A 72,089-nucleotide genomic window follows, 5' to 3' on the forward strand; every position below is an offset into this window, starting at 1 on the left:
AAACCCATAGCCATTGTCATTTGTAGTAAGGATTCATTTGCAAGTGACTGACAGGAAGCGTCTGTGTTGTGGAGTGGTGGCGCAAGTGCAAGGGACGGTTGCGTTGACCCAGGTAGGCAGCTGCTGCAGTAGCATGTTTTCGCACATCAGCTGGGCACACATACGCAGCTGCGACGGCATTAGAGTACGACTATGAATTAAGCCCGTAGTGTAATAACTCACTGACTGCATATAATCAGGAGACTCTGCATAGTATATGCTATACTAGCTGTTCTACCCGTTCTTCGCATGAGAGTTTCTGATTTTCATGGTTGTAAATATAAATGAGTGTTAATAATTTGGTAAAAAAGTGACAGGACCATTTTTGTAGTTTATTGAATTCTACACACTGGAGGTGCAATCCAATTTTTGATCCGATGGTCCGTTTGGGCGTTATCACAAGCCAAGCATCGGTAATGATGTCATTATGTCATCCCCATTTTCATCCCCTTAGGGGAGGTTTATTAAAATTCTAATTATGTTGTTTTCCTATTTCGCACCTGAAGAATACCTGTGTTACATTTCATCTTCCTAACCTATCGGGAAGTAAGAGAATCAGTGATGACTCAGAGTGAGTGAGTGAGTGAGTGAGTCAGAGAGTGAGTGAGTGAGGGCTTTCGCATTTATATATTTAGATTTCTGTATTATACTGTATATTTCCCATTGTTGGAGCACTAGACACACAAGGCAGAATGTAGACACTGGTTACTGCTCTTATCTCACATGCAGTTTTTATTATAGCAGCAGGTAACAGATAGCAGTGGTAATGCAGGGGTTAACAGCAGTGGTATCAAACAGTGGCTAATAGCAGGTATCCACTGTAGGTGTCTCACCTCAGGAGTTAAGTGCTGCATACTGTGACACTCTTACACAATAAAGAGGGCCGAAGCCTGCAGTAGTACATCAGGTTGGAGATCAGACTTCCCTGCTCACTCTGGGTCCTAGTGCCCAGCATGTATGTACAGAAAAATGGCGCAGAGTTCGGCTCTCCCAACAGCAACCTCCCCCCCCCCACCCCCAGCATCTGCTGAGTCAGGTAGGTCAGCAGTCCAGCAATCTAACCCAATGAACCGGCCGCCCCCCCTAGTAGAGAGGTGGCATGACATAGTAAATAAATGCGTGAACCCACAAACTACTCATCATCCGAGCTACCAACATGTCCTGCAAAACAAACCACGTCGAACCCAGAAAATAAAGCCAACAAGCTACACAAAACACAACAAGAACACACAAACACGGAGACGGGGAAAGGGGAACACAGACCAAGGTGAAACAACAAAATAATTCTGGTATACCAATAGCCAAACCGTTTCCCTTAGGAGGAAATATTAGGCAAAGTCCTTGATGACGCCATCAATGATGGCAAGCAACTGATACCCTGGCTTACCCCCACAGGGAGTGCAGGGTCACTCCCTATGGGTGCTGAGCGAATGCACGTTTTATAGGCCAAAGTCTTCCAATGGACCAAGCCCTTAATAGACCCCACAGAGCAGCCATCTTCAGCTATAGAAGCATTCATCTGGCATGAATGTGTGCCTTAATTACCAGCATGCAAACCTAAGACCTCCAAACCGCTACACTTCCGAGCTAAACTGGAACTGCGTGAGAGGTGTACCATCAAGGTGAACCAGCCGCTGGGCCCCGCGAGGCAGATGAAGATGTGCATAAGACCAGAGACTGGGCAAATGTTGGCATCAGAGTGGGTAGTGTGCAAAACCCATCGCCCTCTGCTCATCTGAGCCATTTTACAGGGATGGATGGTAATTAAAGGGGCAGTGGTTCTTAAGAAGTATGTCTATAGATGTGGACCAGCTTGCAGAAAATTCCCCCGATCCAAAAATCTTTGAAGAAGGTAACAGTAAATAATGCCACACTGAAATAATCTGTAGCAACCGGATCTGGTGGTGTGATCACACACTAAAGGCACCATTGCCCTAAAATGCAGCCAAGGAGACGGAAATCTGAACCTTACAACCGAGAAAGTGTCCCCAGGGCTGAGAAGGAAATACAATAGTAATCTATAGAATGTCCCTGACACTCAGGCAGTGACTAGACAATCCCTCCACTCCCCAAACCGGAGAGCTAGTAAGTGTCACATCCAGGGGTTAAAGTGGTGGGGAACGAGGTGGAACTGAGTTCCACCACCTGTTATGGTATGGGTAGCTAGCTCCACCATCTCCATTGCCCTGCACAGTAATTCTAACAGAAAAGCCCACCCCATCATCTGCGTCAATCGATGATACAGGCGGCACTAGTGTTGCTGATGAGCTGCAGCCACCTACTCCTTCCTCAGGTCCTGGTGCCTCCATGGTCCTCCTCCATGAGTTCCACCACCTCACCAGGACCACTTTAAGCCCTGGTCACATCCTATAATGAAGTAAGTCAGACCTCTTACTCACCCGTGGCAATGTGAGCTGCAACATCAAATGCGAATGACCAAAAGTATACAGATAGCTAACAGAAATCATTTTATTAGTATTGATAACAGTCATTAAAATGCATTAAAATAGTCATAAGCAAATGAATTAGAATAAATATGCTATTACTAGTACAGGCAATGCATTGCTTAAACTAAGACAAAATGGTTTACAAATAAACAGGGTAAATAGATGGCATAAAAAACATGTAAATAAAGACTGATTTTTTTCCCACTGCTTGAAGAAGCTGACAATTGCTATGAAACGCGTTCATTTTCAAGTCATGTATGCAGTGTCGGACTGGGTCATTAAGGGCCCACCGGGGGGATGCATTTTTAGGGGCCCATGTTTAGGGGTGTGGACAAACTTCAGAGTCTTGGCTAACCATTAAAGAGTGCAAGTACTGCTAGTGTATGCATTATTATGTACCAGATTAATAACCGAAATGCACTGTAGAGAATACACCATAGTCCTGTGCAATATAAGGTAATATATGTATAATGTATAATTCAAGTGCACAGTCTGGAACTTGATTCCCTAGGGGAGGTGGGGCTCCCAGGCAGTCGGGCCCACCGGTGGTTTCCCCTGTTCCCCTGTGGGCCAGTCTAACCCTGCATGTATGTAATAGGTGATACTGTCCTTTTTAAAAATGACTTTTAAACCATACTGTATTGGTTGTATTGCTTTATTAGAACACACTTAGGGGTAAATGTACTAAGATGGGAGTTATATTTAAGATGGGATGTTGCCCATAGCAACCAATAAGATTCTACTTCTCATTTATCTAGCACCTTCTAGAAGATAATACCTGGAATCTGATTGGTTGCTATGGGCAACATCCCACCTCAAATAGAACTCCCATCTTAGTAAATTTACCCCTTAGGAGTTTTATCGTGCGAGTATATTATATGACACCGCTATAATCCTGGGTCTGTGCCGTTGGACAAATGACCGTCTTGTATGTTCTTTCCTATAGGACCATACTTGCCGCTATGACGGCTGCACAACCACAAACTCTGTTCAAGAAAGAGCCAGGCGGTCCTGTGTACCGGATCCCTTCTCTCATCTACATGAGAGCGGAGAACATGTTTCTGGCCTTTGCTGAGAAGCGTAAGGATGGGAGTGACACCAGCGCAGAGTGCCTGGTCATGAGGCGAGGGGTCTACAAGGCCGATAATGTCGCAGTAAGTCCGTAGCAGCGTGTCCGGTATTAGTTGGGGGAAAAAAACCCTATTTTGGTTGCTCACATACACTATACGGTCCAGGCTTTAAGGATAACCATGCTTGGCCACAGGTGACTTAATTAGTACCTCAGTCAATTTGATTTTATCATCTGTGCTCATCCTTAAAACCTGGACTGTTAGGGTGCCTTGAGGACCGCGTTTGGGGGGTGTGGTATGACTCACCGGCGCCCAGCACACCGGCGCTGAGATCCCGACCGCTGGAATGCCGGCAGTAGTTCAAGCGCAAAAGAGACCCTTGCAGACTCGCTGCACTCGCCCCGCAGCGGGCACAGTGGTGCGTTACGCACGCCACGCTATTTATTCTCCCTCCAAGGGTGTCGTGGACACCCCAAGAGGGAGATTAGGTGTTGTATACTGGCTGTCAGGATTCCGGCGCCGGTATGCTGAGCACCAGAATCCCGACTGCCGGAATATCAAGTGCCACCCCATTTGGGAACCTCTGCCGTATACTAGAAAAATGTGGATTGTATAGACCGAGTAGAGGAGACAATGAGGATATAATATTGGGAACGGGCACCGTGTGGAGATTGCAGCACTTCACAAATCACCGGAAACCTGGCGGCCATTTTCCTGGAGACCTGCACATGCGCTGTAGCCTCTGGATCAGCTCTAAAAATTACCGGGAAAATGGCGTGGTGGCCATTTTTCCGGCATTTCACTCATGCGCACTGGACTCTGGTATGGCGCTAGGGTCTCCTAGTGACCCTAGTGCTCAGAGTCTCACTGTGCTGTCGGCAAGAGAGGAGGGGGCCCAGGCGGAGACTGCTCTAAGACCTCCTCCTCTCTTAAGACGCTCCTGTGTTCTAGTCCCTCCGGGACTAGATCACAGATCACACTATTTCTCACAAAATATAGAACAGCTGACATTACAAAGGAACTGGTAGTTCATATGAAAATGGCGCTTCAGCACAAAGGATTAACCCCCTCAATGTTGTGGCCACGTGGTCCGGGTCCCGGACCACACACAGATCTTAAACTTTATTTCTGGAGATAGTCAAGACACCCCAGTCTGCATAGGTTCCTAGTCATTATGAGAAGCAACTCAGTGAAGGGAATATATTGCTATAGGTTGAGATTAGGAAAAAAGAGAATGTAGGGACGTGCGGGGAGGTATAATGACTATGGAGGCACCGGCTAATATCTGATCCTATTTTATGCACAGTGTATGAGACATAGGGTTCATGTGGGCATTATACACAGGTGCAGCAGTATATACATGTGGGCATTATACACAGGTGCAGCAGTATATACATGTGGGCATTATACACAGGTGCAGCAGTATATACATGTAGGCATTATACACAGGTGCAGCAGTATATACTGTACATGCAGGCATTATACACAGGTGCAGCGGTACATACATGCGGGCATTATACACAGGTGCAGTGGTACATATATGTGGGCATTATACACAGGTGCAGCAGTACCTACATGCGGGCATTATACACAGGTGCAGCAGTATATACTGTACATGCTGGCAATATACACAGGTGCAGTAATACATACATGTGGGCATTATACACAGGTGCAGCGGTATATACATGTGGGCATTATACACAGGTGCAGCGGTACATATATGTGGGCATTATACACAGGTGCAGCAGTACCTACATGCGGGCATTATACACAGGTGCAGCAGTATATACTGTACATGCTGGCAATATACACAGGTGCAGCGGTACATACATGCGGGTATTATACACAGGTGCAGCGGTATATACATGTGGGCATTATACACAGGTGCAGCAGTACGTACATGCGGGAATTATACACAGGTGCAGCAGTACTTACATGCGGGTATTATACACAGGTGCAGCGGTATATATATATGTGGGCATTATACACAGGTGCAGCAGTACGTACATGCGGGAATTATACACAGGTGCAGCAGTACGTACATGCGGGAATTATACACAGGTGCAGCAGTACATACATATGGGCATTATACACAGGTGCAGCAGTATGTACATGTGGGCATTATACACAGGTGCAGTAATACATACATGTGGGCATTATACACAGGTGCAGTGGTTATATACATGTGGGCATTATACACAGGTGTAGCAGTAAAGGTGGTGAGTTTTGATCGGAGATGTGCGGAGAAGGTGGGGAGGGGGGGGGGGGAGGTTGGGGCGCTGCCTCACCTGCCATAGGCCAGTATACTCCATAGTTTTTACCTTAAAAATGGCTAGAATAATACAAAGAGGATATTTTCTAATATAGTCTTTGTATTTTCTCTGACGTCTTAGTGGATGCTGGGAACTCCGTAAGGACCATGGGGAATAGCGGCTCCGCAGGAGACTGGGCACAAAAGTAAAGCTTTAGGACTACCTGGTGTGCACTGGCTCCTCCCCCTATGACCCTCCTCCAAGCCTCAGTTAGATTTTTGTGCCCGACCGAGAAGGGTGCACACTAGGGGCTCTCCTGAGCTCTTAGTGAAAGTTTAGTTTTAGGTTTTTTATTTTCAGTGAGACCTGCTGGCAACAGGCTCACTGCATCGAGGGACTAAGGGGAGAAGAAGCGAACTCACCTGCGTGCAGAGTGGATTGGGCTTCTTAGGCTACTGGACACCATTAGCTCCAGAGGGACCGAACACAGGCCCAGCCTCAGAGTCCGGTCCCAGAGCCGCGCCGCCGGCCCCCTTACAGAGCCAGAAGCAAGAAGAGGTCCGGAAAATCGGCGGCAGAAGACATCCTGTCTTCACCAAGGTAGCGCACAGCACTGCAGCTGTGCGCCATTGCTCCACAGCACACTTCACACTCCGGTCACTGAGGGTGCAGGGCGCTAGGGGGGGGCGCCCTGAGCAGCAATAGAAACACCTTGGCTGGCGAAAATACATCACATATAGCCCCCAGGGCTATATGGATGAATTTTAACCCCTGCCAGATTCCACATAAAAGCGGGAGAAAAGGCCGCCGAGAAGGGGGCGGAGCCTATCTCCTCAGCACACAGGCGCCATTTTCCTTCACAGCTCCGCTGAAAGGACGTCTCCCTGACTCTCCCCTGCAGTCCTGCACTACAGAAACAGGGTAAAAAAGAGAGGGGGACACTAATTGGCGTAATAATTACAAATAGCAGCTATAAGGGGGAAAAACACTTATTTAAGGTTATCCCTGTATATATATAGCGCTCTGGTGTGTGCTGGCATACTCTCCCTCTGTCTCCCCAAAGGGCTAGTGGGGTCCTGTCCTCTGTCAGAGCATTCCCTGTGTGTGTGCTGTGTGTCGGTACGTTGTGTCGACATGTATGAGGAGGAAAATGATGTGGAGGCGGGGCAATTGCCTATAATAGAGATGTCACCCCCTAGGGAGTCGACACCTGAGTGGATGATCTTATGGAAGGAATTACGTGACAGTGTCAGCTCTTTGCAAAAAACAGTTGACGACATAAGACAGCCGGCTACTCAGCTTGTGCCTGTCCAGGCGTCTCAAAAGCCATCAGGGGCTCTAAAACGCCCGTTACCTCAGATGGTAGATACAGACGTCGACACGGATACTGACTCCAGTGTCGACGGGGATGAGACAAACGTGATTTCCAGTAGGGCCACACGTTACATGATTGAGGCAATGAAAAATGTTTTACATATTTCTGATAATACTAATACCACTAAAAAGGGTATTATGTTCGGTGAGAAAAAACTACCCGTAGTTTTTCCTGAATCTGAGGAATTAAATGAGGTGTGTGATGAAGCCTGGGTTTCTCCCGATAAAAAACTGATAATTCCTAAAATGTTATTGGCATTATATCCTTTCCCGCCAGAGATTAGGGCGCGTTGGGAAACACCCCCTAGGGTGGATAAAGCGCTCACACGCTTGTAAGGGCTCTACCTTCGCCTGAGATGGCCGCCCTTAAGGATCCTGCTGATAGAAAGCAGGAGGGCATCCTAAAATGTATTTACACACATACTGGTGTTATACTGCGACCAGCAATCACCTCAGCCTGGATGTGCAGTGCGGGCCTGGCGTGGTCGGATTCCCTGACTGAAAATATTGATACCTTAGACAGGGACAGTATATTACTGACTATAGAGCATTTAAAAGATGCATTTCTATATATGCGTGATGCACAGCGGGATATTTGCCGACTGGCATCAAGAGTAAGTGCGCTGTCCATTTCTGCCAGAAGAGGGTTATGGACGCGACAGTGGTCAGGTGATGCGGATTCCAAACAGCATATGGAAGTATTGCCTTATAAAGGGGAGGAGTTATTTGGGGTAGGTCTGTCAGATCTGGTGGCCACGGCAACAGCTGGGAAATCCACATTTTTACCCCAGGTCGCCTCTCAACATAAGAAGACGCCGTATTATCAGGCGCAGTCCTTTCGTCCCCATAAGGGCAAGCGAGCGAAAGGCTCCTCATTTCTGCCCCTGGGCAGAGGAAGGGGAAAAAGGCTGCAACAGACAGCAAATCCCCAAGAACAGAAGCCCTCTCCCGCTTCTGCCAAGTCCTCAGCATGACGCTGGGGCTTTACAAGCGGACTTAGGCACGGTGGGGGCACGTCTCAAGAATTTCAGCGCGCAGTGGGCTCACTCGCAGGTAGACCCCTGGGTCCTTCAGGTGGTATCTCAGGGGTACAAATTGGAATTCGAGACACCTCCCCCTCGCCGGTTCCTAAAGTCTGCTTTACCGATGTCTCCCTCCGACAGGGAGGCGGTATTGGAGGCCATTCACAAGCTGTATTCTCAGCAGGTGATAATCAAAGTACCCCTCCTGCAACAGGGCAAGGGGTATTATTCAACGCTGTTTGTGGTACCGAAGCCGGACGGCTCGGTGAGACCTATTTTAAATCTGAAATCTTTGAACACTTACATACAAAGGTTCAAGTTCAAGATGGAGTCACTCAGAGCAGTGATCGCGAACCTGGAAGAAGGGGACTATATGGTGTCTCTGGACATCAAGGATGCTTACCTCCATGTCCCAATTTGCCCTTCTCACCAAGGGTACCTCAGGTTTGTGGTACAGAACTGTCACTATCAGTTTCAGACGCTGCCGTTTGGATTGTCCACGGCACCCCGGGTCTTTACCAAGGTAATGGCCGAAATGATGATACTTCTTCGAAGAGAAGGCGTCTTAATTATCCCTTACTTGGACGATCTCCTGATAAGGGCAAGATCCAAGGAACGGTTAGTAGTCGGAGTAGCACTATCTCAAGTAGTGTTACGACAGCACGGGTGGATTCTAAATATCCCAAAATCACAGCTGATTCCGACGACACGTCTGCTGTTCCTAGGGATGATTCTGGACACAGTCCAGAAAAAGGTGTTTCTTCCGGAAGAAAAAGCCAGGGAGTTATCCGAGTTAGTCAGGAACCTCCTGAAACCAGACCGGGTCTCAGTGCATCAATGCACAAGGGTCCTGGGAAAAATGGTGGCTTCCTACGAAGCGATTCCATTCGGCAGATTCCACGCAAGAACATTTCAGTGGGATCTGCTGGACAAATGGTCCGGATCGCATCTTCACATGCATCAGCGGATAACCCTGTCCCCAAGGACAAGAGTGTCTCTCCTGTGGTGGTTGCAGAGTGCTCATCTTCTAGAGGGCCGCAGATTCGGCATTCAGGACTGGATCCTGGTGACCACGGATGCCAGCCTGAGAGGCTGGGGAGCAGTCACACAGGGAAGAAATTTCCAGGGCTTGTGGTCAAGCCTGGAAACGTCACTTCACATAAATATCCTGGAACTAAGGGCCATTTACAATGCTCTAAGCCAAGCAAGACCTCTGCTTCAGGGTCAGCCGGTGTTGATCCAGTCGGACAACATCACGGCAGTCGCCCACGTAAACAGACAGGGCGGCACGAGAAGCAGGAGGGCAATGGCAGAAGCTGCAAGGATTCTTCGCTGGGCGGAAAATCATGTGATAGCACTGTCAGCAGTGTTCATTCCGGGAGTGGACAACTGGGAAGCAGACTTCCTCAGCAGACACGACCTCCACCCGGGAGAGTGGGGACTTCATCCAAAAGTTTTCCACATGATTGTAAACCGTTGGGAAAAACCAAAGGTGGACATGATGGCGTCCCGCCTCAACAAAAAACTAGACAGGTATTGCGCCAGGTCAAGGGACCCTCAGGCAATAGCTGTGGACGCTCTGGTAACACCGTGGGTGTACCAGTCAGTGTATGTGTTCCCTCCTCTGCCTCTCATACCCAAGGTACTGAGAATCATAAGAAGGAGAGGAGTAAGGACTATACTCGTGGCTCCGGATTGGCCAAGAAGGACTTGGTACCCGGAACTTCAAGAGATGCTCACAGAGGAACCGTGGCCTCTACCTCTAAGAAGGGATCTGCTCCAGCAGGGACCCTGTCTGTTCCAAGACTTACCGCGGCTGCGTTTGACGGCATGGCGGTTGAACGCCGGATCCTGAAGGAAAAAGGCATTCCGGATGAAGTCATCCCTACCCTGATCAAAGCCAGGAAGGATGTAACCGCACAACATTATCACCGTATTTGGCGTAAATATGTTGTGTGGTGCGAGGCCAGGAAGGCCCCTACAGAGGAATTTCAACTGGGTCGTTTCCTGCATTTCCTGCAAACAGGACTGTCTATGGGCCTAAAATTAGGGTCCATTAAGGTTCAAATTTCGGCCCTGTCGATTTTCTTCCAGAAAGAACTGGCTTCAGTTCCTGAAGTTCAGACGTTTGTCAAGGGGGTACTGCATATACAACCTCCTTTTGTGCCTCCAGTGGCACCTTGGGATCTCAATGTAATTTTGGGGTTCCTAAAATCACATTGGTTTGAACCACTCACCACTGTGGACTTAAAATATCTCACATGGAAAGTGGTAATGCTGTTGGCCCTGGCTTCAGCCAGGCGTGTCTCAGAATTGGCGGCTTTATCCTATAAAAGCCCTTACCTAATTTTTCATTCGGACAGGGCAGAATTGAGGACTCGTCCTCAATTTCTCCCTAAGGTGGTTTCAGCGTTTCACCTGAACCAGCCTATTGTGGTACCTGCGGCTACTAGGGACTTGGAGGACTCCAAGTTGCTGGACGTAGTCAGGACCCTGAAAATATATGTTTCCAGGACGGCTGGAGTCAGGAAATCTGACTCGCTGTTTATCCTGTATGCACCCAACAAGCTGGGTGCTCCTGCTTCTAAGCAGACTATTGCTCGCTGGATTTGTAGTACAATTCAGCTTGCACATTCTGTGGCAGGCCTGCCACAGCCAAAATCTGTGAAATCCCATTCCACAAGGAAGGTGGGCTCATCTTGGGCGGCTGCCCGAGGGGTCTCGGCGTTACAACTTTGCCGAGCAGCTACTTGGTCAGGGGCAAACACGTTTGCTAAATTCTACAAATTTGATACCCTGGCTGAGGAGGACCTGGAGTTCTCTCATTCAGTGCTGCAGAGTCATCCGCACTCTCCCGCCCGTTTGGGAGCTTTGGTATAATCCCCATGGTCCTTACGGAGTTCCCAGCATCCACTAGGACGTCAGAGAAAATAAGAATTTACTTACCGATAATTCTATTTCTCGTAGTCCGTAGTGGATGCTGGGCGCCCGTCCCAAGTGCGGATTGTCTGCATTACTTGTACATAGTTATTGTTACCAAAATTGGGTTATTATTGTTGTGAGCCATCTTTCCAGAGGCTCCTCTGTTATCATGCTGTTAACTGGGTTCAGATCACAGGTTATATGGTGTGATTGGTGTGGCTGGTATGAGTCTTACCCGGATTCAGAATCCTTCCTTATTGTGTACGCTCGTCCGGGCACAGTATCCTAACTGAGGCTTGGAGGAGGGTCATAGGGGGAGGAGCCAGTGCACACCAGGTAGTCCTAAAGCTTTACTTTTGTGCCCAATCTCCTGCGGAGCCGCTATTCCCCATGGTCCTTACGGAGTTCCCAGCATCCACTACGGACTACGAGAAATAGAATTATCGGTAAGTAAATTCTTATTTTTCATATAGTTTTTATAATGAATCTCTGGAGTATACTGGAGTATGACAAGAAAGTCTCTGTCTCACCTCATCGCACATCACTGCCAGAATGAGATTCACTAAAAATACTCTGTAATCAATCTTATGGCAGCGGAAGTCACCCTAAAGATATTCCTAATGTTAACATACAATTCACCAGATGTAACAGTTCCGGAAATGTACCAGAATAACTCGCTAAACAATAGGCATCAGCGAGATGGATGAATTCTGTCATTTGAGTCCTACAGTATTAGATCACACATGTGACCTATTTCAACACATTCAAAGCCCACGGGAACCAGCCCACGGGAACCAGCCCACAGGAACCAGCCCAAGGGAACCATTCCACAGGAACCAGCCCACAGGAACCAGCCCACGGGAACCAGCCCACGGGAACCAGCCCACAGGCCATTTCACTCCCCCCCAAAAAGTCACACTTTTGTTGTGTTTGAAGGTGGCTATTTTTTAAACAAACATTTTACAAAGATGAGGCCTGATACAGAGTCGGACGCATCGGCGAGGTCGGAGGCAGTGGAGCCATTTTTTTTGCTCAGGCGTTACTCATTGGGGCGCACTGGTGTACACTAGGGAAAGAAGATAAGGAACCCTCCCTGCGTTCCAGCTATCACCCAATCTCTCTACTTAATATGGACATTACATCTAGCAAGGCGGGGGCGGGGGGGATGGGGGGGCGGGATTGGCCAGAAAATAAGTTTCCTGATGCAATATCTATCTCCTCTACTCGCAATGTACGTTACAGTCTAGAGCAGTGGTTCCCAACCTCAGTCCGCAAGTACCCCCAACAGTTCATGTTTTCCGGGTCACTTTCAGTGGTGCAAGTAAAAAAAATGTCTTGTAGGTACTGTGTGTGCGCGTGCCCAAAAAAAGGGTGTGGTCAAATGCCACATGGGGCGTGGCCAATGAAAATGGGGGCATGATACACATATAGGGGGGCTAGATACACATATGACCCCAATAGTGCCAGATGCACATATGCCCCCACAGTGCCAGATACGCCCCCACCGTGCCAGATATGCTCCTACAGTGCCTGACATGCCCCCACAGTGCCAGATACACATTGCCCCACAGTGCCAGTTACACATTGCCCCACAGTGGCCCCCCCCCCCCCCGCGCGCGCTCACCACTGCCTCTGCTGTGTGAGGGGAGGAGAGCGCGGTGCGCGCCTCTCCTGCCCCTCAACGCTCGTGGAGTCCCAGCAACCTGCGCTGCTCAAGGAGAGACGCAGCCGCAACCCGTCCAGCCAGCCTCCAGGGTCCTCTGCACGCCCGCCGCGGGAGCGTGATTACGGCACGGTCACGCTCCCAGAGGGCTGGAAAGGGGAGGCACTGAGGCGGAGGCTCGGAGCACAGCAGAAGTGGTTTAAGTAATAGTATTACTTAAACCGCGTAATAGCCACTAACGGCGGCTTTGGTGAACGTCGGCCCGTCGGCGGTGGGTATGGCGTACCGGCAGCTAAATTCTTAACCGTACGCCGTACCCAAGCGTACCCGCACACTTGCACCGCTGGTCACCTAGCAGTTGAACAGGTGAATTCATTACTCACTGATACATTTTAAAAGACCCACAGGTGGAGCAATTTATTTCACTTGTAATCCTGTGAGGACACCTGGAAAACATGAACTGTAGGGGGTACTTGAGGACCAAGGTTGGGAACCACTGGTCTAGACCACTCCTAGAATGCATTTTATCCGTCCAGTCATACACTACAGAAGAGCTTCAGCACAGTCAACGCCATACTTGCCTACCCTCCCGGAATGGCCGGGAGGCTCCCGAAAAACGGGTGACCCTCCCGGCCCCCCGGAAGAGCAGGCAAGTCTCCCGATTTACGAGTGTCACCCCCTGCCCGCCGCCCACTTAACGAGTAAAGTGGGCGGTCCGGGCAGGCGATGACGCGATTCTTGTTGAATCGCGTCATCGTAACCACGCCCCCTGCTGTATAATGCCGGTAATCGTGGCATTACACCGCGGGGGGCGTGGCTTAAATGACGCGATCAAGAAGCCACGCCCTGTTCTGCCTCCGGTCCACCCCCGTTCCGCCTCCGGCCCGCCCCCCTTGCGCGTCACCTGACTGTCAGCCCCCCCTGCTGAGCCGACGGGCTGCTCTCTCCCGGAGAGAGCAGCCCAGAAGTCGGTAAGTATGGTCAACGCTGAAGAAAATGATGTAGTTGTGCACAGCGTGGGAAAGGTAGGGATAAAAGGGAGGGGAACAGGGACAAAAGACATAATACAACAGTGAGAGCATTAATTAAACATTTAAACATAAAGAACATCTTCTAGACTCTGATACTGCATCTAATAAAATGGGAAAAAGAAGAAATCCCATAAACAAATATATAAGCGGAGGGTAAAAGTATAGGCGCACTAACAATGATGATAGTACTGAGTAACAGGATTTCTCTTACGTACTAGAGGATGCTGGGGTCCACATTAGTACCATGGGGTATAGACGGGTCCTCTAGGAGCCATGGGCACTTTAAGAGTTTGATAGTGTGGGCTGGCTCCTCCCACTATGCCCCTCCTACCAGACTCAGTTTAGAAAATGTGCCCGGAGGAGCCGGTCACAGCTAGTGGAGCTCCATAGGAGTTTTTCTGGTTTTATTATTTTTCTTAAGAGTATTAGGCACAGGGAGGCTGCTGGCAACAGCCTCCCTGCTTTGTGGGACTTAGGGGGGGAAGTAGTGTCCAACTCTGAGAGGTTAATGGCCACTATCTCCGCTGACAGGACACTGAGCTCCTGAGGGTGATGATCGTTAGCCCCCGAGGTGACCGCTCACGCCCGCAGCATGCCGCCACCCCCTAACAGAGCCAGAAGATTGCAGTGGTGAGTAGGACACCGGCGACCCGACAAGTGGGGAGCCGGTGTGAATGGCAGCAACAGGGCGGGAGCGCAGTACTGAAGCTGCTCTCCGGAAGGCTTAGCGGTACTGCGGTGCGGCGCTGTGAGGGGTGCCCTGGACCAGCGCAATACCCTTACAACTGGTCACTCGCGTAGCTATCATGGACTTTGTCTACTGCTAGTATCAGATACCTCAGGCCAGTATAATCTTACAAAGTGCGAGAAGACGCGCCATGTTAGGGGGCGGAGCTTCTCAGAGCGGTTACATCAGCTCACCAGCGCCATTTTTTTTCCTCCACAGAACATCACACAGAGACGCTGACAGGGAGCGCTGACCCTCCACACAACTCCAGCTATCCTGTGCGGTGCCAGGGGGTTATAGAAGGGGGGGGGGGGGAGTGTATTGAGAACTGTGTAGTCTATTAAGGGTGCACAGTCAGCGCCAGACATTTATTCCATAACTGCCTACTGGGGCGCTGTGTGTGCTGGCTCCTTATACTCCGTCTCTCTGAAGGTACTTGGGGGAAACTGTGTCTAACATTTTCCTGTGTGTGTGTGTGTGTGTGTATGTGTGTGTGTGTGTGTGTGTGTGTGTGTGTGTGTGTGTGTGTGTGTGTGTGTGTGTGTGTGTGTGTGTGTGTGTGTGTGCAAATCTCACATTACTATGTCCAGGGACTTGGTATCTTGTGCTGCAGAGTATGTATCTTCACCAGAGGAATCCATTCCATGTACTCAGGAATGTAATATTGTGTCTCAGCTTCCGAATCCGAGCCCCAGTGGGTGGCTTCTATTAAGGGCATGATATCCCAGATTTCTACTAGGATAGCGCATAATGAGACTGAAACACAGGTTTTAAAAAAAAAAAATCTATGGAGGTTTTGTCTGGTTCTGTTCCCACTACCTCAAAATCCCCTTGAAAATACCCAAAGAAACGTGCGCTTGCCCAGATTATGCAAGTCGACTTGGATACCGACTTTGACACGGCAGACGGAGATGCGGATATGCGTGGGGGGGGGGGGAGACTTCACGTGCAATAGGAGTGCAGCTCATGATTGAGGCCATAAGGGATGTGTTACACATTACTGACAAACCACCTGAGCAGGTTCTGGAGGCTTACTTTACAGACAATAACAAAGCCTCCCTGACCTTCCCTGCGTCTAGAGAATTAAACTCATTATTTGAAAAATCCTGGGAAAACCCAGAGAAAAAATTCCAGATCCCTAAAAGGGTTCTCGTTGCTTTTCCTTTCCTGAGGATGATAGGAAAAGGTGGGAAAACCCACCTATAGTAGACGCTTCTGTATCCAGACTGTCTAAAAGGGTCGTTTTACCTGTCCCTGGGTCTACCGCTTTGAAAGAACTGGCAGACCGCAAGATTGAAACTACACTCAAATCCATATACACTGCTTCAGGTGTGGCGTTGAGGCCCACTATTGCCTGTGCATGGATTTCTAAAGCCATAGTAAAATGGTCAGTCACATTACTAGAGGACTTAGATTCTATGGAAAGAAGTGACATTGAATTGTTTTTACGTAACATACAGGATTCTGCGGGTTTCATGGTGGAGGCCATGAAGGATCTGGGTCACCTGAACACAAGGACTCTGGCTGCGCCAATGGTCGGCAGACGCTGAATCCAGGAGAAGTGTGGAGAACCTACCCTTCACAGGTCAGGCTCTATTTGGGGAAGCATTGGATGTGTGGATATCCACGGCAACCGCTGGTAAGTCAACTTTTCTTCCCTCAGCCACTGAGACAACGAAAAAAACCTTTTCTACGTCCACAATGCAGCCCTTTCGGACCGCAAAGGCTAAAAAATCCAAGCCTCCTACCACTTTCTTTAGAGGTGGTCGAGCAAAATCCAAAAAACGTGCACCCGCAGGTTCCCAGGACCAGAAGAATGCTTCTGTTTCCTCAAAATCCTCAGCATGATGGTGGACCTCACAACCTGGAGGACGTGCAGGTGGGAGCGAGACTCAGACGTTTCAGTCACGTCTGGGTACCATCCGACCTGGATCCCTGGGTGCAGGTTACTGTGTCCCAGGGGTACAGACTGGAGTTTCAAGAGCTCCCACCTCACAGATTCTTCAAATCAGGCTTGCGAGCTTCACTGGCGGAAAGGGCTATCCTACAGGAAGCCATTCAAAAATTGGAAAGGTCGTCTGTCATTGTTCCAGTTTCACCTCATCTGGAAAACAGGGGTTACTATTCAAACCTATTTGTGGTACCGAAACCGGATGGTTTGGTCAGCCTTATTTTAAACCTGAAGTCATTGAACCCTTATCTGAGGGAATTCAAGTTCAAAATGGAGTCTCTGAGAGCTGTGATCTCAGGCCTGGAGGTGGGAGAGTTTCTGGTATCCCTGGATATCAAGGATGCGTACCTCCACATTCCGATTTGGCCGCCGCACCAGGCTTATCTCAGATTTGCGCTGTTGGACTGTCACTATCAGTTCTAGGCACTGCCATTCGGCCTCTCCACGGCACTGAGGGTGTTCACCAAGGTAATGGCAGAGATGATGATTCTCCTCCGCAGGCAAGGAGTGAATATAATTCCATATCTGGACAATCTGCTGATAAAAGCGTCTTCCAGGGAGAAGTAGTTGCAGAGCATTGCTCTCACGACTCGACTGCTCAGGGATCATGGATGGATCCTGAATCTTCCAAATTCACATTTGGAGCTGACAAGGAGATTGTCTTTCCTAGGGATGATCCTCGACACGCAAGTGCAGAGGGTGTTTCTACCGGTGGAGAAAGTGTTGGTGATACAGACAATGGTCCGGAATGTCTTGAAGCCTGCCCGGGTATCGGTCCATCAGTGCATTCGCCTTCTGGGGAAGATGGTTGCCTCCTATGAGGCTCTACAGTACGGAAGATTTCATGCACGGTCCTTCCAACTGGATCTCCTGGACAAGTGGTCGGGATCTCAACTACACATGCACCAGAGGATACGTCTGTCGCCGAAAGCCAGGATTTCACTCCTTTGGTGGCTACAACTGCCTCACCTTCTAGAGAGCCGCAGGTTTGGGGTTCAGAACTGGATCCTTCTAACCACAGATGCAAGTCTCAGAGGTTGGGGCGCAGTCACCCAAGGGGAAACCTTCCAAGGAAGGTGGTCAAGTCTGGAATACATTCTTCCAATAAACATCCTGGAACTAAGAGCCGTGTGCAACGGTCTTCTACAAGCGGCACACCTTCTGCAAGATCAGGCCATTCAAGTGCAGTCGGACAATGTAACGACGGTGGCCTACATAAACCGACAGGGTGGAACGAAGAGCAGAGCTGCAATGTCAGAGGTGACAAGAATCCTCCTCTGGGCAGAAAAGCACACAGTGGCGCTGTCAGCAATCTTCATTCCGGGAGTGGACAACTGGGAAGCGGACTTCCTCAGCAGCAACGATCTCCTTCCAGGAGAGTGGGGCCTCCGTCTGGAGGTGTTCGCAGAGGTGACAAGTCTTTGGGGTGTACCTCAAATAGACATGATGGCCTCTCGTCTCAACAAGAAGCTTCGGAGATACTGTTCCATGTCGAGAGACCCACAAGCAGTGGCAGTGGACGCACTGGTAACACCGTGGGTGTTCCACTCAGTGTATGTGTTCCCTCCACTTCCACTCATTCCAAGGATTCTCAAACTAATAAAAAGAACAAGAGTTCAGGCGATCCTCATGGCTCTGGACTGGCCAAAAAGGGCTTGGTACGCGGCTCTTCTGGAATTACTTCTGGAGGATCCGAGGCCTCTTCCTCTTCGGGAGGACCTTCTGCAACAGGGGCCGTTTGCTTATCAAGACTTACCATGGCTACGTTTGACGGCATGGAGTTTGAACACCAGATCTTAGCTCGGAGGGGTATTCCGAACAAGGTTATTCCTACCCTGAAACAGGCTAGTAAAGGAGTAACGTCTAAACATTACCATCGTATTTGGAAAAAGTACATGTCTTGGTGTGAATCCAAGAAGTTTCCTATGGTGGAATTTCAACTTGGACGGTTTCTACTCTTCCTGCAAGCAGGTGTGGATATGGGCTTGCGTTTAGGTTCCATAAAGGTCCAGATTTCAGCTTTATGTATTTTCTTCCAGAAACAACTGGTTTCCCTCCCTGAGGTTCAGACTTTCTTGAAAGGGGTTCTGCACATCCAGCCTCCCTTTGTGCCTCCTACGGCACCCTAGGATCTTAACGTGGTGTTACAGTTCCTGCAATTGGATTGGTTCGAACCTTTACAGGAGGTTGAGGACAAGTTTCTCACGTGGAAGGTTGTCACATTGTTGGCCTTAGCTTCTGCTAGGCGTGTGTCGGAATTGGGGGCTTTGTCCTGTAAAAGCCCCTACTTAATCTTCCATGAAGATAGAGTTGAGCTCAGGACGCATCAGTAGTTCCTTCCAAAGGTTGTGTCGGCTTTTCATATCAACCAACCTGTTGTGGTGCCAGTTGCTACTGACTCCTCAATTCCATCAAAGTCCTTGGATGTTGTAACGGCTCTGGAGATCTATGTGAAGAGGACTGTTCACAGAAAGTCGGACTCTCTGTTTGTCCTGTATGATCCCAAGAAAATTGGGTGTCCTGCTTCTAAGCACACGATTTCTCGCTGGATCAGGTTCACTATCCAGCATGCGTATTCTACGGCTGGATTGCTGTGTCCAATATCTGTTAAGGTCCACCCTACTCGTAAAGTGGGTTCTTCCTGGGCGGCTTCCCGGGGTGTCTCGGCTTTGCAGCTTTGCCGAGCAGCTACTTGGTCAGGGTCGAACAGCTCTGCAGATCTATGTGAAGAGGACTGTTCATCACAGAAAGTCGGACTCTCTGTTTGTCCTGTATGATCTCAAGAAAATTGGGTGTCCTGCTTCTAAGCACATGATTTCTCGCTGGATCAGGTTCACTATCCAGCATGCGTATTATACGGCTGGATTGCTGTGTCCAAAATCTGTTAAGGCCCACCCTACTCGTAAAGTGGGTTCTTCCTGGGTGGCTTCCCGGGGTGTCTTGGCTTTGCAGCTTTGCCGAGCAGCTACTTGGTCAGGGTCGAACACGTTTGCTAAGTTCTACAAGTTCGATACTTTGGCCTCTGAGGACCTAAAGTTTGGTCAATCTGTTCTGCAAGAGCCTCCGCATTCTCCTTCCCATTTTGGGAGCTTTGGTACATCCCCATGGTACTAATGTGGACCCCAGCATCCTCTAGGACGTAAGAGAAAATAGTATTTTAATTACTTACCGGTAAATCCTTTTCTCGTAGTCCGTAGAGGATGCTCGGTGCCCGCCCAGCGCTTCGTTATCCTGCAGTAGCTCCTTGGTTCAGTACTGCTTTGTTCTTGGTTAAGTACTGTGTTGTTACTTGGTTAAGTAATGTTGTTCAGCTGTTGCTGAGTTTTCAAGCTGGTTAGCTTGGTTTGTCTTGTATGTGTGAGCTGGTGTGAATCTCGCCACTATCTGTGTAAATTCCTTCTCTCGAAGTTGTCCATCTCCACAGGCACAGTTTCTATACTGAGTCTGGTAGGAGGGTCATAGAGGGAGGAGACAGCCCACACTATCAAAAATCTTAAAGTGCCCATGGCTCCTAGTAGACCCACCTATACCCCATGGTACTAATGTGGACCCCAGCATCCTCTACGGACTACGAGAAAAGGATTTACCGGTAGGTAATTAAAATCCTATTATAACACATCCCACTACTTGGACCTACTCTTTATGCTTGAGAATATATCATCTCTAGTGTCACCTCTGACTCGTTTTACTCATAATCAGGAGTTTCCACCAGGACACCGTCCCTCCTCAGTCTCTAACTGGACTGCCACCAGTGGCCAGAGGTTGAATGACTTGGTCCAGCAAAGTGCCATTCGCACCTTCCCTTCTTTGTAGGAAGATAGACCACTACCCCCCACAGAATTCTGGCGGTACTGCCAACTATGCTTTTTTCTCCACACATGACCTCTTCTTACTACAATTACTAGACCTCTCACACCTTTCGAGTTGCTCTGTGTACACCTTGCCCCTCCAAAACACTCCTTCTCCACCATTTACCAGCTCATTTTGGAAGGTAGGTTCACCACAAAACCAAAATTGGTTGAGGCATAGCAGCAAGATCTTTGTGGTTGCCATCATCTCATACCATGGAATAGGGCTTACCAAATCACACCTCCATTGTTGAAACCTAATACAATATCCTTACTCTTCATAGAATTTCCCCAGCTATCTGTCCGCTGTGTTGGAGGGGTCATGCGGAGGTGGGTTCCCCTTATCCTATTTGGTGGAACTGTCCTATTATTTCCCCATTGTGGGAAAAGATAAAGAATTGTCCACTTTGATTTTGGGCATGGGGGTGCCGGCTGACCCTGGTTTCTAGTTTCTCTGACAACCGGCACTATGGCTGGAACATAAATTACATCATCGTGCAAAACCCTCGGCATGTGTTGCCAGGGACCAGCCGTTGCAGCAGCATGACCTATTGCCAACAGATGGCATCCCGTTCAGTAACCTCTCGATGTACTCTTTTGCTTATTGGAACATTATTCACATTTTGATATTGTTATTCCAAAAAGTTTCCAAAATATCCAATGCCTCAAAGTAATTTTGATTCAAGATAATTGGAGAGATTTTCTCTTCAAGATTTTATAATTTTTGGTTGAAAAATAGTGTTTGCTACACAAATTTCTCTCAAAATTGTTCAACTCCAACAACAATTCGAAAAGGTTAGGATGTTTTGTGGGGGGGAAGCTGTGACGGTTCACCTGCCTATAATTTCTGGCCGGTGATTTGCAAGACAAGATTACACGCTGGAGTACTAAGTGCAGGCAGATGCGGGGTGGCACAGGAATAGTATACCAGACTTGACTGTGGAATATTGTGGTGTATGGAGACTTGAGTTAGGAATGACTAGACACTTTCACTGGACTAATGGCAGACTGTGGAGATGGAAGTGCAGCACTATACTTACACACAGGTGACAACCAGCAGAGGAGTGAACACACATCATGAACCAGGACTAGATTGCAGGATCAGAATGTAACACAATATTCACAGTTGTAGATGAATAATGCCCACAGAAGTGAAGGAATACAAGCACTTTATTAAGGCAGCAGTGTAATGATGTATTGCAGTGGAGTCACAATTGTAATCCAAGGTAAAATAGGTGCATAGTTCAAATGGCAATACAGTATGGAGGGAGGTAATGAAGCAATTGAACAAGAATCCAAAGAAACAAGGATTGCAGAGCAGGTACAGCTGTTCAATTGTTAAACAAGAACGCATACAGGTTCAGATGAAGACCACAGTAATGTCAGGAGCCCCGGCACTGGATAACTTAGGTAAAAGTCTTCTAAGAATCTTACAGAACACAGCAAGGCATTGAAGCAAGGCAACTTAGCTAGAGAGAGTCCCGTGTATCCCGGCAAGGCAAGACAAGGCAGGACTAGGCAAGGCTGGAGCTGGAACTGGCTGGGCAGACTCCCAGACTAGGTCCCAGAAACACAGTTTGGAGCTCAGGTAACACAAGTAATGTTCTCAGTACAAGGTGACACAAGGAATCTAAGTAATATAACCAGCAGATCTGTGTAGGGCTAGTTGCCTTTTATCAGGAGCAAGGACCAATGGCAACCCAGCCTCCTTGATTACAGAATACATTGCAGCTGGCATGCTGCACACATACACAGGACCCAAGGCAATAATAAACTGCAGCTGGGTTAAAACCAGATCAATACTGCTCTATCATAGCAACACCTCTGGCAGCACAGAGGTACTGCAGGCCAGAAACATGACAGCAGCACCTCTGGCAGCACAGAGGTACTGCAGACCAGACAAAACAGCAGCACCTCTGGCAGCACAGAGGTACTGCACACCAGACACAAAAAAGGTACAGCTGTAACAAGGGCAACATTCAGGGACTTCTGTAACAATTTCATCTCATTATCTTTAACTAGTTACCAGCCCATTAAAATTATGCAAACAACATAACAGTAATGTCATCTCTAGCGGCTGTGCCTACCAACACTGAGCAATACTTCAATTGCTCTATCAGGCACCATCTAATGGCCACCAGAGTGCAAAACACTTGAATTAATCCCAGAGAGGTGAGTAGCAGCATTAGCAATTTATTATATAGCATGTGTTAGGTTTTTTTGTGTGTTTTTTTGTTTTGTGTATGTGTGTGTGGGGGGGGGGTAACATAAAATTCCCTGAAGTATCTATTGTGTTTTTTGTTGAAATTTCCAGTTCCCTGTGGTTCCTCTTATTCTCTGCCTCTTCTGGGAGTGCCAAGGCACCAGGGGGAGAATCTCTCTCCAATCTTGGTCTTTGTTCTAAAAAATCCTGTTACCCACTAGGTAAATTTTCTGTTTCATCCACAGACATTTTTCTCCTCAAATCAACATTACGGTTTAAGTTAGGTTTGCAGGTGGATTGTCTGAAATATCTATTTGTTGGTGACTGGAGCGTTGGTTTGGAGTGGTGAGAATTGGAGAGTCTATTCCTATAGCTATACTGATATTGACACTCATGGTGAGTGGTGTGTCTATTTTTTGGAGTAGAGATTTAGATGGAGTTCTTTGAGGATAGGGGGATTGATTTCTCTTTCTGAAATTTTCCCACTACCACGGCCTGATAATCCTGATTGTCTCTCTCTGAGTTTCCAAGTTTTACTTTAACAAGCTCTTTTCCACACTGTTCAACCCGTTTATTAGTTATAATATAACTTTCAGAAAAAAAGTGGAGAGCTTTGTCATTGATTAATTTTAACATCTTCAGTATCTTCGGTGAGACAGCAGAGATCAGGCATGTAACATTTTATTTGCTTTCTTTATATCAGTGGGAAGACGTCCAAAGCGTACATGACGTTTGCATGAAGAACCATCGTCCGATGAACCCTTGTCCTGTCTATGAAGACACCACAAAAGTTTTGTTCTTATTCTTCAACTGCATACCCGATGGAATGTCGGAGGAATATATGAAGATGTGGGGAAACTCTGCCAAGATGTGTTACGTTATCAGCAGGGATTGGGGGACAACCTGGAGCAACACCTTTGACATCACACACGTGACCAGTCACATCGGTAATATGGCCACCGTCTTCTTGTCTCCTGGACACGGAATCCAAACAAAGTCCGGGAAGCTCATCATTCCGGCCTACGTTTATGTTGCCAAATATTGGTTCATAAACTGGTGGTTCCCTAAAGCCCACTCATTCTACGTCTACAGTGAGGACCAGGGGAACACGTGGTGGATATCTGAACGGATTAACAAGTTTGAGTGTGGGGAGTGTGAGCTGGCAGAAATATTGAGCAAGGGTAACAAGAGTATGCTCTACCTCAATGCACGAACCACGTCCAGTATGAGGATGGAGGCGCAGATGCTGAACGTTGGAAGTGAGTTTAGTGTTGTTGAAGAAAGTAGTAAATTGAAAGAGATAAATGATGGATGTTTCGGCAGTGTTATAAGTTTCCCAGGGACAGTACGGCCAGGGCAGGAGCACACAGACTGGCTTTTATTCTCACACCCAACCAAGGTGGGACGTAAAGATCTTGGCATCTTCTTAAACAAGTCTCCTCTGATGTCTGAGGTGTGGTCTAAGCCATGGATTATTCACGATGGTCCAGCGGCTTACTCCGATCTTGCCGTCTGCTGGGATAACAAAATATTTGCCATCTTATTTGAGACCGGGGTTGTAAGTCCATATGAGAAGATCAGTTTCCGTCTGTTTACATTACATGATGTCTTGAAAAACATTTAACAATTAAAAACGTCCGTTTGGCGTCTTTAGAAAGTGAGTTACTTAATTACATAAAGTTGAAATTCATTATGATTGTGACTTTGCCTGTGAGGATGTAGGGCCCGAATCAGACCTGATGGCTGCTGTGCATTTTTGCAGCGGCCTGCGATCAGATAGCCACCGCTCGGGGAGAGTGAAAACCCGCTCCGTGCAAGTGTGCGATTGCATGTGTACACCGTGCGAAAATTCTGCCACACAGCGGACATCTGCAAATCCGTTTGCACCTCACTCACCATCAAATGATTTTTCCATACTGTACAGTCTGTGCGTAGCCCAGGACCTACTCCTATAGTGCGATACAAACAGGCTGATCGGGGCCGGTGCTGACGTCACACACCCGCCCTGAAAACGCTCGGCAATGCCTGCGTTTATCCTGACACTCCCAGAAAACGTTCAGTTACCACCCACAAATGTTCTCTTCCTGTCAATCACTTTGCGAATGCCCATGCAATCGAAATTTTCACACTATCCTGTCGCTGTTTGGTGACGCGCCTGCGCATTGCGGTGCCTACGCGCGTGCACAGTCATTCGATAATCGCCCGCTGTGCGACTTCGCACAACAGAAATCAGGTCTGAATCGGACCCATACTTTGGTGCAGCAAAACAACACGCTCCTGACAAACATTTCCTATATTACAAGGGTAATCCTGAAATGTAATTTTGATTTTGATTAATAAATGGATAAGTATACGTAGCCTTTGTGTGTTGTTTGAATTTGCAGGTTCTCTTTATCTATTTTTCCGTCTTATATGAAGGTATGAACATATTCAAGGTCATATTTATGCAAAAATTCTGAAAGTTCTAACGGGTTCAGAAATTTAGTAGAATCACTGTATTGTAAAGAGAGGGAGAGCGTCCCCACATGCTGGCTCCCATTTACCACCAGTGAGAAGCCGGAGTTGCGGGCTGAATTTGGACGGTTTTTAAAAGGAGCAATCATGTGCAGGGCTAAACCATGCCTGTAAATGATTGCCCCTTTAAAAAAAAAAAAGTCAGATATCGTCCAGTATCTCGCTCCTCCAGCAAACTCGGTCCCTATTACATATGCGCCCTAGTTTATATTTTATTATCACACTTTTCTTAATATTAACCCATATTTTGCTGTTTTTCACATTGTATGTAACTTATCTGCAATTTTAAAACTGTATAATAAAAGATAAATTTTATCCTTTGTGCACCTGTACAGACTCTTTTCTCTTTTGCTTGTGTTCCACAGCCTCAGCCCTAAAATGAAACTCAAGTTAGATTGAGGTGAAACCATTCCCCTTATTAGGCCATACTGGATGCTTCCCAAAGACATGCCCAGGTTCCCCTTCTCAAGAACTTGACACCTTGTTTATTTTAAAGGGAAGCAGTGCTGATTAACAACAGGGCGGCCATGACAGCTGCTCGGGAGGTCCCCACGCATAGCTCAGTCGCCAGTCTACGGGGCACCGTGCTATATCTGAACTGGGGCCACCACACTCTGTTTAACACATTTGCACGGTATACTTTTTAATAATATCCCAGCATATCTTATTGACAATTTTATTGGTAGGGGCCCCCACCAGTTAGTTGTACTTGGGCCCACAAAAATTTTGATATGGCCCTGAAGGGAAGGTCGCCCATAATCCTACAAAAAGTACCTGTGCTAAAGTTTGGCTGCCAATCAGTGCAGAACCTGAAACAAAACAAAATAAGTTGGAACAAAATGAGGAATCCTAACCCATTGCTGATCTGTGAGGGGTGGTGACGAGCGTGAAAAGTCTGGTGTAGTCAGGCACTTACCTCACTCCCCATGCTCTCACCTTCAGACCACCGATGAAGCTCCGGTAGATGGTCCTGGAACACAGGCGGTGATGGCTGAAAATCCTGCTCATAGACCCTGCAGAGGGAAGCAAACATGCTCCAGATGACCCCTACTGGGTCCAGTGGGGGTGGTGGTGGCCTCATATTTACCGTCACTCCGATGCCCAGCAAGGATGGGGGTGGGGTCAGTAGGGGAATAACATACAAAATACAGATAATGCTCACAAGATGCTGTCTTTCTGGATCCAGTGATTCTCTCTCTGCTCCAGTGGCTCCTGCTGTTAGTATCTATTCTGCCTGCAGTCCCAGGGAGTCTTGTCCAGCTCTCAGTGGTACCAGTTCCAGCATAGCCGGTAACAGTCTGTCACCCAAGCATAGCCGGTCTCAGCCCGGGTCCTGAGAATAGCCAGTCCCAGCCCAGCACCCAAGCATATGCGCGTCCATCCTGACACCAGAGCATAAACACTTCAAGCCCTGTACCCAAGTCAAGGTGGTCCCAACCTGGCACCTGTGCATAGACAGTTCCAGCACGGCAGTCTATCCTAGCCAGTCCAAATTAAGCATTCAGAGTGTTCCGGTCTAGCTTCCAGCTTAGTTCCAGTGTCCCTCTTCTCCTGGTACCAGTCTTTGGTCTTCCTGACCCAGGCTGGACCTATCATCTCAAGCCTCTTTCCTAACCTCATGCAAAGAAGTTGTGTATGTTCTCCCAGGTTCCTGCATTCGATTGTCACTTCTGAACCAGACCAAGTATCATCTCCATAGACACAAGAATCCACAACTCTGACTCTAGATGTTCTCCTAGTCTGTTTCCAAATCCTGTCACATACAGTACATCTAGAAAAAAGACCTATCCAGAATATGACCATATCTTACACAAGACACTGCAAAAACTCTAATCCACGCTCTTATTACCTCCTATAGATTGTTGTAATAGTCTCCTGCTCAGGGGCGTCACTGCCCCTGGTGATACCCGGTGAGGGAGGCCGCGAAACGGGGGCGTGACCTAGCATGAGATCCCCGTTTTCGGCACTCCAGGGGTTAAGGAGATGCTAGCTGCCCCCAGGGGAGTGCCTCTATGCCTCATATATGCCTACTCCCCCTCTCCCCCCCCCCCCATCCTCCCCTCCTCAGCCTGCAGCGTGGGGCTCCTGTCACTTTGTGTCTCTCACCTGTGTCCGCACCTCCCAGTGCTCCGTGCCCAGTGTGCGTGTGAGTGCGCAGCGCTGCCGGTCTCTGTCTCTCACGCAGCGGCAAGTCTCTCACGCACAGGCTGAACGTGCCATCAGCTGATTGGATGCTGTGCCGGCAGCTGCAGCATCATCCGAGCGTGGGGAGCCAGCTGTGCCGTGTCGGCTCCTACACAGTGACAGGAGCCAGGTGCTGAATGTATTGTTACAGTGCAGCACCCGGCTCCTGTCACTGAACAGGAGCCGGCATTTTGGTGTCACCCCTCGGCGGGTGATACCTGGGCCGCACCCACCTTGTGACGTCATTGTTTCTACTGGTCTTCTCCAATACAGACTCTCACCCCTAGAATCCATTTACAATGCTGCTGTCAGGCTGATCTTGGTGGCTAAACGTTCATTATCTGTGCTGCCTGTTCCCCCACTGGTTACCTGTATTCTACCCAATTCAATACAACATACTTTACTAGCACCTAAGGCTATTAACCAACCTACTGTACATAAATAAACATCTTTTTACTTACCTCAAAATATCTCCCGGCCCGATCTGTACAAGGGTGGTCATTCCGAGTTGTTCGCTCGTTGCCGATTTTCGCTATACTGCGATTTGTTGCTAATTGCGCATGCGCATGGTACACAGCACGTATGCGCTTAGTTATTTAACACAAAACTTAAAAGATTTACACAAGCTCGAGTTACGTTTTTTCATCGCTCGAGTGATCGTAGTGTGCTTGACAGAAAGTGGGTGTTTCTGGGAGGTAACTGGTCGTTTTCAGGGAGTGTGCTGAAAAATGCATGCGTTCCACGCAAAAACGCGGGAGTGGCTGGAGAAACGGGGGAGTGGCTGGTCGAACGCAGGGCGTGTTTGTGACGTCAAACCAGGAACTAAACGGACTGAGGTGATCGCAATCAAGGAGTAGGTCTGGAGCTACTCAGAAACTGCAAAGAATTATTTAGTAGCAGAATTGCTAATCTTTCGTTCGCTATTCTGCTGAGCTAAGATCATACTTACCTACATTGTTTTTCTCCTCTCCGGGAGAAGCCGGAGAGGAGACGCTGCAGGTGCCTTTGGGGGGGGGGGGCGGGCCGGGCTGTGACATCACTAAGCTCCGCCCCCGCATCGGGAAATGTTGCGATTCGCGGGAAGGGGGCGGGGCTAAAATGACGCGATTAGCGTCATTTTAACCCCTTTTCCACCCGACGGACCCGCGAAGGTTATCTCTCCATCCTGCTCGCATCACTAGGGTGCGAGCAGGATACGGGAGACCTGCCCACTCTTCCGAGGGTGCGGGGGGCTACCCCAAAAAACGGGAGCCTCCCGCAGCTTCCGAGAGAGTAGGTAAGTATGGCTAAGATTCACTCCCAGAGGGCGGCGGCCTAGCGTGTGCAATGCTGCTAAAAGCAGCTAGCGAGCGAACAACTCGGAATGAGGGCCAATAACGCAAATTGTAACAATGCGAAATGTGGTGTTTTATTAGAACTCTTATGAAATGTCTCTGATCAATTAATCCATAAAAGTGAAACATTGTAACATAACCTCTAAGTGGATTAATGTTAACAGGTAGCACATTGACCCTCATTCCGAGTTGATTGCACGAAGCTGCTTTTTGCAGCCCGTGCGATCAACTATACTCCGCCCATGGAGGTGGGTTTTTCGCCATAGCAAGGCTGAGTTCGCTTGTGCAGTTCGGCTATAAATTTGTGCAGTTTGTAAGTAGGGCTAGACATACCTACCAGCCAGTGGCGTAACTAGAAATTTTTCTCCCGCAAGCCAAAAAATTCTTTGGCGCCCCCCCCCCGCCGCATAATTGGGAGCAAGAAAGGGATAAATATGCGCGCGCAAGCTGCAAAAAGGGGGCGTGGTTTTGTTGGAATGGGCGTGGTTTCTCATAAAGGGGCGTGGTATTGCAGGAAAAGACTACCTTATACCCCAGATCTGCAACCTGCACGCCCAGACGTTAGCCACCACAGGAAAGAAAAATAATCCTGATTCATGCCACTTACATTATTTGTCATTTTTCCTCCTTATAGTAATGCCCAGTATACATTATTCCACATACTGCAATGGCCCTTAGACATTATGCCACACACAATAATGCACATGACACAATATGCACACACTGTAATGCCCCCGACAAATTATGCCACACACCGTAATGCCTGTGACACATTATGCCACACACCATAATGCCCCCGACACATTATGACAGGAATCGCAATGCCCGTTATACATTATGCTACACACTGCAATGCCCCTGATACATTATAGCACATACAATGTCTGTGACACATTATGACACACACCGCAATGTCCGTGATACATTATACCACAATGCCCGTGATATAGTATACCATACACCCTAATGCCTGACACATACCGCAATGCCCGTTATACCCTATGCTACACACCGCAATGCCCGTTATACATTATGCTACACACTGCAATGCCCCTGATACATTATAGCACATACAATGCCTGTGACACATTATGACACACACCGCAATGACCTTGAGACATTATACCACATACCACAATGCCCGTGATATAGTATACCATACACCGTAATGCCTGTGACACATACTGCAATGCCCTGCCCGTTATACCCTATGCTACACACCGCAATGCCCGTTATGTATCATGCCACACTGCAATGACCCTGAGACATTATACCACATACCACAATGCCCGTGATATAGTATACCACACACCGTAATGCCTGACACATTATGACACACACCGCAATGTCCGTGATACATTATGCCACACACTGCAATGACCCTGAGACATTATACCACATATCACAATACCCGCAATATAGTATACCATACACCGTAATGCCTGTGACACATTATGACACACACCGCAATGTCCGTGATACATTATGCCACACACCGTAATGCCCATTACACATTAAGTCCTACAGTAAGGCTTCTAATTACTTTTCAATTACCTGCTCGTTGTCAGGGGTTTCATGCACTGGGTGTCATGCTCGTTGCCAGGTGTTTCATGCACTGGGTGTCATGCTCGTTGTCAGGTGTTTCATGCACTGGGTGTCATGCTCATTGCTAGGAGGTAGTCCTTGTTGCTAGGGCTGTGCTCCCAGTGCCACATATGTCCCAAGTGCCAGATATTCCCCCACGGTGCCAGGTACTCACATGCCCCCAGTGCCAAATATAGCCCCCCCCCCATGTGCCAGGTACACATAACCCCCCCCCCCCAGTGCCACATATGCCCCCAGTGCCAGATATTCCCCCCCAGTGCCAGATATGCCCCCAGTGCCACATATGACCCCCCAGTGCCACATATGCCCCCAGTGCCAGATATTCCCCCCCAGTGCCACATATGCCCCCAGTACCAGATAATCCCCCCGTGCCAGATATGCCGCCAGTGCCATATATTCCCCCCAGTGCCATATATGCCCCCAGTGCCAGATATTCTCCACCAGTGCCATATATGCCCCAGTGCCAGATATTCCCCCCCAGTGCCAGATATCCCCCCCCAGTGCCAGATATTCCCCCCCCAGTGCCAGACATCCCCCCCCAGTGCCATATATGCCCCAGTGCCAGATATCCCCCCCCAGTAACAGATATCCCCCCCAGTGCCAGATATCCCCCCCCAGTGCCATATATGCCCCAGTGCCAGATATTCCCCCCATTGCCAGATTTCCCCCCCAGTGCCATATATGCCCAAGTGCCAGATACCCCCCCCCCCAGTGCCATATATGCCCCAGTGCCAGATATCCCCCCCAGTGCCAGACATCCCCCCCAGTGCCAGATATGCCCCAGTGCCAGATATCCCCCCAGTGCCATATATGCCCTAGTGCCAGATATCCCCCCCAGTGCCATATATGCCCCAGTGCCAGATATTCCCCCCATTGCCAGATATCCCCCCCAGTGACATATATGCCCTAGTGCCAGATACCCCCCCCCAGTGCCATATATGCCCCAGTGCCAGATATCCCCCCCAGTGCCAGATATCCCCCCAGTGCCAGACATCCCCCCCCAGTGCCAGATATGCCCCAGTGCCAGATATCCCCCCAGTGCCATATATGCCCTAGTGCCAGATATCCCCCCCCAGTGCCATATATGCCCCAGTGCCAGATATCCCCCCTAGTGCCAGACATCCCCTCCCAGTGCCATATATGCCCAAGTGCCAGACATCCCCCCCAGTGCCAGATATGCCCCAGTGCCAGATATTCCCCCCAGTGCCGCCGCCGCCGCTTATTGGAGGGACACGGAAGGCACAGATCGCCTCTCCTGTGTCCCTCCTGCATCATCTCCGGCGGCCGCGGGTCTAATAGGGGGAAGTGCCGGTTCGTGAGCCAATTAGAGCTCACGAACGGCACTTCCCCCTATTAGACCCGCGGCCGCCGGAGATGATGCAGGAGGGACACAGGAGAGGCACACGCTGTGCCCTCCATGTCCCTCCAACAAGCGGCGGCGGGAAGGAGAAAGCAGACTGACATGCGGGCGCTCGTCCGCATGTCAGTCTGCTGTAAATCAGTGGCGCCCCCGCAGCCCCTCGCCCCCAAGCCACCGCGAGGGCTGCGGGGGCAGTAGTTACGCCACTGCTACCAGCTGCAACGTTTTCAGCCTGTTTGGTCCTGGCTCTGACGTCAAACACCCACCCTGGACAAGCCTGCGTTTCTTCAAACATGTCTGCGTTTTTCTTACCGCTCCCTGAAAACGGCTTCGGACGCTGTGTTGCCGACCAGGAACGCCCACCGCCAGTCAGTCTTCAAGCGATCGAGCTGCGATCGCTTTCTTCTTTTCCTTCGTCGTTACCCGTCTACATCCGTTGCCGGGCAACGTCACGCCTGCGCAGTAGGGACCCGCTTGCAGCTGTGCGAACGAAAGCACGCTGCGATCGGGTCGGAATGACCCCCATTATTCATTTGTTGTACTACTGTATATTTGGCACACTGCACTATGGGGGTCATTCCGAGTTAATCGCTAGCTGAATTCGTTTGCTGCGCCGATCAGGCTAAAAATCGTCACTTCTGCGCATGCGGCGCAATGTGCACGCGCAATGTACTTTCACAATGGCCGATGTAGTTCTACACAAGGTCTAGCGAAGCTCTTCAGTCGCACTGCTGGCCGCAGAGTGATTGACAGGAAGTGGGCGTTTCTGGGTGTCAACTGACCGTGTTCAGGGAGTGTTCAGAAAAACGCAGGCGTGCCAGGAAAAACGCAGGCGTGGCTGGCCGAACGCAGGGCGTGTTCGTGACATCAAAACAGGAACTGAACAGTCTGAAGTGATCGCAAGCACTGAGTAGGTCTGAAGCTACTCTGAAACTGCACAATTTTATTTTGTAGGCATTCAGCAATGAATTCGTTCGCACTTCTGCTAAGCTAAAATACACTCCCAGTGGGCAGCGGTTTAGCGTTTGCACGGCTGCTAAAAACTGCTAGCGAGCGATCAACTCGGAATGACCCCCTATGTCACAATAAGTACCAAGCTCGTCAGCCACAAGCCCCATTACCTGTCTCTTTGGTCCTTGTCTCGGTTGCTCTTGAGAGCTCCTGGCCTTGCACACTCTCTTTGCCCAACTGCAGCGTCTGCTCTCTCTCCTCACTGCTGTCAGTGCGTGTGTGGCATTCCATGTGTGGCACTTCCCACCAGTGCCGGCTGCTGGGTGCAGCCATATTAATCTGAGTCAGGTGACCGCTGTATCACAAGCCAGTATTTACCCAGCTGACATGAACATCAGATCTCCAGCGGTGCACTGGTGTAACAGGACTTCCTGGAGAAGCAGCGGGTTACCGGTACAATGTTGTGTACAGTCTTGTGTCCAGATACTCTGTGTCCCCAAACGTAAACTCTTCGTGTCCGTCATGGATAGAGCTCAAGTGCCGGTACCATCCTTCTGTATTTCCAGTTCCCGACAATTCCAGCTTCTGACAATTCCGGTACCATTCCAGATCCCAACATTTCTGGTTCCAGTCTGATTCCTGTCAATTGTAGTCACAGTCTGGTTCCTTTCAATTGCAGTTCCAGCCCAGTTCCAGCTCATTCCAGTTTCACTCTGGTTCTTGTTAATGCCGGTTCAGTCCGGATTGAGTCTGTCCTGGGTCCACCGTGACCCTGAGTTCTAGTATTTCTGATTCTGTCCTTAAACTGGTGGTCCGGATGACTGAGTGGTATCAGTTGAAGCTTGTTGATGATCCGACTCCAGTAGTCGTCTTCAGTCAGGGGACATATTAGCCCGTGTGCAACATCCTCCATCCGGGCCCCCTCCTCTGTAGCCGGCACCCCGTCTGAGCACTAGAGGGGCACAGGCTCTACTGCGGAAGTTCAGATCTCCAGGGAAATGGCTGCTGCACCATTTACCTGGAGTTTTGTGGAGAGATACAGTAGGCCTATGGGTGGCACCTGCTGGGGGCGTCATGCTAATCCCCCCCCATTAGAGAAGCTGATGTCCACTGGCCTGTAAGCTGCGCCGATGGCACGGGCGCTTGCCGATCGCTTCTCCTCTGCTGTCAATTCACCACTAAGTGATCAGTGATGTCCCCCTGTAAGCGGCGCAGCCAGTGCTGGCGCTCACTGCTCCTTTGCTGTCAATTTGCCACTGCAGTGACGGATTGACAGCAGAGGGGAAGCGAGCGGCGAGCGCCGCCTACAGGGGGACATCACTGATCACTTAGTGGTGAATTCACAGAAGAGGAGAAGCATGCGGCAATTGCAATGCTGCTACCCACTCTCACATTGAAGGGTAACCAGGGGCTGCCTGGCGCACTGGAGCGACACTACTGCTGGGTGGGGTAATCCGGAGAGTTGAGTATTCCCAAAAATGTATGCAGTGTGTGCGTTGTTGGCCCCCTTAGGCCATATTAGAAATGGTTCCTCAGATCTACAACCACTCCACATCTAATACTTTCGCAGTATATAATATATATATATTTATTTATTATTATATCATTCTGTACACTACTATTGTCAGTTTCGTTATTTCAAACTCCAGTCCACGAGTTGGAACTTTTTAAGGTCCCCCAGCTTCTTGCTTCCAGCTCCTGACTCCACTCCATCTAGGGAGGCTAATCCCGGGCCGTTTTTTCAATCCCGGGATTCTGTTAAATGAAGTGCCAGTTCGTGAGCCAATCAAAGCTCACGAACGGCACTTCATTCAATAGACCCGCCGGAGACGCAAGAGGGACACAGGAGAGGCGTGCGCTGTGCCCTCCGTGTCCCTCCTTACAGCAGCGGAGGGTTGAAGGGAGAGGAGACAGCAGATTGACATGCGGACGGCTCGTCCGCATGTCAGTCTGTGCTAAATCAGTGGTGGCGCCCCCCGCAGCCCTGTGCCTCCAAGCCACCGCGAGGGCTGCGGGGGCAGTAGTTACGCCACTGTCCTCAGATGCCACTGTGACACAATGAGGGTTAGGGTTGAGATTGCGTAAAGGATAAAAAAAAGGGGCAGACTAGATGGGCCAAGTGGTTCTTATTTGCCGTCAAATTCTGTTTCTTTTCAGATCCCGAAGAATCTGCAACCGATGTTCGGTACTTTGTACATGCGCAGGACCCGTTCTGTGCGTGCATGCATGGGTCATGTGATTTAGGAAGCAGGATGTCAGCAAACTGTCAGTGATTGACAGTAGGCTGCTATTTGGGGTTCGGCGACGGCGCCCGGTTTCCTAAATGGAGGCTTGTTGCCGCCGTTCAGGGGGAGGAAAGAGGCCAAGGATCTCCATGGTTGCACAGAGATTTCCTGGCCTCTGTGACGGGTGGCTTGCGTGTCTCCAGGGGTGCCACAAGTTGCCCAATGGTGAGTGCGCCATCCGATGCCTAGGACGCAGGTCAGACACTGCTGCAGCAGGAAGCTCCTGCTTGTAATAACCGTCTCCTTCTGCATCACCGTACAGTGCTACCACTGCTTCCAAGGGAGTGACAGCACCTCCAGCCATATGTGACTCAGCCCCACTGTATCTTCGGGTGGTCTTCAGTATGCCGGCTGTCGGGATCCTGGTGCACAGTACACCGGCGCCGGAATCCCGCAGCCGGCATACTGACACTTAATCTCCCTCATGGGGGTCCACGACCCCCCTGGAGGGAGAATAAAATAGCCCACCGTGCCCGCAGCGTGGCGAGCGCAGCAAGCACGCAAGGGGCTCATTTGCTCTCGCCACACTGTCGGTAAGCCGGCGGTCGGGCTCCCGGCGCTGGTATGCTGGTCGCCGGGAGCCCGACCGCCGGCATACCGTACTACACCCGTATCTTCTCTCAAGAATTACGCATTCAGGGAATTATATCATACTAAATTATCTGCAATAATAATCTCTTAAAACCCACTATAGTAAATACATCTCCACAATAAAACATAAAGAATTTTATGTAAAGACGTGGATGTAATCTTTTTAGACTTTGCCAAAGCGTCCGACACTGTACCACACATGAGACTTATCTACAAGCTACAAGAATCAGGGCTAGGAAGCACAATATGCACTTGGGTCAAAAACTGGTTAGATAATAGGAAGCAGCGCGTTGTGGTTAATGGATCTTTTTCATCTTGGACTGAAGTGCTAAGTGGTGTGCCGCAAGGCTCAGTATTAGGACTGCTATTGTTCAATATTTTCATTAACGACCTAACAGAAGGTCTAGAGAGCATGGTGTCAATTTTTGCAGATGATACCAAATTGTGTAAGGCTATAAATGCAGAGGAGGATGCCGAGTCTCTTCAGAACGACTTAGTTAAATTAGAAGCATGGCCAGCCAAATGGAGAATGCGCTTCAACACAGACAAGTGTAAGGTAATGCACTGTGGTAACAAGAACAAAAATTAAACATACCTACTAAATGAGGTAAAATTAGGGGATTCTGTACTGGAAAAGGACTTAGGTGTCCTCATAGATAGCAAGCTAAGCAGTAGTACCCAAAGTAGGACTGCAGCAAAGAAGGCTAATAAGATATTAGTATGCATAAAACGGGGTATTGATGCTAGGGACGAGAGTATTATACTCTCGTTATATAAATCAGTTGTGAGGCCACACCTTGAATACTGTGTACAATTCTGGGCACCGTACTACAAAAAGGATATCCTGGAGCTTGAAAAGGTACAGAGGAGGGCGACCAAACTAATTAAGGGCATGGAGACGATGGAATACAAGGAAAGGCTTGAAAGACTAGGCATGTTTACATTGGAAAAGCGGAGACTAAGAGGGGATATGATCAACATCTACAAATATATAAGGGGACAATACACAGAGCTTGCTCGGGACCTGTTTTTGGTTAGATCAACACAGAGGACTCGTGGACACTCGCTCAGGTTAGAGGAGAGGAGATTCTGCACAATACAGCGTAAAGGCTTTTTCACGGTAAGGACAATACGTGTTTGGAATTCCCTGCCCGAGGGAGTTGTAATGGCGGAATCTGTCAACACCTTTAAGAATGGGTTAGATAAATTCCTAATGGATAAGGATATCCAGGGGTATGGTGCATAGTCATGCATTATAGTTACTATAAATAGGGATAAAATGCAACGGCTGACAGCAGCATCAGTCAGAAATTTTAGTCAAATCATCATGCATAGGAGACCACAAATAGGTTGAACTCGATGGACAATTGTCTTTTTTCAACCTCAGTTACTATGTTACTATGTTACTATGTTATCCAGAGTCAATTAAGGGTCTAAATGATTATAGTGTACGTGTGACAGGGTGTAACAGGAGAGTACGAGGTGTAATGTCAATGCAGATGCAGGTGGACGTACCTGGATTCTTCACCCGGAATTTCCCACTTGGACCAGAAGTCACTGCTGAAACCTTAGGCAGAGGGATGAGGAACCCCAGCCCCGGAGGACCCAATACAATAGTCACCACACGTTAGGACGGTGACATAGAATTTATTATTCTGGAACAGCTGGTCACCGCTATGAAATTGACGGGTTACGAGGGCAAGTACAATTCCACATCGGAGAAACGATGCAAACATGAATGTATAATAATAAGGCAAATAATAATGTACATTCACAATAGACTCGTATAATACCTTATACCATTTATTCTAACACTATGGGTCTTTTCCTTTACTAAAATGTACTAATGTGTACACATAGTGGTGGTATAACCGCAGTAATCACTGCAAGCTGCTTCTACCTAAAGCGTATACTCGATTCAGTAATTACCCCTGAGCAGCAAAGGAGGCACTTTAAATATTAGGGGTATAAACCATTGGTCACTCTCACTCTTAAAGTTAGCAGGTAAGCGAATAACTCATAGTCATATAGTAGAATATATAGCACAGTTCAGTAGTGCGGAGTAAGAGGATTAAGCACAGTTCTGTATTGCGGAATAGCAGATAGTATACATCTGGGTAAAGCAAGCAGTTCAGGGGATAGCGAAGTATAGCACTTCTCTCACTGTACAGATAGTGAAAGGGAGCATGCAAGTGCGTAGCGCGGTTCCGGCAGTAGGTAGTAGCGTGCACAAGGAGATAGGCGGGTTGGTTTGTAATTAAAGGTAAGCAAACACCGGTCTTTATTTAAAGTGCAGATAAAGGTGAAGGCATATAGGCACCCAGGTGAACTGCAGAAGTAAGGGAGTGAGTTCGGAGTGATAATTTGATAAACACACACTACTCTCTTCCGTAGGCTCTGGAGTTTCTATAATGGGTGCAGTGTGTGCGGGGGGCCCACACCCCACACACTGCACTCATATTCTAATACTCACCTTTCTGGCGTCCAGTGCCGAGCGCGGCTCTCGCGGCGAAAAGAGCGCAGGTAAAATGGCTGCCGTGCATGTGCAATAGCTAATTTGGTCTCCGGAACATGGTGGGCTCCATGTTTCCGGTGACCTGCGCATGCGCAGTACACTCCGGCATATTACCAGAGACTACTGCACCGTGCAGAGGAGAGGGCCCACCTGGAGGTGCACACGGGCCCCCTCCTCTGTTAAAATGCCCCTGTCCATAGGGGCTGTCACTTAGCAGAGCACACTGGTGAAACACAGCCCCTGCACTAAAGTTACTCTCCTTCCACACTACCAGAGCAGCTCCTGTATTATTTCACTCTTTGCTCTCAAACAGCTGTTTAAAGGAATTGCAGAGTTAGCAGTAGCCGCCTTTTCTCATACGTTCTAGAGGATGCTGGAGTCCATTTTAGTACCATGGGGTATAGACAGTTCCGCAGGAGACTTCGGCACTTTAAGACTTTTCAACAGTGTGAACTGGCTCCTCCCTCTATGCCCCTCCTCCAGACCTCAGTTTAGAAAATGTTCCCAGGACACTGGATGCACACTAGTGGAGCTCTACAGAGCTTTGCTGGAAAAGACTTTCTTAGGTTTTTTATTTTACAGGGAAGCTGCTGGCACCAGCTTCCCTGCTTCGTGGGACTAAGGGGGGTGGGGGGCAGTAGCGGATCTTGCCACGGGCAAGCAGGACCTTTGTCCCCCGTCCGCCTCCGCTGCCCGCTGCCATCCCCGTCCGCCTCCTGTGAAGGGAACTAGACGCTATGCGTCTAGTTTCCCTTCGTGGAGAGTAACTTTGCTGAGCGGTGCGCGATGACGTCACCGGGCACCGCACAGCAAAGGTCCTCTCCACGAAGGGAACTAGACGCATAGCGTCTAGTTTCCCTTCGTGGAGAGGACCTTTTGCTGTGCGGTGCGTGATGACGTCATCGCGCACCGCTCAGCATTCAAGCGGCGCTAGCAATGTACAGGGGGCGTAACTGACCACGCCCCCTGTATTAGGCCACGCCCCGTTTCCTGCCCGGGGCGCAGAGCGCCCTTGAACCGGCCCTGGTGGGGGGGCAGGAAGCAACTTCTCAATTAGTTAATGGTTCTGCTTCCGCTGACAGGACACCATTAGCTCCTGAAGGGTACTGAACACATCCCAAACCTGGCCAGCGTTCACTCCCACAGCACTGCCGCCACCCCCTAACAGAGCCAGAAGTCAGAAGTTTGGTGAGTATATTACCGGAGTCCTGCAGAGAGGGGATCCTCTGGTCATCGTTGGCGGCATACAGGTACACGCGCAGCGGCGGGAAGCTGCGTGCCATGTCTTTCAGCACCTGGGTGCCGAGCGCGGGGGGAAGGGGGGGGGGGGGTGCGGCGCTGTGAGGGCATGTTTTGAAACCTTACTCTCACTGGCAAAAAGGGTACATACATGTACAGCCGCTGATGTGCCATCCCCAGCCAGTATAAATATTGCATCGCTGAGACTGAAGGGCGGAGCTTCTCCTCAGACTTGCCAGAACCCTCACTGGGTGCCATTTTCTCCTGCAGAAACTCCAGTGTGAAGCTCCTGAATGCTGTTTCTCCTCATGACAACGCTGATACAAGTACAGGGTGTTACAGAAGGGGCAGAGAGTGTTCATTATAATTAGGTCTGTGGGCCTATTATTGGTATATGCGCTGTAAGTGGGAAATATTTCCACAATTCACAATAAGGCGCAGTGTGTGGACTGGCAGATCCCTCTGTGTCTCTCTGACAGACTTTAGTGTGGGTCTGTCCCCAATAGCTCCCCTGTGTGATAGGTGTGTGTGTGTGTGTGTGTGTGTGTGTGTGTGTGTGTGTGTGTGTGTGTACAAGTGTGTACCATGTCAGACATTGGGGAGGGTTTTTCCCAGCCGGAGTGGGTGAGAATGTTGGAAAATAATATGTCAGTGCTTGCAAATAAATTCTCAGAGTCTGAACAACAGACTAAATATTGGAGGCAGTCTGTGGAGGACGCACTGTTAACTGACCCCTCCATATCATCCACTCGGGTCCCATCCAGTTCCCAGAAAAGGTCTCTGTCCCAGATAATGCAAGGCGACACAGACACAGATTCCGACTCTGATGTCGACGCTGGAGATTTGAGAGGAGTAGACCCCAAATTAACCAAAAGCATACAATGTATGATAGTTGCTATAAAGGAAGTGTTGGAGTTTCCTGAAACAACACTGGTCCCAGAGGAAAAGGATTATTTTAAATTAAATAAAAAGCAGGTTGTGACTTTTCCTCCTTCAAAGGATTTGAATGCGTTCTTTGAAGAATCCTGGGCTAACCCTGAGAAGAAATGTACCCTTCCCAGAAGGATACGTGTAGCGTACCCTTTCCCTGAGGAAGACCGGCACAAATGGGAGACGCCCCCAATGATAGACACCTCAGTTTCTTGGCTGTCTAAGAAAATAGTTTTGCCTGCCCCTGGTTCAGCCTCTTTAAAAGATCCAGCTGACCGTAAATTATAAACAACCCTGAAATCCATATATACGGCTAACGGAACGGTGCTCAGGCCCACCATTGCTTGTGCGTGGGTAGGTAACGCTGTGGATAAATGGTCTGACAGCTTGCTTGTTAACATAGACACAGTTGACAGGGATGAAATAGTCCTAACTCTCAGCCATATCAAAGATGCTGCAGGTTACTTAGTGGAAGCAATGAAGGATATTGGGTTGCTGAGTTCAAGATCCTCCGCTATGGCGATTTCAACCCGCAGGGCGCTGTGGATTCGCCAATGGAATGCTGATGCGTAATCAAAAAAGAATATTGAGGCGCTCCCTTACAATGGAGAAGCCCTCTTTGGAGACAAGCTGGATGCCATGATTTCAACAACTACATCAGGCAAGTCAGCATTTCTGCCTTCCGCAGCTGCTCCACCTAGGAAAGGATTTAATTCTCATACGATGCAATCCTTTCGGCCCAACAAGTCCAAAAAGGCAAAGGGTACCCCCTTCTTCGCAGGAAGAGGGCGAGGAAGAGGTAAAAAATCTACAACACCATCAGGCTCACAGGAGCAGAAGTCAACAACTACTTCTGCTAAAACCTCAGCATGACATTGGGGCTCCCCTGCGGGAGTAGGATCGGGTGGGGGCACGTCTACTGTTTTTCAGCCAGGTCTGGATTCACTCAGATCTGGATCCTTGGATATTGCAGATAGTATCCCAAGGGTACAAATTGGAATTTCAAGACCTTCCCCATGCCGATTTTTTAAATCAGCCTTACCAGCTTCTGTTCAGGACAGAACAAAGGTGCTGAACGCAATATAGAAATTATGTCAAGACAACGTAATTTCTTTAGTTCCTGTGTCACAACAGGAAAAAGGGTTTTATTCAAGCCTGTTTGTAGTGCCGAAACCGGATGGCTCGGCCAGACCGATTTTAAACCTAAAGACTCTGAACCTCTATTTAAAAAGGTTCAAATTCAAGATGAAATCCCTGAGAGCGGGTGATCTCCAGCATGGAGGAGAAGGACATCAAAGATGCTTATTTACATGTTCCCATCTACCCTCCGCATCAGGCATACCTGAGGTTTGCGGTGTAGAACTGCCCCTACCAGTTCCAAACATTGCCTTTCGGGCTCTCCACGGCTCCGAGAAGATGGCGGAGATGATGGTGCTTCTTCGCAAGAAAGGAGTCAACGTAATCCCATACTTAGACGATCTCCTCATAAAATTGAGATCCAGGGAGAAACTAGTGCAGAACATTGCGCTTTCCCCGACGGTGCTTCAACAGCACGGTTGGATCATAAACCTTCCAAAATCACAACTGGAACCCACAATGAGGTTATCATTTCTGAAAATGATACTGGACACGGAAGCACAGAAAGTATTCCTACCGGTGGAAAAGGCTCTGGAGATCCAGAAGATGGTCAAACACGCTTCATCAGTGCATCTGCCTGCTGGGGAAGATGGTAGTGTCCTACGAGGCTCTACAATTTGGTTGTTCCACGCCAGGGTGTTCCAATGGGACCTACTGGACAAGTGGTCAGGATCGCTCCTACACATGCACCGGAAGATAATCCTGTCAACAAAAGCCAGAATTTCACTCTTGTGGTGGCTTCAAAGTTCTCACCTACTGGAGGGACGCAGGTTCGGGATTCAGACTTGGATCCTGGGGACCACAGATGCAAGCCTCCGAGGTTGGGGAGCAGTCACGCAAGGGGAAAGCTTCCAAGGAAGATGGTCCAGTCAAGAAGTACTCCTTCACATAAATATTCTGGAAATGAGAGCTCTGTACAACAGCCTTCATCAAGCTGCACACCTTCTTCAAGGTCGTCCCATACAGATCCAGTCAGACAATGTAATGGCAGTAGCTTACATAAACCGTCAGGACGGAACAAAAAGCAGAGCGGCAATGGCAGAGGTGACAAAGCCTCTCCTCTGGGCAGAAAGACATGCAAAAGCTCTGTCGACAATTTTCATTCCATTAGTGGACAACTGGGAAGCAGACTTCCTCAGCAAACACGATCTCCATCCAGGAGAATAGAGCCTCCACCCAGAAGTCTTTGCAGAGGTAGCAGGTCGCTGGAGCGTTCCTCAAGTAGATATGATGGCATCATGTCTCAACAAGAAGCTTCAGAAATATTGTTCCAGGTCGAGAGACCAACAAGCAATAGCAGTAGATGCATTGGTGACCCAGTGGGTGTTTCAGTCGGTGTATCTGTTCCCTCCACTTCCACTAATTCCAAAAGTTCTCAAGATTATCAGAAGAACAAGGGTTCGAGCAATTCTCATTGCTCCAGACTGGCCAAGGAGGGCTTGGTATCCAGATCTTCAGGAGTTACTACTGGAAGATCCTCGGCCTCTTCCTCTTCGCGAAGACCTGCTTCAGCGGGGGTCGTTAGTTTATCAAGACTTACCACGGCTACGTTTGACAGCATGGCTGTTGAGCGCCAGATCCTAGCCCGTAAGGATATTCCCAATGAAGTCATTCCCACTCTTATTCTGGCCAGGAAAGAATAACGTCTAAACATTACCGTTGTATTTGGAGAAAATATCTATCTTGGTGTGAATTCAAGAAGTCTCCTGTGGTGGAATTTCAATTAGGACATCTTCTCCTATTTCTACAGGTGGGTGTGGATGCCAGCTTGAGATTAGGGTCTATCAAGGTCCAAATTTCGGCCTTGTCCATTTTCTTTCAGAAACAGTTGGCTTCCCTTCCTGAGGTCCAGACATTCGTGAAAGGGGTTCTGCGCATTCAACCTCCCTTTGTGCCTCCTGCGGCGCCATGGGATCTTAATGTAGTATTGCAGTTCCTTAAATCGGACTGGTTTGAGCCTCTGCAAGAGGTGGAGTTGAAGCTTCTCACTTGGAAAGTCATCATGCTGTTGGCTTTGGCATTTGGCAGACGAGTGTCTGAATTAGGGGCTCCGTCACACAAGAGTCCTTATTTGATTTTTCATGAAGATAGAGCTGAACTGCGGACGCGTCAGCATTTTCTTCCAAAGGTTGTATCTTCTTTCCATATTAACCAACCTGTGGTGGTGCCAGTGGCTTCTGACACCTCAGCCGTTTCAAAGTCTTTGGATGTCGTCAGAGCGTTGAGGACTTATGTTGCAAGAATGGCTCGGATAAGGAAAACAGAATCTTTGTTTGTACTCTATGACCCCAACAAGATTGGGGGTCCTGCTTCTAAGCAGACTATTGCGCACTGGATCAGAGGTACCATTCAGCATGCTTATTCCACGGCAGGATTGCCATTACCGAGTTCGGTGTATCGGCGTTGCAAATTTGCCGAGCAGCTACTTGGTCGGGGAAAACACGTTTGCTAAGTTTTACAGGTTTGACACCTTGGCTGCTGACGACCTTCAGTTTGGTCAGTCAGTTCTGCAGGAACATTAGCACTTTCCCGCCCGTACTGGGAGCTTTGGTACATCTCCATGGTACTAAAATGGACCCCAGCACCCTCTAGGATGTAGGAGAAAATAGGATTTTAATTACCTACCGGTAAATCCTTTTCTCGTAGTTCGTAGAGGATGCTGGGCGCCCGACCGGTGCTCATTTTTCCTGCAGAATTACGTTTTGTCTTTTACACAGGTTCTCATGTGTTAAGATGTTCGCAGCTGTTGCTGTTGCGTTATGCATGCACGTTGGCATGGGTTATGTTGAAGGCCATGTTAGGCGGCATGTTTTGTAAGGTGTGAGCTGGTGTGAATATCGCCACTAGTTTAATGTAAATTCTTCTCTCAAAGTTGTAAGTCTCCTTGGGCACAGTTCCTATACTGAGGACTGGAGGATGGGCATAGAGGGAGGAGCCAGTTCACACTGTTGAAAAGTCTTAACGTGCCGAGGGCTCCTGCGGAACTGTCTATACCCCATGGTACTAAAATGGACCCTAGCATCCTCTACGAAATACGAGAAAAGGATTTACCGGTAGGTACTTAAAATAGGATTTTGATAACCTACCGGTAAATCCTTTTCTCCTAGTCTGTAGAGGATGCTGAGGATGACATCAAGACCATGGGGTATAGACGGGATCCGCAGGAGACATGGGCACTCCAAAGACTTTTCATTGGGTGTGAACTGGCTCCTCCCTCTATGCCCCTCCTCCAGACCTCAGTTTTAGAAATGTGCCCATGTCGACTGGATGCACTCTGAGGAGCTCTACTGAGTTTCTCTGAAAAGACTTATGTTAGGTTTTTTTATTTTCAGGGAGATCTGCTGGCATCAGACTCCCTGCTTTGTGGGACTGAGGGGGCAGAAGTAGGAACCAACTTCCTCAGAGTTTCATGGCTCTGTTTCTGGCTGACAGGACACCATTAGCTCCTGGAGGGAACTGAATGCTAGCCGTGTCTAGATGCTCAATCCCACAGCACGCCGTCACCCCCTCACAGAGCCAGAAGTCAGAAGACAGGTGAGTATGAGAAGAATGATCTCCAATCAAGTAAGTGACGGCTGAGGTGCGGCGCGGCTGGCAGGAGCGCAGCGCGCCATTGCTGCCCACACACACAGGCACTGCAGGATGCAGGGCGCAGGGGGAGGGGGTGCCCTGGGCAGCAAGAAAAATACCTCACACTGGCTAAAAGGGGGAATAAGATGCTGCTGGCACAGCCCTACCCCCGCCAGTATAAATATTGTCATGGGTACTGAGGGACGGAGCTTCTTCCTCAGGCAGCCAGCACACTACTCAGCACCATTTTCTCTCTCTCCTCAGGCTGCAGAGAACACGCTGGTCCTCTCCTCCTCTACTGACAAGTACAGGGTGCTATAAAGGGGGGGGGGGGGCACAAAGTGATTGTGGTGCATTTGATAGTGTATATTACTATTTGAAAGCGCTTTTGGGCTGTGGACATACTGTGTTCACAGGCAATACTGGCGCTGGGTTTGTGAACTGGCTGCTCCTATCCTGTGTCCCTCTGACAGATTTTACTGTGGGTCTGTCCCCAAAATAAGTCCCAGTGTGTCTGTGAGTGTGCTGTCTCAAACTCTTCAACCAGGATTGGATTCTGTCTGACCTGGATCCCTGGGTGTTGCAAATAGTATCCCAGGAATACAAACTAGAGTTTCAAGACGTTCCCCCATGCCGATTTTTCAAATCGACCTTGACAGCTTCTCCACCAGAGAGAGAAGCAGTAACAGCGGCAATCCAAAAATTATGTCAAGACCAGGTTATAGTCCTGGTACCGTTGTCACAACAAGGGCAGGGTTTTTATTCAAGCCTCTTTGTTGTTCCGAAGCCGGACGGCTCGGTCAGACCGATCCTAAATCTAAAAGATCTGAATTTATTCCTGAAAAGGTTCAAGTTCAAGATGGAATCACTTTGGGTGGTGATTGCCAGTCTGGAGGAGGGAGACTACTTAGTGCCGTTGGACATCAAGGATGCTTACCTGCATGTTCCCATTTATCCTCCTCACCAGGCTTATCTGAGATTCGCGATTCAGGATTGCCATTACCAATTCCAGACATTACATTTCGGTCTCTCCACGGCGCCGAGGGTATTTACCAAGGTGATGGCGGAGATGATGGTCCTCCTTCATCAGAAAGGAGTCAATATAATCCCTTATCTGGACGACCTCCTGATAAAGGCGAGATCCAGGGAGCAGTTATTACAAAACATATCCCTCTCCCTGTCAATACTCCAACAACACGGGTGGATCATAAATTACCCAAAGTCATAGTTGGAACCGACGACAAGGTTGTCTTTCCTCGTGATGATTCTGGACACAGAAGTTCAGAGAGTATTTCTTCCGCTGGAAAAGGCTCTGGAAATCCAGAAAATGGTAAAACAGATATTGAATCCATCAAGTGTGTCGATCCATCAGTGCATTCGTTTTTTGGGGAAGATGGTGGTGGCCTACGAGGCCATACAGTTTGGCAGGTTCCATGCCAGAGTATTCCAGTGGGACCTGTTGGACAAGTGGTCGAGGTCACACCTACACATGCACAGAAAGATAATCCTGTCTTCAAAAACCAGGATTTCGCTCCTGTGGTGGTTGCACAGCTCTCACCTGCTAGAGGGATGCAGGTTTGGAATTCAGGACTGGGTCCTAGTAACCACGAATGCAAGTCTCCGAGGCTGGGGAGCAGTCTCTCAGGGAGAAAACTTCCAGGGACGTTGGTCACAACAGGAAGCCTGCCTTCACATAAACATTCTGGAGCTAAGAGCCATTTACAACGGCCTTCAACAAGTGGTACATCTTCTTCAATACTGTCCCGTGCCGATCCAGGCGGACAGAGGGGCAGATGTATTAACCTGGAGAAGTCATAAGGAAGTGATAAACCAGTGATATGTGCAAGCTGATAAAGGCACCAGCCAATCAGATCCTAACTGTTAATTTACATATTGGAGCTGATTGGCTGGTGCCTTTATCACCTTGCACACATTACTGGTTTATCACTTCCTTATGCCTTCTCCAGGTTAATACATCTGCCACAATGTAACAGCAGTCGCATACATAAACAGGCAGGGCGGAATGAAAAGCAGAGCGGCAATGGCAGAGGCGACAAAAATCCTCCTCTGGGCAGAAAAACATTTACAAACTCTGTCGGCAATATTCATTCCGGGAGTAGACAACTGGGAAGCAGACTTCCTCAGCAGACAGGAGAGTGGGGCCTCCACCAAGAAGTCTTTGCAGAGGTGACAAGTCTGTGGGGAGTTCCTCAAATAGACATGATGGCGTCTCGTCTCAACAAGAAGCTTCAGAGATACTGTTCCAAGTCGAGAGACCTCAAGCAGTAGCAGTGGATGCAGTGGGTGTTTCCGTCAGTGTATGTTTTCCCTCCACTTCCGCTGATCTAAAAAGTACTCAGGATCATAAGAAAGACAAGGGTTCGAGCAATCTTCATTGCCCCCAGACTGGCCAAGAAGGGCATGGTACCCAGATCTTCAGCAGTTACTCATAGGAGATCCTCGGCCTCTTCCTCCTCGGGAGGACCTGCTGCAGCAGGGGCCGTGTGTGTACCAAGACTTACCGTGGCTACGTTTGACGGCATGGCTGTTGAGCACCGTATCCTAGCCCGTAAGGGTATTCCTAAGGAGGTCATCCCCACCCTTATTCAGGCCAGAAAGGGAGTAACGTCAAAACATTACCACCGTATTTGGAGAAAATATGTGTCTTGGTGTGAATCCAAGATAGCTCCTATGGAAGAGTTTCACTTGGGACGTTTTCTCCATTTTCTGCAGGCTGGTGTGGAGGCGGGCCTACGATTGGGATCAATCAAGGTCCAGATTTCGGCCTTGTCAGTGTTCTTCCAAAAACAATTGGCCTCTCTTCCAGAGGTTCAGACCTTCGTGAAAGGGGTTCTGCACATCCAGCCTCCATTCGTGCCTCCAGTGGCACCATGGGACCTTAACATGGTATTGCAGTTCCTTCAATCGGATTGGTTTGAGCCTCTACAAAAGATAGAGTTGAAGTTTCTCACTTGGAAAGTGTTGATGCTTTTGGCATTGGCATCCGCAAGGCGGGTGTCGGAATTGGGCGCCTTGTCTCACAAGAGCCCTTACCTGATTTTCCATGAAGATAGGGCAGAGTTGCGAACTCGCCAATATTTTCTTCCAAAGGTGGTTTCTGCTTTTCACATAAACCAACCTATTGTGGTGCCAGTAGTTACTGACACATTCACTGATTCAAAGTCTCTAGATGTGGTTAGAGCTTTGAAAATCTATGTTGCTAGAACAGCTCGTATACGGAAAACAGAGGCTCTGTTTGTCATGTATGATCACAACAAGATTGGCTGTCCTGCTTCCAAGCAGACTATTGCACGTTGGATTAGAAATATGATTCAGCAAGCTCATACTACAGCTGGATTGCCGTTACCGACGTCGGTAAAGGCCCACTCCACTAGGAAGGTGGGCTCATCCTGGGCGGCTGCCCGGGGGGTTTCAGCATTACAACTTTGCCGAGCAGCTACTTGGTCAGGGTCAAACACATTTGCTAAGTTCTACAAGTTTGACACCTTGGCCGATAAGAACCTAAAGTTTGGTCAATCGGTGCTGCAGGGTCATCCGCACTCTCCGGCCATACTGGAGCTTTGGTATAGACCCCATGGTCTTAATGTCTTCCCCAGCATCCTCTAGGACGTATGAGAAAATAGGATTTTGATAACCTACCGGTAAATCCTTTTCTCCTAGTCCGTAGAGGATGCTGGGCGCCTGTCCCAGTGCGTACTTTACCTGCAGTTTAGTTATTAGAGTTACACAAGTTGTGTTATCTTGGTTTCAGCATGTTGCTGGAATTAGTTCATGCCTGTTGGCGTGTGTTATGTTGAATGCCATGTGTGCGGCATGGTTGAGGGTGTGAGTTGGTAGATATCTCACCACTAGTTAAGTAATTCCTTTCCTCGAAATGTCAGTCTCCCTGGGCACAGTTCCTACAACTGAGGTCTGGAGTAGGGGCATAGAGGGAGGAGCCAGTACACACCCAATGAAAAGTCTTTGGAGTGCCCATGTCTCCTGCGGATCACGTCTATACCCCATGGCCTTGATGTCGTCCCCAGCATCCTCTACGGACTTGGAGAAAAGGATTTACCGGTAGGTTATCAAATCCTATTTTTTAAGTGTCTCTCTTTGTGGCTGCAGCTGACTAGAATAAGGGCTTCAATTGTGCTTATGAACAGCTGCACTATCCCTGACTCTGAAGGGATGGTACCATTACATTGGGGTCAAATCTCTCCCTCTTGTCCCCTAATTGCTGTGGTAACGGCTACTAATTGAAGAGATGGTGGGGTGTCAGTGTGGCTGACGGGAATACCTGCTAGCAACAGCTGTCACCGGCCGAGTCCCCGGCTTCAAGGCTCTAATGACCGCTCCCTCTGATGCTCTGGCTGTTCTCAGGGGCACACTGATGCTCTCCTCCCCATATACTGTGTACAGGCTCCCACAGGGTTTCGACTGGCGGCTCTCAGCTCCCTGTTACCTCAGAGCACCACTCCTCACAGCGTCTCTCTCCCTGGCACCTCAGGAGACTCCTCAGCAATCACCTCAGGAGGTAAACCCGCCTCCTACTCTTCCTGCTTCTGCACCATCCAATCAGCAGCTTCAATTCCTCCTGCTCTGCAGGTCTGCACCTGGGTCCTAGCGCTCCACAAGTTGCTGTCATTTGGTTGCTGGCATTGCCTAGCAACCTAAGCAAGGGGAAGCTGTTAACCCTTTCAGCTGTACTGTGCCGGCTAGTGAGAAGTTAGGGTTCCTTTTAGGGAAAATGTAGGTGTCTCACCTAGGTTGTCTCCAGTATATGGGTGATGGTACCTATATAGCCACATATATCCCCATAAATCCAAGTTAATAGGATATCCATGTCAGAGTGTCACAAGGGCACAGCCTAATTTTAAAATGTATTTACTGTTTTATTTAGCTGAACTTTAATATCAAACCACTTAAGGTGATTATTAAAGTATATAAATAAAAGTTAATTTTATGCCAATTTTCAAGACTTTCAAGGTGCCCACTTATCAAATGATATTTGTGTGAATTCACAGAAAACAGACGTTTTGGGGATACTAGCAAATATTAAGGATTCCCAACGGTACTAATGAGGGATTGCAGCAAACACCTCTGATAAATTATGAGTATCCATGAGTGATGGATTTTACCTATGGGCTTCAGGACTGCAGCCCCCCCTTCCTCTCCCCCATTAAAAAAGTCCACCACCTAGCTCATTGTCAGTGAGCCAGACACAGTCCGTGGCTTCACTCTGACTGGCAGTGACTTCCTATTGAGAGTCCTAACTGTCAGTCACAGACACTACAACTTACCTCCCAAATGTCCCGATTTTCGCGGGACAGTCCCGTTTTTGGGAATGTCCAGCTGTCCCACCCGCGGCCCACAGTGTCCCGCGGTGGGAGGGGGAGGGTGTACAGTTGGGAGTCTCCTGTCATCATTGCCCTGCTTAGCAGAGCAGTGGTGAATAGAGGACACAGCGTCTATTCACGAGTGACAGAGGGAGGCGTGGCTTAAAATTGTGGCATCACCACGAAGCCACGACCCTTTTAGAAACCACGCCCCTTTTCCGGGAGCGTGAGGGGCTTTGCCGCGTATGAGTCACGCTTCTATGAAGATCAAAGTTGGGATATGCTACAGGCAGCCCCATTGTGAGGTGTAGCCTCCCTCTGTGACTGCCAGACCAGGCTGCAATTAGCAGAGAGCTGGCTTCCAGTAAGAAGACACTCTCTACCTTATGCGCAGCCCAATCTGGCTTCTGTGGGTTGCAGCGGATGCAGTCCATAGAAGCCGGTGCACAATCTGGTTGCCACTTGTCAGAATCCGAATCATTTTATTGCCAAGTATATCAGTACATAATACACCAGGAATTTGTTTCCAATAACCACAGCTCTCAGACAAGATACAACACATGACATAACATAAGGAAGAGAAGCATGACGGGTACTGGAGTACATGTTACGTGTATGACATGAAATGGGCTAGGCAACTGTCGAATTAATCAAGATAGTTGCTTAGGGGAAGAAACTGTTCCTGTGTCTAACAGTTCTCGTCAGCTGCAAGCTGCACCGTCTGCCAGATGGCAGCCGACGGAACAGGACATGAGCGGGGTGGGAGTGGTCGTCAATGATCCTTACCGCCTGCTTCGTGACCCTTGCCCAATAGATATCCACAATTGCTGGGAGATTTGTCCCTATGATATTTTCCGCTACCTTCACGATACGCTGTAGTCTGTTCCTGTCATGGGTTCGGCTTCCTAAATACTAATTTATTAACACTATAGTTTTTTCACTGGTATGCTACGCTGGGCTTTCTGGCTTATGCTGGTGTTTTGGGGTGCCACACCCTGCACCTATATATAGCGCTAGGGACACCAAATATACAGAGACGCCTTGATGCGGCTTTGGGGCTTAACCACACATTTGCGCAAATATGTGTAACAAAGATCTCTGAATTCTGTTATCATGTGGAATTTATATCTGGTTACTGTTATCATTCAGGGTGCTGGGGGAAACCAATTGCCTTTTTTTCTTGCTTAGAAATACCACTCCCTTTCGAGCACCTGAATGATATCACTAAGCTAATTGAGCATCTACCAATATATATGTCCATTTTTTTAAAGCAGCAATCATTTGCAAGGCAAACCAACCTGATTTTGCCTTGTAAATGATTGCTGCTTTAAAAATACACTGGCACCTCCGGCAACTCACAGGCTATTACATTTAACCCCATGTGTACCGTTTGAAAAGTGCACAAGCACAAGACAGAAGACAGATTACAAAAGTAATTGTGCACGTGAGTCCGTGGTGAGTTTGGAAACGTTCCCCAGTGCAGGAGAGGTTCTTGCAACATTAGTAGGTGAGGTCTGAAGAGGAGCCAGGGAACAGTTACAGGTCATCTCGAAGCATTCCCATCATTCTCCATCACCGGAGCAAGTGCCCCAGACACTCCTGCTGTTATATGCTGTAGAGGAACACCTGGATGTATATACCCTAATAAAGCTCTGTAAGTTACATTATATACAGTATGAATGTTATATGCTGTAGAGGAGCACCTGGATGTATATACCATTATTCCGCTCTGTAAGTTACTTTATATACAGTATGAATGTTATATGCTGTAGAGGAACACCTGGATGTATATACCATTATACATTGTAACATGGTAACATAGTAACATAGTAATTGAGGTTGAATAGAGGCAAAATGCCCATCGTGTTCAACCTGTATTCTGTATTAAGTTGAGTTGATTATAATGTACCTGCTGAAGTAATGTTTTATGACTAGTTATCAACTACAAATCATGTTACACCCAGATTATCAACATCAATATTTTAAATGTTATAACCTTGGGTATTATTTTCAATCAGAAATTCATCCAATCGTTTTTTTAAATGCATTTACAGAGTCCGTCATTACCACCTTCCCTGGCAGAAAATTCCAAATCCTTATTGCCCTAACAGTGAATAACCCTTTCCCAGAGCCGGCCCTAACCAATATGATGCCCTAGGCAAGATTTTGGCTGGTGCCCCCTAGCACCACCGCTAGTGCCGCCTCTGACCCTGCACCCCTTTCCCAGCACCATCACCCCCCACCCATAGCAGTCCTTTTTTTTGTTTTCCTACCCCCTGTAATTTAAATAAGAACAGTGTGCACATTTGGCCTTACACATATGCCGCACATTATTAGTGCCCTTATACACATAATGACACACATAGTGCCCCTTACACATATGTTACACATTATTAATGCCCTTATACACATAATGACACATGTAGTTCCCAGCGTGAGTCAACTGGCAGCTCTGCTAACGTCGGGTGCCTATTTTTTATGAAAATGCATCTTATTTGCATTGCTATGTGGCTAGGATACACAAGCAGCTTCTGCTGATTAAAATGATATGTGGCATGCCTATATACTGTGTGCGACTGTGGCTGTATCTGCATACGAAATGCTACACACAGAATATAGGCATGCCGCATATCATTTTAATCAGCATAAGCTGCTGGTGCCCCTAGGCATACCAAATGCCCTAGGCAATTGCCTAGTTTGCCTATACCTATGGCCGACTCTGCCCTTTCCTCCTTTACGTACAGAATTCTCTCTCCTCCAGCCTCAGCGAGTGCCCACGTGTCCTAAACAGAGTTCTTTTAATAACTAATTCCTCTGATAACTCTTTGTAATGTCCCTTTACATATTTGAAGATATTAATAATAGAAACAAAGAAACTTAGAATTTGACGGCAGATAAGAACCACTTGGCCCATCTAGTCTGCCCCTTTTTTTTATCCTTTAGGCAATCTCAACCCTTTTTGAACCTTAATTCTTTGTAAGGATATTCATATGCCTATCCCAAGGATGTTTAAATTGCTCTACAGTCTTAGCCTCAACCACCTCTGATGGGAGGCTATTCCACTTATCCACTACCCTTTCTGTGATGTAATTTTTCCTTAAATTTCCCCTGAACCTCCCCCCTCAAGTCTCAGTGTATGTCCTCGAGTTCCAATACTTCTCTTCTTTGAAGAATGTTTCCCTCCTGAACTTTGTTAAGACCCTTGATATATTTGAAAGTTTCTATCATGTCCCCCCTTTCTCTTCTCTCCTCTCCTCCAAACTATACATGTTAGGATCTTTTAGCCTTTCCGGGTAAGTTCTGTGATATAGGCCAAGCACCATTTTAGTTGTCCTTCTTTGTACACTCTCTAATGTATTTATATCCTTCTGGAGATAGGGTCTCCAGAACTGGACACAGTATTCCAGATGGGGCCTTACCAATGACCTATACAGTGGCATTATCACTTCTTTTTTCCTGCTACTGATTCCTCTCCCAATGCAACCAAGCATCTGACTTGCCTTTCTCATTGCTTTGTTACATTGCTTTCCTGCCTTCAAGTCACTTGAAATAGTAACTCCTAAATCCCTTTCCTCCTCAGTAATTTCCATTATAGTACCCTTGATACTATATTTAGCCTTTGGGTTTTTGAGACCCAAGTGCAGGATTTTGCATTTTTTTTTTTGCATTAAACTGTAGTTGCCACGTTCTTGACCATTTCTCAAGCCTACCTAAGTCATCAATCATTTGTTTTACCCCTCCCGGTGTGTCTACCCTGCTGCATATATTTGTATCATCTGCAAAAAGGCATACCTTCCCTTCAATACCATCTGCAATGTCACCAACAAAGATATTAAAGAGAACTGGACCAAGTACAGATCCCTGGGGTACTCTACTGGTAACATTTCCCTCCATAGATTGCACTCTGTCACAACTGAGGGCCTGAGCTGACGGGAGGCAGCCTCAGTTGTAGGGGCTGAGATGTACCGGAACCTGGGAGGTTGTATCAGACCCCTGGACATGTAAGTAACATGAATAATAACTGCCCGAAGGCGTGACCACGACAACTTGGATAAAAGTCAATGATGTTTATTATGACAACTCCGCAACACAGCAGCAGTAAAAGAAAACGTAAAAGTCAGCAAAGAATAAATACAGTTCCTGGGTACTACAGGATGGTAGGAGCCACAGGGCACTGGTAGTGTGAGATAGTTCTTATAATCTTCTAGATGGAAAGTCCTTACCAGGCCCGACTGTAGCAATGGAGATAACCCAGGATTGTGCCAGCTGGTGTTCCAGGAAAAGCTGGGTTGCTGAAGATAAAACGGCTGCTGTGGATACTGGCTGGAACCAGACTGTTGTTAGCACGGAGTGGATACTGGCTGGAACCAGTTAAATAATAAATGAACTTGGGAGCGATGAAATATGAACTGAAATGTAGAACTTGAGAGCGGAGAAATAATAATACCGGTGGAGAGTGGTAAAGTGTAGAAAGGACACCGGCCCTTTAAGAGAAGCTGTACTCTGCTGGAAGCTGAGCTGGAAGCAGGTAATGTTGTAGCTGGAAACAGATGAATCCACAATGGATTGGAGAGTCAGGCTACACCGCAGGTGGAATGCTGGTGCGGGTCTCTATGGTGGAAGTCTTGAGACAGGAGCTGGAACCTGGAAGACAATCACAGGAGAGAGACAAACAGGAACTAGGTTTGACAACCAAAGCACTGACGCCTTCCTTGCTCAGGCACAGTGTATTTATACCTGCAGCAAGGAAGGGATTGGCTAGGCAATTATGCAGATTATCAATACTGAGAACAGATTGGTGGAAATGATCAGCTGACAGAATCCAAGATGGCTGCGCCCATGCAGACACTTGGAGGGAAGTTTGGTTTGTAATCCATGTGGTAATGAAAACAGTAATGGCGGCGCCGGCCACCGGAGACAGGAGGCGCCAGGCTGACAGATGCACATCCAACCACGCGGACACAGCGGAGGCCGCGGCTGACGTAATCGCCACTCAGACACTCTGCATGCAGAAGTTCAGGGACGGCGGCGGAGGCCGCGGGAGACGCCATGCCAGGTGTAATATGGCGTTTACTGTGACAGCGTCCCAGAGTGACAGGAGAGGATACAGGAATGTACACATCAGGATAACAGATGGGATCCGGTCCTGGAGCACTGAGCCAGCCTTAGGAGGCATCTGATGGGTAAGAAATGGCGTCCAGATACCCGGATCGTGACAGCACCCCCCCCTTTAGGAGTGGCCCCAGGACACTTCTTTGGCTTTTGAGGAAACTTGGAATGGAATCTCCGGACCAAGGCAGGAGCATGGACATCAGAAGCATTGGTCCATGAACGTTCCTCAGGACCATAACCCTTCCAGTCAATAAGATATTGTAGTTGACCGTAACGGTGACGTGAGTCCAGGATCTTGGCCACTTCATACTCAACGCCTCGTTGAGTTTGGACTTTCGGAGTTGGAGGAAGTGAGGAATGAAACCGATTCAAGATCAGCGGTTTCAACAGGGAAACATGGAATGTCCTGGGTATTTTTAAGAAGGGAGGCAACTGGAGTCTTTAAGCAACAGGATTGATGACTTGTTCAATCTTGAAAGGACCGATATAGCGAGGTGCAAACTTCATACTGGGAACTCTTAACCTCAAATTCTTCGTGGATAACCATACCCGATCACCCACCTTGAGAGCAGGAACTGCTCGACGCTTCTTATCCGCAAACTTCTTGTACCTGAACGATGCCTTGAGCAGAGCTGATCGTACGCTCTTCCAGATATTGGCAAACTGATGAAGGTGATATCCACTGCGGGAACAGAAGTTGCTGGAAGCGGTTGGAACTCAGGGACTTTAGGGTGGAATCCAAAGTTAGTGAAGAATGGTGTTGAAGCAGATGAAGAATGATACTGGTTGTTATGACAGAACTCGGCCCAGGGAAGTAATTGAACCCAGTCATCTTGAGAGGAGGACACATAGATGCGGAGGAAGGCCTCCAAGTCCTGATTCACCCTCTCGGTTTGACCATTGGTCTGAGGATGGTAAGCCGTGGAAAACTTTAGCTTGACTTGGAGGACTTGACATAAACTTCGCCAGAATTTGGCTGTGAATTGAACTCCTCGATCTGAGATAATTTCTTCAGGAAGACCGTGGAGTCGGAAGATCTCTTGTATGAATACTTGAGCCAACTTGGAAGCTGACGGAAGACCGGTGAGAGGAATGAAGTGTGCCATCTTGGTGAACCGGTCAACTACCACCCAGATGGTATTGAACTTGTTGCACATGGGTAAATCTGTAATAAAATCCATCGACAAATGGGTCCAAGGTCGACGGGGAACAGATAGTGGAACCAGTTGCCCCGCAGGCGACTGGCGGGATACCTTATGTTGAGCACACTTTGGGCAAGATGCAATAAACTCCAAGACGTCCTTTTTCAGAGTTGGCCACCAATAGGACCTAGAGATAAACTCCAGGGTTTTTTGGATACCTGTATGTCCGGCAAAACGGGAAGCATGGGCCCAATGCATGAGCTTCTTCCTTAGCATCGGTTTCACAAAACTTTTCCCTGATGGGGGCGTAGAGTCCATCCCTACCGTGGAGAATGCCAACGGATTTATAATAGGATGCTTGTCTGAAGACTCTGACTCATTTTCTTGCTCCCATGAGCGGGAAAGGGCATCGGCCTTGCGATTCTGAGAGCCCGGACAGAACTGGAGTTTAAAGTTGAACCTGGAAAAGAAAAGTGCCCATCTGGCCTGACGAGGGTTGAGACATTGTGCGCCTTTCAGATATAAAAGGTTCTTGTGGTCTGTAAGTATGGTGATTGAATGAGAAGCTCCCTCCAACAGATACCTCCACTCTTCTAGAGCGAGCTTGATGGCTAGCAACTCCTGGTCGCCAATGGCATAGTTGCGCTCAGCTGGGGAGAACTTCCGGGAGAAGAAACTGCAAGGGTGTAAATGGCCATCTTTAGCCCTCTGAGATAACACCGCTCCTACTCCAACGGAGGAGGCATCCACCTCTAAGATGAAAGGAGAGTCGATGTCAGGCTGTTTCAGAACAGGCGCAGAGATGAACCTTTGTTTTAAAAGATGAAATGCTTGCATGGCTTCTTCAGACCACTTGGACGGGTTAGCACCCTTCTTAGTGAAAGCAGTAATAGGCGCCACAATGGTGGAAAAGTCTCGTATAAACTTTCGGTAATAGTTGGCGAACCCTAAGAACCTCTGGACCCCTTTGAGGGTTAAGGGTACCGGCCAATTTTGGATTGCTTGTAGTTTCTCAGGATCCATCTCTAGTCCGGAACCGGACACAATGTACCCTAGAAACGGAATGGACTTGACTTCAAAGACGCATTTTTCTAATTTGCAATAGAGATGATTGACACGGAGACGGGACAGAACCTCTTTAACCCAAAAACGATGTTCCTCTAAATCGTTGGCAAAAATGAGGATATCGTCTAGATAGACCACGACATGACGGTATAGAATGTCTCTGAAGATCTCATTGACAAAATGCTGGAAGACAGCTGGAGCATTGCTCAATCCGAAGGGCATGACGAGGTACTCATAATGTCCGTCACGGGTGTTAAAGGCGGTCTTCCACTCGTCACCCTCACGGATCCGGATGAGATTGTATGCACCTCTCAAGTCCAGCTTTGTAAAGATGGTAGCTCCGCTAACTCTGTCAAAGAGCTCAGTAATCAGGGGTAAAGGATAACGGTTCTTGATGGTAATGTCGTTCAAACCTCTGTAGTCGATGCACGGCCGCAGACCACCATCTTTCTTTTTTACAAAAAAGAAGCCTGCGCCGGCTGGAGAAGAAGAAGGTCGAATGAACCCCTTTGCTAGGTTCTCTTTAATATATTCCTCCATAGAATGCGTCTCAGGCAGAGACAACGGATAAGTTCGGCCTCGAGGTGGAACCTTCCCTGGAACGAGATCAGTCGGGCAGTCCCATTCTCTATGAGGAGGAAGGATATCAGCAGAAGCTTTACTGAACACATCCGTGAAATCTTGATATGGAGGAGGAGGAACATCAGACGACCTGGGGGAGGAAGAACAGACAGGCAATACTTTAAACAAACATGTCTCAGCACAGGAGGAACCCCATGCCAGGATTTGCGTAGTCGTCCAATCAATTGTAGGATTGTGAAGACGGAGCCATGGAAGGCCCAGGACCACAGGATGTGTGGCTCTTGGAATCACTAAAAAAGAAATAAGTTCGGAATGAAGAACTCCCACTCTCAGACGAACTGGTAGAGTCCTTAAAGAAATAACTGCATCAAAAATTTTGCTGCCATCCACGGCAGTTAAAGAAATGGACGAAGGAAGTCTCTCGGTGGGTAGGGACCACCGTTTAACATAGGCTTCGGTAATAAAGTTTCCAGCTGCTCCGGAATCAAGGAGGGCAATGACGTTCCGATAACGTTGAGCAACTTGAAGCGAGACTGGGAGATTACAATCTTGAGGAGATGGAGAGGAGATCATTACTCCTAGCCGGCCCTCTCCTTGGCGAGCTAGGATTTGGAGTTTCCCGGACGTTTGGGACAGGCATTAATGGTGTGAGACGGAGCTGCACAATAGAGACAGAGAGACTCGGAGAGACGTCTTCGGCGCTCAGCAGGAGTTATACGGGAACGGCCAAGTTGCATGGGCTCATCTTTAGATGGTGACAGTTGACGAGGAGGAGGAGCAGAAGATTTTGGAGCAGATGATCTTCCACGCTCAGTTGCTCTCTCTCTGAAACGTAAATCAACTTTCGTGCAGAGTGAGATTAGCTCATCTAACTTAGAAGGTAAGTCTCTGGTAGCTAACTCATCTTTAATACGCTCAGATAAGCCATGCCAGAATGCAGCATACAGGGCCTCGTCGTTCCATGCCAGTTCGGATGCCAGGATCTGGAACTGTATCAGATATTGTCCTACAGTACGTGACCCCTGGCGTAAACGGAGAATCTCGGATGAAGCTGAGGTTACCCGGCCTGGCTCGTCGAAGATGCGCCTGAATGTTGACACGAAGGCAGTGTAGGAAGATAGCAGGGTGTCGGACCTCTCCCATAACGGTGATGCCCAATCAAGGGCTGAGCCACTGAGAAGAGAAATAATGTAGGCAATTTTTGTACGGTCACTGGGAAAATTGCCAGGTTGTAGCTCAAACTGAATCTCACACTGGTTGAGAAATCCCCTGCAGAATCTTGGAGATCCGTCAAATTTTGCTGGCGTTGGAAGATGAAGACGTGGAGCAGAAATGGGTAAGGTGGGTGGGGTTATAGCTGGAGTCACTGTGGTTGACGCACCAGACGCGCCTGATCCACGGAGAGTTGTCTGAATCCCATCCAGCCGAGTGGAGAGATCCTGGAGACAGCGGATGATGTGGCCCTGTGCAGCCTCCTGATGTTCTAGTCGGGCTGCCAGTTCTTGCATCGGCCTGGCCGCTTGATCCTGGTCTCCGGCTGGATTCATTAGGTCAGTGCTTACTGTCACAACTGAGGGCCTGAGCTGACGGGAGGCAGCCTCAGTTGTAGGGGCTGAGATGTACCGGAACCTGGGAGGTTGTATCAGACCCCTGGACATGTAAGTAACATGAATAATAACTGCCCGAAGGCGTGACCACGACAACTTGGATAAAAGTCAATGATGTTTATTATGACAACTCCGCAACACAGCAGCAGTAAAAGAAAACGTAAAAGTCAGCAAAGAATAAATACAGTTCCTGGGTACTACAGGATGGCAGGAGCCACAGGGCACTGGTAGTGTGAGATAGTTCTTATAATCTTCTAGATGGAAAGTCCTTACCAGGCCCGACTGTAGCAATGGAGATAACCCAGGATTGTGCCAGCTGGTGTTCCAGGAAAAGCTGGGTTGCTGAAGATAAAACGGCTGCTGTGGATACTGGCTGGAACCAGACTGTTGTTAGCACGGAGTGGATACTGGCTGGAACCAGTTAAATAATAAATGAACTTGGGAGCGATGAAATATGAACTGAAATGTAGAACTTGAGAGCGGAGAAATAATAATACCGGTGGAGAGTGGTAAAGTGTAGAAAGGACACCGGCCCTTTAAGAGAAGCTGTACTCTGCTGGAAGCTGAGCTGGAAGCAGGTAATGTTGTAGCTGGAAACAGATGAATCCACAATGGATTGGAGAGTCAGGCTACACCGCAGGTGGAATGCTGGTGCGGGTCTCTATGGTGGAAGTCTTGAGACAGGAGCTGGAACCTGGAAGACAATCACAGGAGAGAGACAAACAGGAACTAGGTTTGACAACCAAAGCACTGACGCCTTCCTTGCTCAGGCACAGTGTATTTATACCTGCAGCAAGGAAGGGATTGGCTAGGCAATTATGCAGATTATCAATACTGAGAACAGATTGGTGGAAATGATCAGCTGACAGAATCCAAGATGGCTGCGCCCATGCAGACACTTGGAGGGAAGTTTGGTTTGTAATCCATGTGGTAATGAAAACAGTAATGGCGGCGCCGGCCACCGGAGACAGGAGGCGCCAGGCTGACAGATGCACATCCAACCACGCGGACACAGCGGAGGCCGCGGCTGACGTAATCGCCACTCAGACACTCTGCATGCAGAAGTTCAGGGACGGCGGCGGAGGCCGCGGGAGACGCCATGCCAGGTGTAATATGGCGTTTACTGTGACAGCGTCCCAGAGTGACAGGAGAGGATACAGGAATGTACACATCAGGATAACAGATGGGATCCGGTCCTGGAGCGCTGAGCCAGCCTTAGGAGGCATCTGATGGGTAAGAAATGGCGTCCAGATACCCGGATCGTGACACACTCCATTTACTACAACTGTCTGTTTCCTATCCTGCAACCAGGTCCTTATCCATTTAACTGTTTTATAATCCACCCCCACGCTTTCAAGTTTATTTAGCATTCTGCAATGTGGGACAGTGTCAAATGCCTTACTAATAATAATATTATAAAAAAAAAATAATAATAATAATAATAATAATAATAATAATGTCTCCTTTTAAATGCCTCTTTTCCAGTGTATAGACATTCAACCTAGTAAGCCTTGCCTCATAATCCGGTCCCTCAAGCCCTTTAATCAGTTTAGTAGCTCACCTTTGAACCCTTTTGAGGTCACCGATATCTTTTTTATACAGTGGTGCCCAAAACTGAACACAATATTCCAGGTGCGGACGTACCAATGATTTCTACAGCGGCAGGATTACACACTCGTCCCTTGTCTCAATTCCCCGTATTATGCACGCTAGCACCTTACTTGCCTTCTTTACTGCAATTTGACATTGTATACAGTTATTAAACCTATTATCAATGAGTACCCCAAATCTTTTTCCAAAACTGTTACCCCTAGACTTTCCCTATTTAATATGTAGGATGCAAGTTTGTTTTTAGTCCCGAAATGCATAACCTTGCATTTTTCTATATTGAACCTCATTCTCCATTTAGACTCCCAGATTTCAAGTTTAGATAAGTCATTCTGCAGAGACTCCACATCCAATTCTGAATTAATTACCTTACACAGTTTAGTATAATCTGCAAAGATTGACACTGTGCTTTCCAGGCCTATTTCTAGGTCATTGCTAAATCTGTTGAACAGTAGTGGCCCGAGTACAGACCCTTGTGGTATTCCGCTGACTACTGGTGTCCAGCTTCAGGACTTCCCGTTGACCACTACTCATTGTACCCTGTTATCCAGCCAGTTACTTATCCATGTGCAAATAGTTTTTACTAGGCCAAGCTCCTTTAATTTGATGATTAGTTTCCTGTGAGGCACTGTATTGAAGGCTCTTGCAAAATCTAAGTAGACCACATCCACTGCTTTTCCCTTGTCAAGATTGTCGTTCACTTTCTCATAGAAGCTAAGTTAGTTTGACTTGATCTGTCCCTCACAAACCCATGCTGATTCCTGCTAATAATCTTAGCGATCTGCAGATACTCCTGTATGCTGTCCCTTAGAATTCCTTCCAATAATTTCCCCACTATAGATTTCAAACTAACCGGTCTGTAGTTACCCGAATTATTTTTGGATCCCTTTTTAAATAATGGCACTATCTCAGCTATACGCCAATGCTTCGGTACCATGACTGATCTAATTGAACTATTGAAAATCAAGTATAGGGGTCTTGCTAGTTGTGACCTAAGCTCCATAAGAACCCTCGGGTGAAGTCCATCAGGGACAGGTGATTTATCAATCTTAATTTTGCTTAGTCTCTCCCGGACTACTTCTTCACTTAAACAAGTATCTAACCACGAATCATTACTGTCACTATCGTTATGCACTACTCCCACCATCAGTTCTTCTCTGGTGAACAATGATGAAAAAAATGTGTTCAGTATTTCTGCTTTTATTTCATCATCATTTATCAATACTCCAAATTCATCTTTTATTGGACCTATGTTCTCCTTTTTTTAACCTTTTACTCTTTATGTATTTAAAAAAAAAAATAGGATTGGTTTTACTCTCTATAGCGATTTGCTTTTCGTTTTAAATTTTAGCTGCTCTTATTGCTTTTTTGCATCTTTTATTGCATTCCTTGTAGTACTAGAATGATTCCTCCTTTCCATTAGATTTAAATGCTTTGAAAGCACACTTATTTTTATCAATTTCTGACTTGACCTTCTTGTTAAGCCACATCGGTTTGCGTTTGGTACTCCTGCGTTTACTGCCCATGGGAATAAATTTGTGAATATTGCTATCTAGCAACCCTTTTAAAGCATCCCACATTTCCGAAGTGTTCTTGCTATGAAACAAAACTTCCCACTCAATGGTGGTCATTCTGAGTTGTTCGCTCATTACGTATTGTGTTGCAGGGTGTGAGGAACTTTTCTGTTCCACAGAGACTGATTTGATACAATTGTGTTTAGAATCAAGTAATAAATAACTGTTAACAGTCTCTTGGGACCAGAAAAGAGGGTTTTACACATGGTTTATATAGTAAAATCTATGGATAAAAGAATGTGTTTTTAAATGTTCTGCTGATTTTATATTTTTTGAATTTTATTTTTGATATTAAAATTTGAAGTTAAAATAAAAAGAAAAATATATTTCATATATATATATATATACAGAGTGTCAGCGCTTTCAAATTTTTCTCTTTCCTTCGTTTAGTTCCTGGTTTGACGTCACAAACACGCCCTGCGTTCGGCCAGCCACTCCCCCGTTTCTCCAGCCACTCCTGCGTTTTTACCTGGCACGTCTGCGTTTTTTAGCACACTCCCTGAAAACGGACAGTTTCCGCCCAGAAACACCCACTTCCTGTCAATCACACTACGATCACTTGAGCGTTGAAAAAACATTGCTCGAGTTTGTGTAAAGCTCCAAAGTTTTGTGTTAAATTACTTAACGCATGCGCGCTGTGTACCATACGCATGCACATTTTCCACCTAATCGCTCCGTTGCGAAAAACGGCAACTAGCGAACAACTCAGAATGACCCCCTCAGTCAACACCTTTAAGAATGGGTTAGATACATTTCTATTGGATAAAGATATTCAGGGTTATGGTGCGTTGGCATGCATTATAGTTAATATAACTAGTCCTAACATTAAAATAACTAGTACTATAATAAGACTGCACAGGAGAACACAAATAGGTTAAACTCGATGGACAATTGTCTTTTTTCAACCTTAGTTACTATGTTACTATGACTCTCACAACTGGGTTGCAAACTTGGAGGGGTATTCTCTTTTCAGGAAGTACAGGGCAAGCAAAAGAGGGGGAGTTGTATGTCTTTATGTTAAACCATCACTTAAACCATACCTAAAGGAGGTTATCTATGAGGAGACTGGCGATAATGTGGAGTCACTATGGGTAGAAATCTCAAGTGGGGGTATTGATGCAAAAAGAACTAGTCATAGGCATGTGCTACAAACAGCCAGATATTAGCATACATGAGGAAGAACAACTCTTGCAGCAAATTGAAAGGGCTGTGGGATTGGGGGACATCCTAGTGATTGGTGATTTTAATTATCCTGATATAAATTGGAGTAACGATTCATGTGTTAAAGCGAGGGGCAACAGGTTCTTAAATATGTTAAAGGATCACTACTTGTCTCAATTAGTCGAGGACCCAACTCGGGGTAAAACTACCCTGGATCTAGTAATTACTAATAACTAGGTGCTTCATCGCGCCCTACGGGCGCTCTTCACACCGTCGGAAGGGGCTACGCCCCCTTAACCTCTGCACGCCTTTCTGGGGTTCAATATATGGAGTATTACCTGCATTCCTAGTTTTGTTAGTGTTTGAATATTGCACAATGATAGGGCGTCCGATGGTGAAGGGGGCGTAGACCCTTGCAACAGGAAGGGGTTTGGGGAGTGGGAACCGTGGATGGGGGAGGGGGTATGAAGGCGCTGTTGGTGGGGTAGGAGCAGGGGTGTCGCAGGTGGGGGATGGCAGCTGCAGGGCTGTTGCGGATGGAGGAGGGATTCCGAAGGCGCTGCAGATGGGGAAGGGGTGGGTGCGGGTGTGCAGTGGATGGGGGAGGTGTCCAGGGGGCGCGGTGGGTGGGGGAGGGGTGGATGCGGGGGTAAGTGGGTGGGGGAGTGGCGGGTGCGGTGCTGTTGCGAATGGTGTAGGTGATGCGGATTGGGAAGGACCTGCTGCATGGGTGGGGTAGGGGATCCAAAGGTGCAGCGGGCGGGGGAGAGTCAGATGCGGGGTGTGGCGGATGGGGGAGGGGCTGCTGTAGATGGGGGAGGGGTTTGGAAGACACTGCGGGTGGGGTAGGGGGTCCGAAGGCGCAGTGGGTGGGGGTGCCACGGGTAGTGGAGGGGCAGGTGCGGGGGTTTGCGGGGGATGGGGAGGGGTCCAGGGGCGCTGCAGGTGGTGGAGGGGCAGATATCAGTGCACATAGTCTCTGTGGTAGTTAGTGAGGGTTGGTGATGGTGTGAGAGGGGTGAAGGCCAGTACACAGACAGGCAGTTAGAGAGCAGGATGAGGGTGACAGGGCATAGTGACGGGGAGTACTTAGCAGATATAGGGGTGGGCTACAGGTGTGATGTCACAGTGTGTGTACCTTTGCTCTCATGTGTGAGGTATGTGAGGTATATGTGAGGTATATGTGAGGTATGTGTGAGGTATGTGTGAGGTAAGGATGTGCGGGTCGTGGTGGCCACTAACCTCCAGGCTGCTGCTGTGAGATGGTGACTGCAGAGGGAGGGAGCTCAGACCCAGCAGCAATGGGTCGTGGTCAGCATTCCTTCCTGGCCCCGTTCCGCCGCACACTGTCCGCCCCGTCTGACGGGCGTCATTCCTCCATCCTGCATGGCAGCGTCAGCTGCTGTGATCGCGGAGCATAGGTAAGCGTCCGGAGCCCTGTGGGCGGGCAGGCATGGTGTTTCCCTGGAGAGGTGCGGCGCGCGTCCTTAGGCTGCAGACGGAGGGAGCTCCGGCCCAGCAGCAATGTTGATTAGTGCGTGTCCCGTCCTGGCGCTGTCCCGCTGCACATGCACCGCACCGTTTGCCGCTGAGCATGGCAGCCCTTGTCTGTATGCTGCAGATGCTGATCTAGCGGTGCCTGAGCTAGCGCCCTCTCCCTGGGGTGTGGGTGTCAGGCGGCAGGTATGGTGTGTAGGTGGGAGAGGAGCTGCGGGCGGCGACTCGCTGCCTGCAAGTACCCTCCATATCAGCGCTGTTCCCCTCCCTGCAGATAGTGTCAGTGGCCGTGGTGTACTTTTGCTACTGGTGGCCAGGGCCGGTGCTAGGGTGTTCGGCGCCCCCCTGCAAACTATGAATTTTGCGCCCTCCCATATTCCTTTGTTTTGCATCGGGAAAAGTGGTGTGGTCTCACAACTAAGGGGCATGGCCACACAATAGTACCCCCATTTAAAATTACGCCACAATGTAGCACAATCTTATTCATGTTATACGTAATTCCCCACCCGTAGTAGTAGCGTCCTTATACGTAATGCCCCACCCGTAGTAGTAGCGTCCATATACGTAATGCCCCCCCAATAGTAGTAGTGTCCTTATACATAATGCCCCCCCAGTAGTAGTAGCAGTTATATGCAATGCTCCCCAACAGTAATAGTAGCGTCCTTATACATAATGCCCCCCCCAGTAGTAGTAGCATCCTTATACATAATGCCCCCCCAGTAGTAGTAGCGTCCTAATACATAATGCCCCCCCAATAGTAGTAGTGTCCTTATACATAATGCCCCCCCAGTAGTAGTAGCAGTTATATGTAATGCCCCACAACAGTGATAGTAGCATCCTTATACGTAATGCCCCACCCGTAGTAGTAGCGTCCTTATACGTAATGCCCCCCAGTAGTAGTAGCAGTTATATGTAATGCCCCCCAACAGTAATAGTAGTGTCCTTATACGTAATGCCACCCCTGTAGTAGTAGCACCGTCCTTATACATAATGCCCCCCAGAAGTAATAGAGTCCTTATACATAATGCCCCCCCCAGTAGTAGCGTCCTTATATGTAATGCCCCCCAGTATTAGTAGCCTCCTTATACGTAATGCCCCCCTATAGTAGTAGCGTCCTTATACGTAATGTCCCACTATAGTAGTAGCGTCCTTATACGTAGTGCCCCCCCATAGTAGTAGCGTCCTTATACGTAATGCCCCCCCTATAGTAGTAGCGTCCTTATACGTAATGCCCCCCCATAGTAGTAGCGTCCTTATACGTAATGCCCCCCTATAGTAGTAGCGTCCTTATACGTAATGCCCCCCCTATAGTAGTAGCGTCCTTATACGTAATGCCCCCCTATATTAGTAGCGTCCTTGCATGTAATGGCCCCCCTATAGTAGTAGCGTCCTTATACGTAATGCCCCCCCATAGTAGTAGCGTCCTTATACGTAATGCCCCTCCTATAGTAGTAGCGTCCTTATACGTAATGCCCCCCCTATAGTAGTAGCGTCCTTATACGTAATGCCCCCCTATAGTAGTAGCGTCCTTATACGTAATCCCCCCCATAGTAGTAGCGTCCTTATACGTAATGCCCCCCCTATAGTAGTAGCGTCCTTATACGTAATGCCCCCCTATAGTAGTAGCGTCCTTATACGTAATGCCCCCCCTATATTAGTAGCGTCCTTGCATGTAATGGCCCCCTCAGCAGTGGCGTCCATAAAGTGCGCACACACAGACATACCTCACACACACACAATTCACACATATATACAAACACACACACCCCACCATATACACACACACACACACACACACACACACATTTCTCTCTCACCCTCCACTTACCAAGTCTGGCTGGCCGTCACTGCAATGCTGATTCCACCACTGTTCAGCTGTCTGGTCCCGTGTAGCTCCGCCCCTCTATTCTGTGTAGCTCCGCCCCTCGTGACGCCGTAGCTCCGCCCCCTTTCCGGGACCCGCACTGCACAGCACACAGCCCGCTGTCACAGGTGATTGGGGGGGAGGACAGGCACAGCAGCCGGCAGCTAGTGGCCATCCTCACCTCCTATACTGTAAGGTAGGGTCTTGCACCTGACTGCTGCTGGCACTGGGTATGGGGTAGCTCCCTGCAGCAGATGCAGTTGACTCCGCCCAGCTCTGTGACTCCGCCCAGCGTTACGAGCACAGAGTCACAGATTAAGGCAAATATATAGGAGATGTGGACATTATATCAAACACTAAAGTTGGGGAGACTTTGAGTAACAGTGATCACTATATGATCACATTCGACATCAGTTTCAGGAAACATAGCTATAAGGGATCAACCAAAACATTTAACTTTAGGAAGGCTAATTTCAGTATGCTGAGATGTGCACTAAATGACATTGGCCTTCATTCCGAGTTCGCTCGCTAGCTGCTTTTAACAGCATTGCAAACGCTAGGCCGCCGCCCTCTGGGAGTGTATCTTACCTTAGCAGAATAGCGAACGAAAGGTTAGCAGAACTGCTACTAAATAATTCCTTGCATTTTCTGAGTAGCTCCAGACCTACTTCTAGATTGCGATCACCTCGGGCCGTTTAGTTCCTGGTTTGACGTCACAAACACGCCCTGCGTTCGGCCAGCCACTCCCCCGTTTCTCCAGCCACTACTGCATTTTTACCTGGCACGCCTGCGTTTTTTAGCACACTCCCTGAAAACGGCCAGTTCCCGCCCAGAAACACCCACTTCCTGTCAATCACGCTACGATCACTCGAGCGTTGAAAAACATTGCTCGAGCTTGTGTAAATCTCCAAAGTTTTGTGTTAAATTACTTAACGCATGCGCGCTGCGTAACTATGTAGCTAATTACACTAGACAAAAACACATGTAGGGTTTCCAATTATTCTTATTGTAACACCATATCGCTTCTTCTTATATACTTTTAAAGTATCATTACAATGTCCATATAATGAGGTTTTTGCGTGGTATATAGATTTAATTTATCGTTCCTGCACCAGATTTAATCAGCAGAGTAGGCTGAAGCACGTTGGAGTCTTTGACTCAATAATTGAAGTTTTAACAGCGTGCACGTTGCTAGGATATTTAAATTTATATCCCAGCGCAGGAAGAGTCAGTTGCACATATAGTGTTAACACATGGCCATGTATATAGTTCTTATGCATCAACTTTACCCCTCTCAATGTCCTTGGAGACTTTACACTGGTCAGTAGGATTCCCGGCTCTGGTAGCTAAATTCTGTTTAATCGAGCCAAGTCTGGAGGTTCAAATCCAGTTCCACGTTGATTTTCAGGGCTTGCAAGGATAACAATTCTGTGTGTCTGCTGATGCTGCTAAAACGCGTTTCTCCACCTCACATCACCATCGGCGGCTTCATCAGTTAGTATATGTACAGGGTGTCCCGGGGCTCTATTTATTTAAAATTGTATTTCAAAAGGAACTAAACAGACCGAGGTGATCGCAATCTAGGAGTAAGTCTGAAGCTACTCAGAAACTGCAAGGAATTATTTATTAGCAGTTCTGCTAATCTTTCGTTCGCTATTCTGCTAAGCTAAGATACACTCCCAGAGGGCAGCGGCCTAGCGTTTGCAATGCTGCTAAAAGCAGCTAGCGAGCAAACAACTCGGAATGAGGGCCTGAGTCCGCCATTACTACTCTCTCAGGCAGGGAATTCCAAACACATATTGTCCTTACTGTGAAAAAACCTTTTCGCCTCAATGTGCAGAAACTCCTCTCCTCTAACCTAAGCGAGTGACCACGTGTCCTCTGTGCTGATCTTATAGAAAATAGGTCCCTCCCAAGCTCTGTGTGTTGACTCCTTAATGTTTTGGCAATACCTTTGTTAATACCCTTTTTAGAATCCATGTAAATACCCTTGCCCTTGCAGGCTGCTCTTTCCCTCCCCCCTTCTCCACCCCCATTTAGCTCACTAGCACCATCCCTACTATTCTCACTGCATGACCCATAGTTTCTAGCTAAACCCTCCCCCCAGGCTCCTAATTTAAAAGCTCCTCCAACATACTAACCATCCTTCCCCCCAGCACCGCAGCCCCCTCCTCATTCATGTGCAGTCCATTGCAACAAAAAAGATGGTGCCTGACTGAAAGGTCCGCCCAGTGTTCCAAGAACACAAACCCCTCTTTCCTACACCTGTCTCTAAGTTACACATTTACCTCCCTGCAGTGGCGTAAGTTTGTCACAGTTGCCCGGAGGCAAGTTCATACCAGTTGCCCCCCACCCCCCCATCCTTATATTTAGATAAATATATGTATGTATGTGTGCATATATGTGTGTGTGTGTGTGTGTGTGTGTGTGTGTGTGTGTGTGTGTGTGTGTGTGTGTGTGTGTATGGAGTGTTCTGAATTTTTTTTATATACTGTATATATACATTTCATTGCCTTTTATTTTAAATCACACATTTCTTAGCAGTCACACCCAGGATTAGAACCCACTGACAGCAGACACTTTACTGATGGAACTATTTGCTCCAGTACAGGAAGCATGAGAATTGTAACTATATGAAGTTATGTGTAATTGTCAGAAAAGTAACTTCATATAGTGAAAAGATAGCGGCAGCCAACAAATAACTTACTTCAATGGTGTCACAGAATGGGGGGAGAAGAGCCCCCCTTCAGAGCAGGAGCCAGGCGGCAGATGACTCCGTTGCCTCCCAGAGTTCTGCCTCTGCCTCCCTGATCTCCCTCGGCCTCCCTGGGCTAGCGCGTGGCACCGATAATATTTCGGTGAATATTACTTTAGATGTCCTTTATTTTAGTTTCTGGCCTAAGTCCCTATAATCTTTCTTAAGGACATCCCACCTACCACTATCTTTGTCGTTGGTGCCAACGTGCACCAAGATCGCCGGGTTGTTCCCACCCCTCCCAACAATCTATCTACCCGGTCCGCAATGTGCCGTACCGGAGCACCAGGGAGACAACAGACCATACGGCAATCACGATCCCGGTAGCAGATTGCCCTATCTGCCTTCCTGATGATAGAGACTCCTTCCTCCACCACCATCTGCCTGGGCGCCTCTCTAGCTTTCATCCCATCTGAGCCAGAGGGACCACTCCTCTGGTTGGATAGAGGGAACAGTCTCCTCCGGTTCCGTCATTTCCTCACTATCATCCACCGAATCTTCGTCCAATCGGGCAAATTTGTTTGGGTTTGATAGATCAGAGACGTCGTGCCTCCCCCTCTTTTTCTTCTTTCTAACAGTGACCCAGCTGGCTACCTGATTATCCTCGTCTACTGGTGTCCCCACTCACAACTCCTCCAACATTCTATCTAAACTTTGCTCGAGATTATGCTCTAGATCAGTTACCTGGGCTTCCAGGGCAACCGTTCGCAGACATCTCGTTCATATGTATTCGCACTGGGTCGGTTGCTCCAGGTGCGCATATGTAATATCTCTATAAAAGGGTTCGTACCTGAAACTCTGTCGGTCTCGTAATCGGCCGTATCCACTCTTCAACGATGTCTTGGCCAGCGTCTATTCTTCTCCTCACCTGTAAGGCTGGGGCAGAAGGACCAGGAGAACCCCGGAAGGGCAACCCAAACCCAATGTGCTCAAGGACCACGACACATGGAGATGGTGACAACCATTTATTGCACTGACGATATCAGTCACCGCTGTAACTCAATTTTCATTAAACACAGTTGCATAGGTTGAACATTATTACAATAACCTGAGTCTTTCCCTGTCTTATAACAACATTCACAGTTTTAACACCTCGAAGGTATAACTTTGACCAAATCAAACAATCAAATACTTCACCCGTACTACCAATCATTTGGAGGATAATGTCCTATTAGGGTAAAGTATGTCCTGGCAGTAACGCGGGAGCCCTCCCTAAACTGTCCACGAGGGGGGCGTTATATGCTGGACCATAACGTTCAGTTCCTGCGCCCCAGGGGCGTTTGCGGCCAATGTCTCTCTAATAGACTGCTTATACTGAAACAGAGGACTTCTAAGGTGGCGTCAGTGGACGCAAGGTAAACAGTTGTAAACAGGCATGCAAAACCACTTTCTCCATAATACAGAACAGCAGTAATGATTCACGGTACCAACCGCATTTGTATCCACAGAAAGGTAAGTCAATTATCATCCAGTGATATAAACTAGTAAACAGACCAGTTCTGGCTTGCACAGTAAGAACAGGGGTTTGCACAGTCCTGTTACCTTTTGTTGAACTGTGCTGTAACAACCGGGTGCAGTATAAGTGTGAAGGTCATAACATGGACCCGTTAGGAGGCGCTATTACATAGGGAGAGTCTTTGACGGAGCTGTTTAGGGTTAGGGGCGTCCCCCTTTCTGACAGGCGGCAGTTAATGATAACCCTCTACTTTACATGGAAACATCTATGAAGACCCAGGTACAGTACTTCTGTACTTGGGGTTCCTGTAACCCGGATAGCTGGGATGTTGGGGATAAGTGAGAGTACCTGCGGTATATTTGTTGCTCCTGCTGTCAGCAGCCGTGCTCCCAGTCACTGCAGTCTCTCCCGTATGACTGTTGTTAGGGGAATCCTCTTCCCACGCGATCTCCCCCTTCCGGATCTCGAGCCCTTGTGCCGTGGCGTCTTTGATGTTGGGCAGGTGTCAGGAAGCCTCTGTGACCTGAGCCACCTCCCTCTCTTGTACACGCGGCGGTGTTGTT

General features: G+C 48.2%; 1 protein-coding gene across 1 annotated transcript; it reads left to right on the forward strand.

Moving 5' to 3' along the window:
- The first annotated feature begins 3,448 nt into the window (after positions 1-3,448).
- Positions 3,449-24,173, forward strand: LOC135050467 (sialidase-3-like). Its single transcript, XM_063956958.1, has 2 exons — positions 3,449-3,640; positions 23,253-24,173. Exons 1-2 carry the CDS (start codon positions 3,449-3,451, stop codon positions 24,171-24,173), a joined length of 1,113 nt encoding a protein of 370 aa, XP_063813028.1.
- The last annotated feature ends 47,916 nt before the right edge of the window (positions 24,174-72,089 follow it).

The sequence above is a fragment of the Pseudophryne corroboree genome, chromosome 2 (genome assembly GCF_028390025.1).
Source record: "Pseudophryne corroboree isolate aPseCor3 chromosome 2, aPseCor3.hap2, whole genome shotgun sequence".
Lineage (NCBI taxonomy): Eukaryota > Metazoa > Chordata > Amphibia > Anura > Myobatrachidae > Pseudophryne > Pseudophryne corroboree.

What these genes read in the sequence shown, in the direction of transcription:
- LOC135050467 (XM_063956958.1), top strand. Translation starts at nt 3,449, where the DNA reads ATGACGGCTGCACAACCACAAACTCTGTTCAAGAAAGAGCCAGGCGGT. An exon ending in ACAAGGCCGATAATGTCGCA is followed by an intron (nt 3,641 to 23,252) that starts GTAAGTCCGTAG and finishes TCTTTATATCAG; the next exon opens with TGGGAAGACGTCCAAAGCGT.